The sequence below is a fragment of the Python bivittatus genome, unplaced genomic scaffold (genome assembly GCF_059951505.1).
Source record: "Python bivittatus isolate LINGU-HERP-01145 unplaced genomic scaffold, Pbiv_v1 ctg000430_np1212, whole genome shotgun sequence".
NCBI lineage: Eukaryota > Metazoa > Chordata > Lepidosauria > Squamata > Pythonidae > Python > Python bivittatus.
Window position 1 is genome coordinate 3,779,174 of NW_028277071.1, and position 63,678 is coordinate 3,842,851.

The following is a 63,678-nucleotide window of genomic DNA, read 5'->3' on the forward strand; positions in this document are numbered from 1 at the left end:
GGCAAAAATGAGTGGGGAGGAGGATGCAGCCGCGGCCGCAGCGTCGGCCACGCTATTTCCTTCCTGGAGGATACCAGGGAACGGTTGGTGGCTACGAATGTGTGCAACATGGAAAAAATGAGTCCTTTTAGAAATGAGGTGTTGTAAGGACAGAAACAAAGATAGAAGAGTTGGTTCGATAGAGGGGGATAAATAGGCTTGATAAATGGAGGAAATAATTTGGGAAACATAAAAACTGTCGAGAATAAGGTTAAAAGATTGATGAGGAAAGGCCTCAAAAGCAAGGATGGAAGCATAAAGCTCTGCCCGTTGGGCGGAGGATTGTGGAGGGGTGGTTTTTGTGTGCCATTGGCCGTCAATCTGCCAAGCGCAGGCGCCAGATTTTTGCTGCCGTCGGCGAAGACAGTGACTGCATCATGAATGGGGAAAGGAGACATAGGAGTTTGCCAAATAAAGGGAGTGGTTCTGAGAAGTTGTACCCGAGGGTCTGGTGGTGGATGGCAAGAGACAGTGCCAGGCCAGTCAGCGAGGGCAAACTGAAGGTGGTCGCTGACCGCTAGCAGTGACTCCCATGTGGAGAGAGAGCAAGGAACATAAATGACAGAGGGTTCAACACCAGCTAGGGCCTTAGACCGCAGCCGACCTTTGGTAATAAGGGAAGCAAATTGAGCGGGTTTAGTAGTAAGCGTTGCACGAGGCGTGTGAGACAGGTGGATCCATTCAAGGATTAGCAATGAAGGTGTCACCTGAACCACCGCACCTGTTGGCAGTGTCAGCGTGTTCAGTAGGAGCAAAGAGAAAGGCAAGTTGTCTTTCATGCGATCCACCCATTTGGTACGTAGGGCCTGATTAATTAATTTTACAGCGTCCAATTGTTCCTTTTGCAAAGGGATGACATCTGCAGGTTGCTTTCCTTTAGTTAGTGCCGTGAATAAGGGAGAAAGTTGAATGGTGGAAAGACCTATATAGGGGCGGATCCAGTTGATGGATCCCAAATATTGCTGTAATTGTAGCAAGGTAGGCGCAGGTGGCAATTGAATGTTCGGCAAACAGGGGTTAGCGTGTGATTCAAGCACCTTGTGTCCCAAATAATGAAAAGGTGATGAAAGTTGTACTTTGTCTGGTGCAATATGTAATCCTCCTTGTTGCAATATGTGTTGTAGGTGAGGCAATGTTTTTAAGACAGTACCTTTGGGTCCTGGTGCAGCAACCAGAATGTCATCCATGTAATGATAAACTAAAAATGACGAATATTTATCCCTATAGGGTTGTAAAACCTGCGATACAAAGTATTGACACATGGTGGGGCTGTTCAGCATTCCCTGTGGCAAAACTTTCCATTGATAGCGAGAAGTTGGTTGAGAATTATTGAGCGCAGGTACAGTAAAGGCAAAGATATGTTTATCTTTAGGATGCAAGGGTATAGAGAAAAAGCAATCTTTAAGATCAATGATCATCATATCGTAACTTTGAGGAATCAAATTTGGATTTGGGAGGCCACATTGCAGCGCCCCCATTGGTTTGATAATTGCATTCACCGCCCTAAGGTCATGAAGAAATCTCCATTTACCGGATTTCTTTTTAATTACAAAGACTGGAGTGTTATAAGGGCTTAAAGAGGGCTCAAGGTGCCCATTGTCCAATTGTTCATTGACCAATTGTTTTAATACAGTGAGTTTTTCCACTGTGAGCGGCCATTGATCTATCCAGACTGGAGTTTGAGATTGCAATTCCAGCCGCAAAACAGCTGAAACAGCCATTATTGCAAAATAAGCTTGGTTTGGAATTGGGACATCAAATCTCGTCCCCACAAGTTAGTATGTAAAGGTAAAACTACAGGCTTAATGAAAGCGGTAACAGGGCTTGTGGCTGACGTGACTGAGATCCAATTGCAGCTGATCTGAGCCGTCTGGATCCCTCCTACCCCTCTGACGGATGGGGCAGGGTCAGTAGGCCAATCGGCGGGCCATTCAGCTGAGCAGATGACCGAGACGTCGGCACCGGTATCTAGAAGACCGGAAACAGAACGTCCATTGAGTTTAAACTTGGCTACTGGCCTTTTGGAGTTGACGTTTTGCTCTATAGTCATACAGTCAGAAAAAGTCTCAAGGGGGATCATTGTCGCCACCACATCTCCCTGTTTGATGGTTACCGGAGAATTAACCATAATTGCCAAGGCAAAATCAGAAAAGGAGTCAGCACTGCGCAAAAAGGGGGCAGCTATGACTCCTTGAGCGGTAAGGTCCAAGTTAGGGAAAACAAGCACCGGCATTTCGGGGGGCAATGTCAAAGGCAAGCGAGGCGATATAAAAAGATGATAAACATGAGCGGGTAAAGAATAGGTCACGGTCTCGTCCGCAGTCATCTCTACAGAGTGAGGGGACGGGTCCTCATTGGGTAATTCAGCCTTGGGGGTGGGGCTGGCTGCATGCCCCACAATCAGTTTCCCGAATTCTGCTGACTTTGATTAAAGGACCTGCATTGGTTGGCCCAATGAAATCCTTTTTTGCATTTTGGACAAACGGTCTTAGGCTTGACTGCCTGTTGGGAGAAACTGCGATGTGCGCCCCCTCCTGGTGCCCTGCACTGAGATTTGAAATGACCAGGTTTCCCGCAATTGAAGCAATTTCCGGCAGGGCGTGACACAGGAAGTGCGTCTTGTGGCGCGAGGGAGGAAGAAGAAGGCGGAAGCAAGGTTGTGGTAATGGCGGAGGCCAGCGCAGCCATTTTGTGGCTGGTGGTTCCGACAATACGACATGCTTGGAGAAAATCAGCCAGGGTGATGCCAGGTTTGTTAGCTATGGGCTGGAGCACCTTTTGACAGTCCGAATTAGCATTTTCATAAGCCAATTTCATACACAGTTCACCTCTAGCATCTACGTTGTCAATTTGGCGTTCTAATGCAACTTGAAGGCGACTAATAAAGGAAGAATAGTCTTCTGTAGGCGATTGAATTATTTTAGAAAAGGTTTGCAAAGGTTTGCCCTGATTGTCATCAACCTTTCGTAAGGCTGCTAAGGCACAATTTTTAATAATAGGAAAAGCAGCTCTATCGGAGTTTTGCTGTTGTGCAATAGTGCTGATGGTGCCAGTCCCCAGGACATCGTCAGCAGTAACATTTTGAGGGAGTCCAGCATTTATGGCAACGGCAGCCTGTTTGCCGTACTCCGAATTCCAAATTACATATTGAGCAGGGGTTAAAATCATGCCAAAAAGCGACTGCCAATCTGCAAGCAGCATTTCCACAGCAGCAGTAGAAAGCGAAGTAAGCAAGCCCATAACATAACGCGACTGCAGGCCATAATCTCTAACAGCACTTTTAATCTCTTTGATTTGTTTGTAATCTATGTGCGTATGCACCGGCTGGCCGGGAGCGCCCGCAGCAGCTCCGGCGGGCACCACCCAGGTCACCGGAAACATTGCACACGCTTCAAGATCCTCAGCAGAGAGTTGACCTGACTGCTGAGCAGTCTGCATAGCTCTGATTATGTGACCCCCCCTTTGAGGTTTTATAGTCAGGGGGGAGCTTGGAGCCATGGGAGCCGTGGGACCATTGGCTGGATCAAGGCACCCAGAACCTGCTGACATGGGAAGTAAAGTGGCCGGAGAATTTTTAACAGAATCATACGGGGGTGGTATGGGTTCTGCCGGCATTTGGTTTTCGAATTTATGGTGAATCATTAAGCATTCCATGACCACACGCCATGAGGTCAGAATTTGGACCGGGGCCCTAGGGGCCGCGTGGAAGTATTCCCCCAATTTTGTCCATGTGGATATTTTCAGTGACCCTTTTTCAGGGTATGATGGACATTGTTGCCAAATGTAAGACAAAAGGCCAATTAATTCTTTGTTTTTCAAACGGGGGAGGGTTTTGCCTCCGTTTGAAGAAATTTTAGAGGAAGATTCGGTTAATTCCCTCAATTCCTTCAGATGCGCTGTCTGTTGTTGAGAGAATTTTCCGCCCATACTTACGAATATCCAGCCGTGTTTCAGACGGGACGAGTGCACAGCTCCCCTCGAGCGAATAAGTAAGGACGGTCCGAGACGCACCTCGTGAAGTCACGCGATCACGTCGGGGTCACCACAATGCGGCTTTGCAGTCCGCATCAGGGTGGGCCACTCATGGGGTCTCGACAGGCGAGAGTGAAGACAAACACGCAGGTTTTCCTCGAGGTGAGTGAGCCCAGAGCGTGTTCTGAACTACTCTTTTATTGGGTATTACAAGTCAGGAAGCAGGTTGTGGGGGCAGGTTGTGGGGGCATATAGCCTTTTATAGTCATGCAACAGCTTTAAGCAACACTATTGGTTTATTCTATGTTTCCTGTATAGCCTGTCATGGTTATACGTTTCCCTACTTGCTTACGTGGCATCAGGTATTTCTCAAGCAGTGATCGCCTTATCGTGCTTTTAGGTGCTTTTATTATCTGGTGCCTTCCCTCATCCTAGGTTTCTGGTTCGTGTGTCGGCCACTGGCCTGGCCACACTGCAGAAGCCTGAATCAAGTTTCTGATAAGCAAGCATTTTATTCCAACAGGCAAGGATCCCCCCACACTATCCTCAGGCTCTGCTTACTTTCCTCAATGTTCTTTCATACAGGGATTCTGGGCTGCCTGATTTATTATAATAAACCTCTTTATTATGGGGTGGGAGGTGTTCAGCAGTGGAATGGTGAAGTGATGATGGTTTAAAAAAATGAATCAGCAGAGCAATGGCAAAATGCTGGATAGAGAGATAAGTACCGTGGATGGATGGATGGATGGATGGATGCATGGATGCATGGACAGATGGATTGAGATAATGCCAAGTTCCTCTTTATGCCCAAAATGACAGGAAGAAAAATAAAACTGGTACTCCTAGTATGGCTGTTTTTCCACTAGTCCTTCCCAAAGGAAAGCAATTGGTGCTTACTTTCCTGGCATGGGTGGGAAGGAAAAAAGAAATGGGGGAATCCTGTGTCAGGGACCATGCCAACCGTGGTCCAGACAGAAGACCTACCTGTTGCTGTGGCCAAACTAGAGAAAGGAATTGAAATTCAGGGGGGAAAAAAATAATTCATCCAGTTAATTCATGCACAGGAAAAAGTTCTTTTGGATCTTTACTTTCACCTAGCCAAAATGATGCTATTTTCATGCCTCCAATCCTTAGTGTTCCTACCTTCAGTTTTGATTCCAGCTCTCATTTCCTGCAATCCTTCCATTCATTTAATATAATTGCTGTAAAATGTAAGGAGATTTCAGGATAGCTACATCCTACATTGATTATTTAAAAGTAAAACCCACACTGAAATAGAATTTTCTGAAATAAAACTTATGAATTTTAATAAATCCTGGTTTCACTTCTTGAAAGGTTCTACCTCTTTCTGTATGCAGTGACAATTGCTATTCAGGCTACAGTAAGAAGAAAATAGACAGGAGGCCATTTTGCTGTTATGATTGCCTTCCGTGTGCAAAAGGGAAAATTTCAAACCAGATGGGTAAGAGTTGTCTTGTGCAACTCTATTCAGACTTCTTAACTGTGGTTTAAAATACTAATACTTCAACCTCCTACAACTGACTTGGACTTAATGTAGTGACCGAAGCAATAATATTGCTGTATAAATACCAAAAATGAAAGGATATTTCTGAACATCCAAAAATAAATGTCTAATCTGCCTTGTTCTAGATTGTTCCAGATTATGGCTTCCGATTAATGCAGAACTCAATAAAGAAAAGATCAGCCTTTCTTTTGTAAGATGAACGATCTTCCATGGATGGATGGATGGATGGATGGATGGATGGATGGATGAACAACATTCTTGTGTTACAGTGAGCCACTGGGAATCACCTTGGCCACTGTTAGTCTTGACTTTTCTTTCATCACAACGTTGGTGCTGGGAATCTTCATTAAACAGCAGGACACCCCCATAGTCAAAGCCAACAACAGGAACTTCACCTTCATTCTTCTCATTGCTCTCCTGCTCTCCTTCCTTTGCACTTTGCTCTTCATTGGACAACCTGACCAAGTGAAATCTCTCTTGCGACAAACTGCTTTTGGTATCATCTTCTCTGTAGCCCTTTCTTGCATATTGGGGAAAACAACCATTGTGGTTCTTGCTTTCATGGCCACCAAGCCAGGCTCCCAAATGAGGAAATGGGTGGGGAAAAGGCTGGCCAACACCATTGCCCTATCTTGCTCCTTAGCACAATTCACCATTTGTGTAGTGTGGTTGGCAATGTTTCCCCCATTCCCAGATTCTGACATGCACTCCATGGCTGAAGAAATTGTCCTGCAATGTAATGAAGGTTCAACCACTATCTTTTATACTGTTCCTAGTTTTCTGGGGTTCTTGATTTCTTTCAGCTTCACAGTAGCCTTCCTAGCTAGGAAGTTACCTGACAGCTTTAATGAAGCCAAATTTATCACCTTCAGCATGTTGGTCTTTTGTAGTGTCTGGATATCTTTTGTTCCCACCTATCTGAGCACCAAAGGGAAGTACATGGTGGCTGTGGAGTTCTTTTCCATTTTGGCTTCAACAGCTGGATTACTGGGCTGCATCTTTTCCCCGAAATGGTATATCATTATTCTGAGACCTGATTTGAATAGGAAAGAGCAATTAATAAAGAAATGAAACTGAGTTTTATACCAGACCCTCTGAATAAAGCCCAGTTGGTTACTCTTACCAATTTGGTTTCTTGCAGTTTTGGGGTTCTGCATTCTTTCCTCATATCAGCACATCAAGGTGACATAGAAGGTAGTAGCTGTGATAATCTCTTCCAAGTTCACTTCAGAACCTTTTTCTTTGAAATGTTAGATAATTACTCAGAGCCCTAATCAGAGTGAAAGGGAATAGGAAATCAAGAAGGCAATGCTGTGTGAATATTGGTTTTTAATGTTATAATGTGCACTAATCTCAAAATGAAAGGCTGCGTGTCCTGCAACTGATGAACTGATGAGCTTCATAACCCCCTGCCAAAGAAGAAAAACCCTCCAATATTCTCCACACTTTTTTTTTTTTAATGTAGAGGAAAATCCCTTCTAAGAACCCCTGCCCAAAATCTGAAAATTTGTGAGGCACTTTGGTATAGTGATTAGGGTGCTGGGCTAGAAGGTTTGAAACCAATTCGTTCTAGTCCTCACTCAGACATAAGAGCCTAGGTGATACATTGTGGGAACTGGGGAGAGAATTTGGTTGAACATTGTGTTGGAGAATTGCTTCTCAGCTTCTCTGATGTAGTTCACCTTATTCATGATGACAAATGCCCTACCTTTGTCAGGTTGTTTAATTGTGGTCTTGCTGTTGTTCTTTTGCATTGAATGATATCTCATTCTGCACTGCTGATATTGTTTCATAAAGTGTGGGTTCTCTTATTTTTGGTTTTTAATTGATTATTGTGGCTTTAGCTTGATGGTGAAAACAATCATTGTAGTAATCCAACTCATTGTTGCATTCATCTGGGAGTATGCATGTATTTTTGTGTTGGTGTGTGTGTGAGATCTGTAGTTATATATTAGCCTGGAAGATATTGGGTTGACACTAGCTATACGTCTGTGTTTGAGTCTTGTCTTGAATGTATTTTTAAGCATCAAGAGGCCAAAAACAAGATGAAAGAAGGAAGGAAGGAAGGAAGGAAGGAAGGAAGGAAGGAAGGAAGGAAGGAAGGAAGGAAGGAAGGGAGGGAGGGAGGGAGGGAGGGAGGGAGGGAGGGAGGGAGGGAGGGAATTTTTCAAGAGACTTGTATTTTGTATGGATTTAGTAAGGCCATAAAAATATGTTCCTCCTACCCTGCCCCCCCAAAAATCAATAGAATTAATATTAAAATAAATGGGACATTTGAAAAGATAACAGAAGTAACAGTAACAGAAGTAAATCAGAGATACAATCCCTGGAGTACCATTTTGTAACCCAGAAGTCCCATAGGCAAAGGCCTGTCCACCATAATAGTAGCAGAATGCCTGGAAATGGGGCCTTTCCTGCCCATTTAAATAACTGGGCATATGCATAGTCAAAGAGACAGTCCTGCTAATACTCCAAGCTCCCCCAGATTTTACTGCAGAAGGTGGGAGTGAAATGAACCACAGCAAACACATCCCTGAACATGCTGTTTCGACTAAGAGCATAAATTCTCTAGGCATTTCATAATGGCTAATCTATTGGCACAATTATAGCAATTCCATATGTAAAAGAATTACCAGAGAAATACCACTAAAGATGTATACATACAAAGGAATGTTTAGCAGACCCCAGGAACACAGAGGAGCAAGCGAGACTGTCCAAAGATACCTAGTCCTAAGCCATGGACAGTTTTAATGGTGACATCCAGCAACTTGAATTGCAACCAGTGTAATCAGTGGTAATCAATGTAGCCTTTGAAGTAGTGGCATTATATCAATTAAAGACATAAAATTAATGAATCCCTATTTCTGTTTGCATCCCTACCTCTAATCTGGTTCTGACGTGACAAATGGCTGAATTCGAAAGGCAGACTGGGGTTAGGAAATATATTTATATAAGGGCTCTAACACAGTAATTAGGTATGCAAGTTATATGGGCAACAAGTACCATATTTTTCCATCAATAAGATGCTCCCACATACAAGAGGACCCCCACTTTTCCAACCCAAAATTAAGAAATCAATATTTTAAAGATAGTCCAGAACACATTTTTATTTAGTATTTAGGTAACATTTACCTGATACACTCATTGGGAGGAGGTTCAAACCGTCTTTCTGCAGCTCTATTTCCACGCTCTTTTGCATAACTGATTACACTGAATCACGAGTGAAACTGCCGATAGCTTGTCTCTGCAAACAGACTTCCTCCAATTGGTTTGTTCAGCATTTGCTGACGTCAGTTACATAAGGCTTGTGATTGGAGGAAGTCTGTTTGCAGAGACAGTATGGGCAGTTTCACTCGTGATTGGAGGCTCGTGATTGGAGGAAGCCTGTTTGCAGAGTCAAGCTATTTCACTCGTGATTGGAGGCTAGCAATAGGAGGAAGCCTGCTTTCAGAGACAAAGTATGGGCAGTTTTGCAACCACGCAGTTCTCTCCTTGGCTTACTTCCTTGCATAAGACACCCTTCAATTTTTAGTGTAAGGATTTTAGAAAAAAGTACTGTCTTATAGTTGGAAAAATACAGTATGTTTCTGCAGAAGTCAGATTATTCAGAACTAAGGTTTAAGCCACCGGTTTGATGCTGCATTTAAAAAGATATAACTGCCGTAGAAATAATTCAGCTCACATATCTGAAAACTATTTTCCATATTCCCTTTTCCATTGCAAATACACGCCCATGGAGGGGAAATGTAATAACATCCTTTATCAGGAACAATTATATGCATCTTACAATACACTGTAAATGCACTGTATTTATGGTATGTATTTAAATATTAACTTCTATAGGTACCTGAGATTTCAACACTATATCAAAAGAGAAAATGTAAAATGCCACAATCAAATCAGTACAATAAAAGTGAAAAATAAAATCAGTGACAAAAGTATAAGAAAAGAGATGCATTTTGCTAAATACTGGGAGAGTAGGATCCAAATGCATAGGAGAAAGTTATTTTCAACGTACAAGGTACCAGTGCTTCTGGCAGTGGGGTCATCTCCAAAAAGGCCTTTCTAAAATATGTTCTCCTAGCATCTATTTCCCTTAGTATTCTTCCTTTTCCATTAATTGTCTCTTTAGATTCTTCGATGTCTGACCAGGTGATCACAATATTAATTCTCCCCAATTCTTGACCAGTTCCAACCCTTTTGAACTGGTAACTGACTTTCTCCATACTAAATTCTGGACAGTCTTGAGAGATTTGGTGAAGGATGATTTTGTGTCTAGCCAAACATGGAAGCTTCTGTTTCCCTCACTGCCCTTTTTGTTGGACAATCCCGAATGATACTTCTAACCTTTGAGGTAGAAAACTCACCAAAGAAACACCAACAACAGAAGAATATTCAAAGATTGCTTTATTTTTTTCAAAGGTAGCAGGTTATAGTGAGTCACTAATCTCTAGCACCCAGAAGAGTCAAGAGCTGCAAAGTTATATTCCAGAAAACATGGGTAGTCAATGACTTACATTGTGAGGCTATAGATGTCAGGTTCAGCTGGCACTGCATGCCTAGGAACTTGCCCAGCCGTGCTTTAGTCAATTTCACCGCTCGAGCGCCAGCGCAGAAAGAGGAAATGCGAAACCGCAAGCTAATGAATGGGCCACCTGGCGCCACTTCACTAATCTGGAGCGGATGCATTGTGTTAACGCCAGAGGGCCGCAGGCGCTATAGACAAAGGAGAGAGCCGCGGAATTGAGGAGGAGATCAGCGCGCGAGGGGGACCTCCCGGCTGTGCGCGCGACAGAAGCCCCAACGAAGGCAAGGACCACGCCATAGGCAACAACAATCAAAGAAACAAGAGAACTGAGCTGAACCTGCCATTCCAGTAGAAGGGGGGGATTACAGGGGGCAATCTGTAATATGTAACCTAGCAATGGGGCCTGCGGGGGATTGAGACAACTATAAAGGAGCAATGTAAATGTGCCAAGCCAGTCCTGGCTTTGCTTGTGACTGCTATGTTACACATGAGTAAACCTCTTTTGTGAACCACAAGTGACACGGGAGTTTCTCTGTCGAACGGGGCAAACCTTACAATAGATCCTTCTAATATTTGGAAGTATTCATAATGGGACAAGAGAACTATTGAGGAGAATTAAGTATCCAGATTACTCTAATAGACTAGTTAAAATTGGCCAAAGTATAAGGCAGAAATTTCATCACTCTGGAGGTCCTTCATCACAATTTGGACTGGTTGGTCCATATCTTGCTTTCCCTTTTTAAGCTTTATTGATAGCCGGTAAGATGCCACCTGACTGGGATCTAGCCCTGGTGATTCCTAGATTCAAAAAAGGGAGTACAGATTTACCTGCTAACTACTATCCCATCCACCCCCTTAGTTGGATCAGCAGACTTTATGCCAGACATCTATATAATAAACTACTGGATTAGATTACAACTGAGAATATCTTGGCTGAAGAACTGGTGGGCTTTCAAGCAGGCCATTCCTGTTTGGACCATGCTTTAACTCCATAATTTTTAGTGGAAAAATACACCTTTAGAACATGTTCAGTGCTTTATGCTCCCTTTATTGATCTCAGATATGTCTGTGACCTAGTATCCAGACCTAAATTATGGGAGAAACTGAAGAATTCTTTTATAGACAGGTCACTACTTTTACTAATCTACAAACTCCATGAAAATTCCTATCTGAAGGTGTTTCTCCTCTGTGTTGATGATGTAGTACTTCTCTTACACACACAGACTGACTTGAAACAGTACTCTATGTGCTTATTTACTGTTGCAAAGAAACACTCAAAAACAATTACTCTGAAGCTAGGGTCATGGGGCCTGCCAAGCATCCCAAGATCTATGGGTGCTAATCAAGTAGAAAAGATATGATCCTTCAAGTATTTAGGTATCTACAGGGCACCAGCAAGTACAAAGTACATGCTAGTAGTAATAGTGTATACTACATTTGACGAGAGCTTATCTGTTCATTTAATCAGCGATGTCATCCATGACATCATCAGGTCATGACCCTAACCGGATATGATGTACATAAGCCTCCCCACATGATGCATATGTCACAAGGTCATGACCCTTTATTTATTGTCTTTATTTTGAATATAACTCTCCTGTAAACAAATTATATCTTGTTTTAATTTCTTTTTAATAGTGATTTTTCCCCCTTTTTTGGAGAGATGTTGCCCCATTTATATTCCACATTAGGCACTTATAATCCATGATTAAGCCAGTAATTTAGACAAGTCTATGCTAGTAGCACCTCATTCTGAACCATCGTTTTCAATATCATGTTTCCGCTGTGATTTTAGGTCATTTTTTTCTGTAATCTCCATATGAGCCTCTTGCAAGTCTCCTTTATATTTTTCCAAAAAATCTCTGTCCCTTTGAACTGCATTCAATTGAAATCTTTTCTGCTGAAAAGTATAGAGTAGGATATTTCTACCTTACAATGAAACACAATTAATAGAAAAAAATCAGGATACTTATTGTTCATGGCTTCGTATTTAGAATTCAGTTTTCTGTGGCCTCCTTGGGGACATGTGAAACATCCAACAGAAAAGTATTTCTCTCTCTCTCTCTCTAACTTATAATGCCAGTGGAGCAGTTTCTAAAATCAACACCATTCTTGGTATTATTGGGAGGGGAGGGGGGGAGGAGGGAGGGGAAAATTTGGCATGTTGCATTCAAAAGAGAAGTTTAAATGCATAGGCCTACAGTGAAGAGGAACCTGTAGCTTTATTATACAGTTATCCTGATTTCTGTGCCTTTGAGGCCACTGGCTTTGAGAGTGGTGTCTCAAGCTTACGATGGCTGACAAACAAAAATTTCAAAAATAGATGTCTATGGACAAAAGAACTCACATATATAGGTGTTTTATAGAAAAGCTATGAACTCATTAAAAAATAATTCCCACAACTGTTATGTACGAAATCTGAGTTCTTTTTATGCTGAAATGAAAGTTCAAATTATCATGCCTGTTTTCTTCCCACCTCGTGAGCCAAAAGGCTAGACACCTTTCTCTTTTAAGTGGGATGTTCAGATCTGGAATCAGGCTGTTTACTTTTCACCTTGTGAGAACCAGCTGTCCCAAACACAGAGTAAAGTATGAACTGCTTAGCTTAAATGTTCCCACTCTTGGTGATTTACGTTAAGTAGCTGTTACCCAAGTCATGCAAAGCACTCTTGCAATATGCAGTGGCCCATAGGAGTACGGTGCCCATAACTGGGAAAATATCTAGGAAAGGAAGCTCATAAGAATGCCCCTTCTCTGCTTATTTGGTCAATGAAGTCTAATGATGTCATTTCCCACAGAAATACACACTCAATCCATACTTGGATATTAGAACCTATAGAACATCCTTCTTTAGTTACTCAGGTTATTTATTTGAGCTTTAATTAAGATTAGATTAAACATATATGTTTGCACAAACAGTATATCTAAAATGTCTAATGCATATACCTAAAAGCTACGCATTTGCCATTAAATCCATGTGGATATTATGGCATTAGAGACAGATGTCATAGAGAAAATCTACTTACATCATTGTTTGGAGTCAAAAACAGCTTGATGGCATATAATCAATAAATCAATTACTGGTTCTAACTGATTATGTTAAGAGAGATTTTTCCAAAGATGGTATCTTCCAGATTTGGGCTTCAATCATGGGCCCAAGTAGGAGAGAGGGAAATACCCCAATGTTATTCTACATCTATTAGTGATTTCACAGAAAGGGGAAACATGTAGTTGAAGAATTATGAATGCAATAGATATGTTCTCTAAAATGCTAATATTACAACAATAACAACAGCAACAACAATATGCCCCAAATAACACATTGGTGACCAATATGCATATCAACCAAAATGCAAACTCTAGCACTACTTTGATTATTTTATTTTAGAGTAGCTGAAGAGAAAGACACTCCTTAAGAGTAAGATCCAAATTTAACTTAATACAATTTAATTTAATTTAATTTAATTTAATTTAATTTAATTTAATTTAATTTAATTTGGTTTAATTTGATTTTTTGTTTAATTCATGATGACTGAAATTTCCATTTGGATTCAGCTGTTTTCTCACTTGGAAAACCAACTACTGATATTGGAGAAGGAAACTTTTTACTTTTCTAATTTAGTTCTCCCCCCCCCCCCACTATTATTTTGTCCTTAATTCCAGGTTACAATTCCTTGTGTATCACAAATTGGGATATGCACCTGAGCATGTATAGATATGTACAATCATTATTAATTATCCATTCTTAATTTCAATCTCTAAGGAGTTACAGAAAATATTACAAAGCAATGAATTTCAACAGCAACAAAAATATAATATTCTCTTTTTCCAGGGGTACAGCTGGAGGGCAAAGACTTTTCATTCTGATTTTTAGGACAGTACATTTTTTACTTAAAAACAGCCTCCTGAAATAATGTATATCAGGTTGTCCTGTTTCAAATGCTTAATTTTAATAGAGTAAACAGATGTCTGGCAGATAAATTGGGCTGCAAGATGGTATTATTCTTTGCATCTGTAACAACGCTGTTCTTTTATGTAGAATGTCATACGCCTCTTGGTAAATGTTCTGTAGGAAACCAGCCTCTTATTAAGCACAAGCAGTATCGTTCAGAAGATTTGGTCATTGCTGGCATTTCTTCTCAAATTTACATGATGTCTGAAAAAGTAACATTCAGAAGAAATCCATCAGATGAACTGGTTGATGATTTCATGTATGCAATTATTAGTTTTAAGCAATGCAAATACAGAAATAATTAAAGTCTGTGGCATGATTGAATCAGGGTGGGAGGATGAATGCTAGATTGCCTATACTGTACTATTAATTCTCTCCCTTCTGAATATTACTATTATTACTTCAATGATCATCTGATGTCTCTTATACAAGGTATTTTTCTTTCGATACCTTCCAACACCCTCGTTGATCCATTTTTAGTATAACACTTTAATTTTAGTACATTTCTTTTTCATGCGGCTATAACAAGGTGAAGTTCAAAAGAAATAAATGTATGCAATGGCAACTCGTTGCTTCATAATAGTGATCATCTGTAGAAGGTGTGCATGACTGCAGTTAGTCCTCCAGGCAGATATTGCACCAAATGTTTCTCAGAAATTCCCATATAGTGACAACTGAATTTCCTTTTTCTTATAATAATATTTTATAGAAATTTTAAAATTACAAAGATAAAAGTTAGTAATGAAAAAGAAAATGAAAAATACAAATTATAAGAAAAAGAAAAAGAAAACATGAGATAAAGTAAAGGAAAAGAAGAAAGGCATGAAAAATAGATAGCTTCCAATCTATCTCTGATCTTGAGAATAATAAGAGTGTCATAGGTGCTAGTTTTTAATGTATTAAATAGGAATAATTCTTTGTCAAAACATATCCCATTACATTTATAATCTAATCTTCAAATCCCCATGTAAGCTTCGCCCTGCCTGCATTTTGCAAATAGTCCATCAATGGTTTCCATTCCTTAAGGTGATAATTATTTGATTTTTCTTTTAATAAACAAGTCAAGTTTATCATTTTCTGCCATTTCCATCTGACTTTCCTTTTTCAATACCCTGAGAAATGGAATTAAGGGGAAGAAGAACAAGGAAAAGGAGGAGGAAATGGAGATGGAAATGGTGGAGTAGAACATTACGGTAGGAGTTAAAATTAAATCAGGACCCTTAAATTAAGGAAAACTTCTGTAATTATTGATGTTTATTTCATTTTGCAATTCATCCCTCACCATCACCAATATTGAGGGCCATTTCCAATGGTAAAAGGAAGTGGAGTGTTACAGCCCAGTATTCCACGGAAAGCTTTTTTAAAAAAATTGTTGTATAACTTTCCCCTCAGTCGTGAGACTAGTTGGTGAGGAAGTCAGAATATAAACAGAGAGCAAACCCCATCCCATTCTAGCACTGAAGATGCTACCTAGCCGGGTAATGAAACATTTGCAAGAAAAGAATCAAGCTCAGAGAACCCCAAGGACTCCGAAGTCAGAATAGTCAGAGGCGTGCTCAGTTGGGCAGAAGTATTAAGTTGGTACTGGACTTCACTTCCAGCACTGGGAGGTATGTCAGAGTTGCTGTTTTGATGTCTACTAGTTTTTTCCTCAGATTAACGAGTTTTGTTATTAGATTTAGCTTCCTCCCTTGAAGTGTCCTTAGGCTCTTCTCTCTTAGCATGGCTTGCAGATTTGCCACACTTGGAGCATATGTTTTTATGGCTCTTATCTGCAAGGTCATGACCATATCACTTTCCCAGTGATGAGGTCACAGACTAACATGTCCTTAAAGACTTTTGATGTAATGAGTGTGCCATAGGAATTTGCTGATTTGTGTGAGTCTGGTAGGGAGAGATGGCTGGTTGAAACTGAGGAGTATGTGTTTAATATTTCTTGGACTGGGTAAATAGTGAAAATTATTTCAATTTCATATCAATTATTCTATTTTGGCAGTTTAGGAGCTGAGACTGGGAGGTCACAATAGTCTTCTGGCTGTCCCATCTGTGGGCATTCTGATGGATTTCTAGAAGTTGCTTTTTCTGTAACAGAAAGCGGCTGTAGCAACTGCTTCTGTGTGCCCTTTTGATGTCATAGGACAGGCTGCTGGAATGCCAACATGGTCAACTTCTGCTGGCATTTTAACCCCCTGATTGCCATGGAGGTTTTGCAGAACAAGGACTTCCTGGAAGGTGTCCACCTTGACTGCAATGTCATTTAGCTGTTGCAGTATAAAGATCAGAGTTTCTGCAGATAAAAGGCAGATCTCATGAAAAGGTTGAGTTATGTAGTTGTGGGGTATGCAGGGGATTTCCAGGAGGTTATTTCCAGTACCTCCCTGCTCTGGGGGGTGACTTCTGCTGAAGCTTTGGAGGGTTGGGGAGGAGGCCTGTCTTGTTACTGGCTTCTGTGTTGTAGCGTTCTTGGGTGGTAAAGCGGATCCTAAAGCTGAAGGTCTGGTACTCGTGTTTTTATGTCTGTGTAGCGAGGAGGTAGGAGTCAATCCTCATCTGTTTCTCTGCTTTATTGAATTTGTGGTCTCCAGTATCATTACTGGGGCTGGTCTGGCTTCTTTACTTGCCTCTGGCATTTTTGGGCTATAGGATTAAACCACAAGGGGTAGGCCAGTCCCAAACCAGGAGCTTATTTCAGGAGCTGCTAGCTTGTCACCATCTTCGTTCCTTGCCTTGAGACTAGTTGTCTTAGACAGATATTCAAAGAAATCCTTCCTTGAATCCTAATGTACCCACCTGTTTCGGTGCTCATGGGCTGTATCATCTAATCTTGTGTGATACAATTAGAAAACATAAATTAGGATGCAGCCAATTCCAAATTTGGAAACAAATGTTCTAACACTCATTTCAGGTTTTATATGCAAAACTACCAGCACATCTTGGCTTTGGAATTTGCAATCAAAGAAATCAATGAAAATCCCTGGGTCTTGCCTAATATCACCCTCGGTATCCATATCTCCAATAGCTATTTCCTGGCAAGATGGATCTATTTTGCTTCCATGGAGCTTCTCTCTACAAAGGGAGGCTTCCTCCCAAACTACAAGTGTGATCTCAAGGACAATGTAATATCTGTGATTGCAGGACATAATGCTTTCATTGGTCAGTTCATGTCAAATATTCTGAGCATTTACAAGATCCCACAGGTAAGATGATTTCTAAAAAGGTTGGTACACTAAAGAAGATTTGTTATCTGGACATAGAAAATGGTAAATAAAAAAATAAAGAAATAGACAACAGTGTAAGATGCCTTGAGCAATTACATGATCTCACAGGTAAAACCTATCCCTGAAAGAAAGGAGTCAAGTCCAATAACCCATTCACACATTTAGATGATCACTGTGGTTTGTGCATACTGATAAATGAAACAGAAATCAAGACTACCCAATAAACTTGCTCACTCTAAGTATAATTAAATGTAGATCTAGCCCAAATACAATGTATGGATGTTCCTTTCTTAACGTGAGTACACATGGATATAAAATGGAACATATCAGTACATTTTCTCATTCTACTTCAACTTAATTCAATGAAGGAACAGATTTATATATTCACCAAAATATCAAGCAGGTTAAAATATCAAGTTGTGAGAATACAGTTTTACCCCCTAGTTAGTATTTTCAAATAATGTAATTAAGTAAAATATGAGAGTATTATTCACCTATTGGATAACAACAGAAGAATTGTAATCAAAATATATGGATCCCTTTTTTATTAAATTAAATTAAAAATATTTCTGGTCACATGCTTGATTTAGTTTAATTTATATTCCAAAGTTTTATCTAGATCCTGAATATGGTTTGTGTCAGAAACCAAAATAAAGCGATAACCAACTTTACTTGATATTGTTGATATTAGAATCACACTAAATATCAAAATATTCTAATTATATTTTACCCAGGGAGGAACAGACAGGAATTATTCAAAATGCTAAAAAGCTGTATATTCCAAATCCTATGGAAAATTATTTCACTGACTCATGTGTTTAAATACAACATAATCTAGCAGTTCACATGCATCCTTGCAGTTCCTATATTTCTGAAGCTTTAGAAAGGCACTATGTTAAAAGAAAATTAAACGATTTCCATAGAAATTAAATTTGGAATATCCAAATAGAAATCAACTCTGCTCTTGTTTGGAGAAAATTAATAATTTAATCATTACACATCCTTAAAAATAGACACAAGTATTTTGATTTGGAAATACATGCTCCAATTTTTTCACTTTTCTTAGCTCATATATGGTTCAGCTGCAGAGATGGATGACAACACACAAGCTCCTTTCTTCCATCAGTTATTTCCAAATGAAGATCTTCAAATTATGGGGATCGTCCAATTGTTGCTTCACTTCCAGTGGAAATGGATTGGGCTCATTGTCCAAAATCCTGAAAGAGGAAAGAGGTTTATAAGGAATAGGCTTGATATATTTTCTAAGAAAGGGATCTGTTTTGACTTCATGGAAGAATTGCCAAAGGAATCCGTTGCCAATGACATTGACGTTCAACTTAATGGCTATTTAACAATGTACAAGGATATTATGAGAAGTACTGCTCATGTTGTGATCGTATATTGTGAAAATGAGGACATGACCTATTTTAGAATGTTGCCATATATTTCAGAATATGAGGACATGCCAATGAAGAGAAAAGATAAAGTTTGGATAATGCCAGCACAGATGGAATTCACATCACTCCCCTTTCAAAGAAATAATGGTCTGGACTTCATCCATGGTGCACTATCATTGGCAGTTTCCTCAAAGGAGATATTAGGGTTTAAGAAATTTATTCAGGTGAGAAAGCCTACTTCTGAAGAAGAAGACAGTTTGACAAGACAGTTTTGGGAACATGCATTTGAATGTTCTTTCCAAAATGCTATGTTAGATGAGGACAGTGGCAACCAATGCACTGGTGAGGAGGCACTGGAAACCCTTCCTGAATCTGTGTTTGAAACAAGTATAACTGGGAAAAGCTATTGTGTCTACCATGCCGTCTATGCAGTGGCCCATGCTCTGCAAGCCATGCTTTCATCCAAACCCAAACACAGAAAAAGAGGAAATGCTTGGGAACTCAGGACTTTAAATCAACAGTCATGGCAGGTAAAAATGGAATGAATGTAAATATCCCTTTATCCAAAAGCCAGTCATATAAGTGTTCAGCTGGTGTTTTGGGATGTATAGCAAATAAGATCAAAGTGATATGTCAGACCTTCAAAGAGGGATGGATTTTGCCTTAATAGTTCAGGGTCATATACTATGCAATGATGATGACAAGGAGGCAGTATCAAATGTTAATTGAAGACGAAAATGAGTTTTCGGAAGAAGACGAGGGTGGTGGCAGGAGGCAGTGGGGAGGAGACTATGAGATGGGGGGAAAAAAGAGGATGGCATTGAGCAGTGATCAACAGGCAGATCACAGCAAGGATGAAGAGTATTGTTTCTTTGTTCTTGATCCGCAAGACACAAATGACATTTGAAGTACACCACAGTTCCAGAGCAATAGATAGTAACCAGGATTTCGTGAAGGGTTGGGTGAACACTGTGGTGTCAGATGACATAGATGATAATGCATGCATGGGAATGCTGAAGGAATTCTAAAAATAATGTAATTAAAAATAATATAGAGGAGTGCCTTTGACAAAGGATTGAAAAGTCATAGAAGGACTGTTAAGGGAAAGGAAATGACAGCTTAGTCCTGGGAAAGGAGGGAGTGTGAGAAGGAGACTCCAAATAATCCTGCCTTAGAGGGAAACTCTAGCAGGCTTTTACGTTTCTGTTATCATGGCCTACAGCAGTAAAAGAAGAGTCTTTGCACTTTGTTTGCTGACTGGTCTGCCGCAAAAGGCTAACACATAGCTTATGAAAGATGTTTTATTCATACTTAATACATAATACTCATTATTTCCAATCTTTCAAAATTCCTTTCAATTATTTCCATTTAGTTTCACTGGTATCTGAGAACTGTTTCATTTAACAACAGTGCTGGAGAAATGGTTTCCTTTAATGAAAGAGGAGAACTAGCAACTGGATTTGATATTATCAACTGGGTCACGTTCCCCAACCAATCGTTTCATCGAATCAGAGTAGGGAGCATAGCTCCAAAGGCTCCCCCAGAAGAACTTCTTACTATTTCTGCAGAGGAAATAATCTGGCCCACCATGTTTAACCAGGTATTTTTGGCACCAGTATCAAACCATGAGGAATAATTTCTTTTCTTTCTTTTCTTTTCATTTATCTGTTCAATGTTCAGTTTCTTCAGGAGTTACAGGCACAAACTGACTCTTTTATCAAAGTCACTCATAACATGATCACCATAAAGTTAAAAATCACCTTTAAAAAATTGACCTGAATTGAATTTCTTAGGGTGAATAAGACAATTTTCATTCCATGGCAACAGAATGCAGCCTTGGAATATGTCTTTTTGGCCGCAATTCTTCCTTGAAGACCACTTCTGGCCAGATTCTACACCAGTAGATGGGTGTACCTGGGTCCCACTGGTTTCTGCCAGTTCTGTGCTGATGGCACTGCTGGACATCTTCCAATGTTGAAGGGAAGTAAGCATGATATGTCTTTCCTCTGCTGCATTAAGTTTCCTTGGCTGACCACTGTGTCTACGGTCCTCAACATTGCCCGTTTCTTTGTGCTTCTTCAAAAGAGCTTGAACAGCACATCTTTAAACCCCAGTCTGCTTTGACATTTTTGCCTGAGAGAGACCTTGCTGATGCAGTAGAACTACCTTGTGCCTTGTTGCTGTGCTCAGTCTTTCCATGTTGTATGACCTGTGACATGAAACTGTCTTCCACAACCTCACCTTAGTAGCAGAGTTTGGCTGTTCTTCACCCAGTTTTAAGCCTCCTACACAGCTGTTTCTGTTTCAGTTCATGACTATGTTTCAACCTACATATGAAATTGATGATCATTAGCACCTGCTTGGTATAATTGGTTAATAATACACCTGACTCTTAGCCTACAAGATCCCTGGCTTTGTGCAAGCGTACAAAGTGTGCAAGTGTAAGAATTGATCCTGTTTTGAAAGCAAAGGGTGGTCACACCAAATATTGATTTGATTTAGATTTTTCTTCTGTTCGCTCACTTTGTATTTTGTAAATTGATAAACATAAACAATTTCAATATATATTTTTTGAAAGCATTCTTACTTTACAGCATTTTTTCACACCTGCCTAAAACTTTTGCACAGTACAGTATATGGAGAGCTACGTTATTTAACTGCAAGGAGCAAGTAAGCTTTGATGAGGTAACAAGTTTTATGATATGCAAGTTCCTGAATGACAATGATTTTTGAATGTTAAAGAATAATTTTAGCTTTCAATTTTTTAATTTCCAATAGACTTTGCCCCTTTCTGTTTGCAATGACAATTGCTCTCCAGGTTATAGCAAGATAAAAGTAGAAGGGACGCCATTCTGCTGCTATGATTGCCTTCGTTGTCCTAAAGGAAAGATTGCAAACCAAACAGGTAACAGATATGTATATATATTCTGATACTTTTTTTTCTATAATCCAAAGAATTTATATTTGAGCCACATTGACCCACCATTTAAAAAGTTTATTATAATTCAGGGAAAGTGTTGTGAGAATTATACAAGGGAGAATTATACACAGAAGGATTTCTTGACATTTCTAAACAGGGATCTTTGATCTTGAGGGCTTCCTGAAAATACCAAAATGAATACCCAAAAGCTTTATAGCACAGCTTTTTTTTTGGGGGGGGGGGGGTTCAGCAACTTCCCAATTTAAGAATTGTCACCTTGGAGAGAACTTAAGAGGAGAAAATCACATTCTGAATGTTTAGTCTCAGAAGTCAAATACGGAAGGCAAATAGATCTTTGGCCAAAGGGAGGATCTTTGAACCTGGTGGGCAGTTGATTGTTTGAAAAGAACAGAGTCTGTTAGCTCAACAGTACAGAACCAAAGATTTTGAATGAAAAAGCACCATACAGTAGAAATGTCAACATACAAGGTACCTTAGAAAATATTTCCTACTTACAAGAACTTCCAGTATTAGAAGATGAAGTTAGATCAGCAGTCTGGTCATTACCCACTGAAATATGGCAAGCATCAGGAGAAGAATCAGTCAAGTTTCTAACCAAGCTATGCCAGCAAATCTGGAGAATGACACAGTGGCCCACAGATTGGAAGAGGTCAGTCTACATTCCAATACCCCCAAAAAAGGATAATTAACAGAGGGTACAACTATTGTATAATATCCTTAATTTCACATGCTAGCAAAATAATGCTTTGGATCATCCAATGCAGATTAGAACCCTATATAGAAAAAGAGATGCCAGATGTTCAAGGCCAAGGAACATGAGACATTATTGCTGATGCACACTGGATAATTGAGAAAGACAAAGAATACCAAAAAGAAGCCATTATGTGCTTTGTAGGTTATAGAAAGGCCTTTGATTGTGTTGATCATGTCAAACTGTGCAATGTGCTCAGAAAAATGGGAATCCCACATCATCTCATTGTTCTCATGAGAAACATATATACAGGTCATAAAGCCACAGTATGAACATGATGAAAAAGATTGGGTTCAGGTTGGCAAAGGAGTGAGACAAGGCTGTATACTCTCCTCTCATTTATTCAACCTATATGCAGAGTATATATTAAAGGAAGATGGGTTGGAAGAAGATGAGCATGGTTTTAAATTTGGAAGCAGAAACATCAATAGCCTACACTGAGAATACCATGGGCAGCCAAGAATATGTGTGCTATTTCTGAAGGAGTAGATAGAGAAAATTTCATCTCCTATATTCACTGTTTTCTTCTTCTGAATTTGTGAACAATGAGGAGTGGAGTTCTCTCTCTCTCTCTCTCTCTCTTATCCTTTTTACTCCTGTAGCAGCAGCATCCCAATCGACCAAATTGTTTATTTCAGGTTACATTATAGAGGAGGAATCTCCTGGTGTCCTTTTGCCATCTCTATTCTGCTGTTGTTATGTACATAAAAGGGTTAAGGCTGAATCAACCAAAGGCCACTCCCTTTGGGATCTGTCCAGGATATTTACCCACAGCTGTTTTAGATGTTTTGGGGGGTTAATGTTGTGTGTGTGTGTGTGTGTGTCTGTACATAAATTCACAGTACATAAATGAAAATCCATTTAAATTACCATTTGAATTACCCTACATTTTTCACAGCATAACTTCATTTGGAATTAATAAAACATTCCTTAACTCACAATTCATCTAACTCAATGTTTCTTAAGCATTTTTCTCTCCAAACCTCTTCCCACTTTTAAAAATTATGGAAGACACCAAAAGAGCTTTTAATTTTATGGGCTATATTTATTAATATCTACAATATGAAATATTAAAATTGATGATTTTGTAAAATGCTTATTTATTGAATCATGTAAGAATAACTAAAAAAGAATAACACTATTAATTCCATTACATATTAGCCTAAATAAAATATTTTTCATGAAAAACCTTATATATTTTTAACAAATAAAAAAAAAAAAGCTAATGAGAAGAGTGATGTCTTAAATTTTTAATTTTTTGAAAATATCCTTCATATGTGGCAAATAATTTTGAATTGATGTACCATGAGAAGGTCTTGGGGGAACCCCAGGAGTCCTTGGACCACATTTTAAGGAACATTGATCTAATCATAGAATTTTAATAGACAGACAACAGTGTTTTATTTTTCAGATGCAGATGACTGTCTTCACTGTGCAGAAGATCAATATCCAAACAAAGCTCAAACGGTTTGCATTCTGAAGAGTGTAAATGTTTTGTCCTATGAAGAACCATTAGGAATCACCTTGGTCACTCTAAGTCTCTTCTTTTCTTTCATCACAGTTTTGGTGCTCGGGATCTTTATTAAACAGCGGGACACCCCCATAGTCAAAGCCAACAACAGGAACCTCACCTACATTCTTCTCATTGTACTCCTGTTCTCTTTCCTTTGCAGCTTACTCTTCATTGGTCAACCTAACCAGGTGAAATGTCTCTTGCAACAAACTGCTTTCGGTATCATCTTCTCTGTAGCCGTTTCTTGCATATTGGGGAAAACAACCATTGTGGTTCTTGCTTTCATGGCCACCAAGCCAGGCTCCAAAATGAGAAAATGGGTGGGGAAAAGGCTGGCCAACACAATTGTCCTATCTTGCTCCCTGGTGCAAGTCATAATTTGTGCCATGTGGTGGGCAATTTCTCCCCCATTTCCAGATTCAGATATTTACTCCATGGCTGAAGAAATTTTCCTGCAATGTAACGAAGGTTCAACCACTATGTTTTATACTGTCCTTGGCTTTATGGGGTTCTTGACTGCGGTCAGCTTTACCGTGGCCTTCCTAGCTAGGAATTTACCTGACAGCTTCAACGAAGCTAAATTTATCACTTTCAGCATGTTGGTCTTTTGCAGTGTCTGGATATCCTTTGTTCCTGCCTATCTAAGCACCAAGGGCAAATACATGGTGGCTGTGGAGATCTTCTCCATTTTGGCTTCAGCAGCTGGATTACTGGGCTGTATCTTTTCTCCTAAATGCTATGTTATTGTGCTGAGGCCAGACTTGAACAAAAAGGAACAACTAATAAAGAGAGAGAAATGAAGTATGGCTCTAAATTATAAATGCTTGTACTGTTAGCTTTAGTCTGCTGGAGAAATAGCTGCTCTCAGGTTTTCCTGAAGAAATGAATGAGAAACACCAAGTAAATAATGTGTCTAAATAATAATGATAATTTATGGATAAGTAGCTGGGCAACTAACTTCCTAGAAAATCAAATTTCTTATTAAAGGAAAGAAGGAAAAGGTGATTTTAATATGAAGAAATATTTATTTTTATTTATTTGATTTTTTATTGATTTCCATATTTCTCAGTAAGTGACTCTGGGCACTCAGAGATATGAGGCTTTGTGGAAAAAATATAATTTTCAAGGCTGTGAATGAAGATATCATCATCATCACCATTGTCATTTTGCTCTTATAAACACAATAAAATAGTAAAAATAATACCCAGCTTAATTTAAAAAAAGGAAAATGAAAGAAAACTATATGAAATAAAAATTCAAGCCATATATTCATAAATACATGGGGGTATATTTCTGCATAAATATTGCAATAATGGTAACCATATTTCATTATAATCATACATAACTAATCGATATCAATATGTTTATCCTTCTAGTATAAAAGAAAGCCTCTTGTCCAGATGTCTAATTCAGTGAAATGGAGATATTGTTCAAAAGCAATATGAACATCTGAGAATACTAAATCTTGTCTCACAGTTGAGTTAACACATGTAAGGAACCATTATAGGACACTGTACAAACACATGTTCAAATGAAACATTAGTCACATTGTTGATCTTAAAAGGGATACCTTTGAAAAAATTTGGAGGTCCTTTCCATTATAATCTTTTTAGTAAGCATGCATTCCAGGTTCATGAAATTTGGGAAATTTCCTACATTGGGTGAGTTAGAGAACGTAGGATCAGATTTGGCCAAAATTGAACAGTCTGACATCCATACAACCTACTTTAGTAGTTGACTAAAAGAGGAGGAGGAGGAGGAGGAGGAGGAGGAGGAGGAGGAGGAGGAGGAGGAGGAGGAGGAGGAGGAGGAGGAGAAAGTGAGAAAGAAGAAGCTGTCTTCTTAGGAGATTACCTTCTATTATTCTTGATTAAGATGTTTCTACATCACCCACCTAAGGAATGGTACAGGGCATGCAATGCACATGCAATTTCCTAGATAGCATTGTGGACACTGTAACCATGAGCCATCATGTGCATTTCAAAACCAGTCATGGGGAAGATCTCTGGTTTCTCCACTGAAGTGCAGATATTCTCTTCCACTCTGTTTATGGTAGAGATAGGCAGCAAACAATTAAATATCTGCCATATTTCTCTCAAGAAGGTATCTCCTTTATTTCAGATAGGTTTCCTCATCCTCATGGAAGCCTGGAATCCTAGTAGAATGAATTCTCAAAGATATACTATCATGGAGGAAATGCCTGGCCCAGTTTCTTAGAAAGAAAAGTGATGTAAAGATTGTCAGGTTCGGTCAGCACGGGGCTTCAGGGAAGCTCGCAGCCAGACCACGCGGAATCCACCGGCGGTAGCTAGCGAGGAAAAGAGGAACTGAAAGCGCCGCTAATTAACGGGCCACCTGCGCCCAGCCAAACAGGAAAACCTATAAACTGATAACGGCGCGAGCCAACAATGAACGGGGCCGCAGGCACCGAAACAAGATCGCAACGCAGCACAGAACCCTCGGGCTTGCACGTAACGGGGAGGAACCAACCCAGCCGGAGGGGGACTGGCAATCAAGGACAATGGACCCTGACCGAACCTGCCATCATGGACAATCAAGGGGGATTATTGGGGGGCCGATAATCCGCAGCGGCAACGCGATCGCGGGGCGGGAAAAGCGCAGGAAGGGGGGAATGTAACAAGTGATGCAATTGTACCAAGCCAGTCCTGGCTTTGTTTGTGACTGCTACGTTACGCATGAGTAAACCTTCTTTGTGAACCACACGTGTCACGAGAGTTTCTCTGTCGAACGGGGCAAACCTTACATAAAGCCAGGACACACCATTAGCGCTACCCGGTACCACCGAGGAGCGTTTCCCTTTCTAATACAGGCATGACCACCGACGAGGAATCCGTGGGTCAGCTGGAGCACGAGGAACCCAGGCTTGAGGAGGGACGGTCAGAGCCACCCGGGAGCGACGGGACAGCGACCAGGACCGGGCGCCCTCCAGCCGAGCGGTGGTCGATGTGCGTGAACCAAGGGCCAGACGGTTCAGGCGTCACGATGACCCGAGGTTCAGGGTCCCGGAACCGCGAGTGGGACGAGAAGTTCACCCGACTAGAGGAGAGGGTCGAGCGGCGCCTAGACGCCATGGAGGCGATGCTCCAGACCCTGCTACAGAGAGTGGGACCATCGGCGGTGAGCGATGGCGCGAGCAACAGGGGTGGCAGTCTGGCACCCCAGCCGGCACCGCCCACGATGCCCCGGTCGATGGACCGACGGGTGGCAGACGCCCTGAGACTTCCAGGCATCACTGGGAAGTTCTCAGGGGACCCTGAACAGCTGCCACATTTTTTGACGCACATTAGGGGTTTCATGCAGAGGGGTGGTCACCTATTCGCTAGGGACGAGGATAGAATATCCTACGTGGCCGAGCTGCTAGATGGCCAAGCAGCTAGCTGGGTGATCGGACTATATGACGCCAACGCGGCGGAACTACGGAGTTTCTCGGACTTCATGCAGGCGCTCCGGGACAGATTCGAGGACACATTGAGCGCCAAGCGGGCGGAGGACGACATCCTGCAGTTCAGACAGCGGGGCAAGTCGATATCGGAGTACGCCCTGGAGCTCCGGAGGTTGGTAGAGAAACTCACGGACTCGCCGGAGTCCCTGAGGGTGAAGTATTTTAAGAGGGGGCTCAATCCAGAGATCCTGGAGCGGGCAGTGAGACGGGACGACCCGTCCACAGTGAAAGATTGGATCTGGCTGGCCGGAACGGCGGAATCGGCATGGCGGTAGATTCAACAAAGCGCGAGGCGACGGGACCAGACGAGGGACCAGCCGAGGGAGAGAACCCCCGAGGAAAGGCGGAGCAGTCAGCGGCAGTCCACCGGGGGGCGAGAGGTGACCAGAGCCCCGAACCTGTGCTTCCGGTGCGGAGGCAGAGGCCCCCGAGCAGCGCAGTGCCCGACGGAGCGGGAAGGAGCCTCACCACGGCCCGAAGTCAAGCCCCCGCGTTCGACCGGGAAAAGGGCCGGCGACCGACCGCGGAAGGGGGCAGTGGCGGCGGTGACCGAAAAAGGACGGGGGGGGTGGTCGACCCCGGAGACGGCGTCCTCCGGAGAGGAATCAGGGCCGGCAAGAAACGAGGCGCGCTCGCACTGAATGGCGTCCCAGTGCGAGCAGGGGAACCGAGGCACGCGGACCCAATCGGAGATGAGGACTGCCCTCCATTCCGGGTGAGGATACACATCCGGGGGGTGAGATCTGGGGGGGAGGCACAGCTGCGGGCGCTGCTGGATTCAGGCTGCACCCACTGCTTGATGCACCCAGCTGTGGTCTCGGGACTCGGACTACAGCTGAGGCGCCTCCGGGAGCCCATTGCATTCAGCCAGCTAGACGGCACGCTGGCGGGGGGGGGGAGCTCAGTATTACACCGAGCCGGTCCAGATGACGATCGGGAGTCACTGGGAAGAACTAAGATTTGTGGTGGTCCCGGTGGCCGACTACGCGGTGGTGCTCGGCTTGGCGTGGCTGCGGCGACGGAACCCACGGGTCGACTGGACGGTGGAGGCAGTGCAGTTCGGGGTCGACAGACCGGCGAAGTGCGAGAACAGAGGGGACCGAGCCGTGGCAACGGGTGCGGCCGCAACCACAGACGGGCAAGTGGAGGATCCGAGACACAGGGAGACGGGGCGAGAGCAAACGGAGCCTGAGACCCGGGCGGCAACAGCAGCAGCAGCAGCGCAGGGACCCCGGAGACTCGCAACGATCCCGAGGCGTGGGGAGGCAGCGGCGACTGGCGAGACAACTGCAAAGCGAGAGGCAGAGTCCGGGGAACCCACGACGGGCGGCAGAATCCCGAGGCAATATCGAGACCTGGCGGCAGCGTTCGGGGAGAAGGAATCCCTGAACGCCTGAACGGGGGGCTCGAACAGTACCTGCGCTGCTACGTGGGGCACCAACAGGACGATTGGGCGGAGCTACTTCCATTCGTGGAAGTGGCATACAACAACGCCGTCCACAAGAGTACCGGGTTCTCTCCATTCAAAGTAGCCACCAGGAGAGACTTCGTCCCCATGCCGGAGTTGCCTCAGCCGGAATCCCAGATCAACTCCCTGGATGCCTGGTTCGCCCAAAGCGACGCGACCCGGCGAGCGGCGCACGCAGCATTGCAAAGAGCCAAAGCAGATTACAAGAAACACGCGGACCGCAAGAGACTCCCCGAGGGGCAGTGGAAAGTGGGGGACCAGGTGTATCTGTCAACCAAAAACCTAAAGACGCACCAGGCATCGAAAAAACTCAGCCCGAGGTTTGTGGGGCCGTTCCCCATTGCAGAGGTCATCAATCCAGTAACCGTCAGGCTGACGCTCCCGAAAAGCCTCGGGAAGATCCACCCGGTGTTCCATTGCAGCCTGCTAAAGCTGCACCATCCGGGGAATGCCTGGCACAAGGCAGAGGGAGTGCCACCACCCATCATGGTCGGGGGGGAGCAGCATTTCGAGATCAACCAGATACTGGACACCAGGAGGCACAAGGGGCAGGTCCAGCTCCTAGTGCAATGGAAACATTTTCCCAAGTCCCACAGCGAATGGGTGAGTAAAATCCACATAAGGGCGCCGGACCTAGTGCGGGACTTTAACAATAAATACCCCGGGAAACCGAAATAGAGCCGGGGGGGAGTTGTCTTCAGGGGGGCGGTATGTCAGGTTCGGTCAGCACGGGGCTTCAGGGAAGCTCGCAGCCAGACCACGCGGAATCCACCGGCGGTAGCTAGCGAGGAAAAGAGGAACTGAAAGCGCCGCTAATTAACGGGCCACCTGCGCCCAGCCAAACAGGAAAACCGCAGCGGAAGCTTTTAACTATAAACTGATAACGGCGCGAGCCAACAATGAACGGGGCCGCAGGCACCGAAACAAGATCGCAATGCAGCATAGAACCCTCGGGCTTGCACGTAACGGGGAGGAACCAACCCAGCCGGAAGGGGACTGGCAATCAAGGACAATGGACCCTGACTGAACCTGCCATCATGGACAATCAAGGGGGATTATTGGGGGGCCGATAATCCGCAGCGGCAACGCGATCGCGGGGCGGGAAAAAGCGCGGGAAGGGGGGAATATAACAAGTGATGCAATTGTACCAAGCCAGTCCTGGCTTTGCTTGTGACTGCTACGTTACGCATGAGTAAACCTTCTTTGTGAACCACACGTGTCACGAGAGTTTCTCTGTCGAACGGGGCAAACCTTACAAAGTTTCCATCTACTTTCATGATCCAGACATGTCTTCTCTGCCATATTATGCAATTATGCAATTTTGAAATTTACAGCAAAATCCAGAGATTTATAATTCTCTGAAATATCCATGAAATGTTACTTATTACTTCGTTAAGTATACTGGCAAGGAGACAGACAGACAGGCAGACAGAGTTTGCCATTTTATCAATGTCACTAAAATATCTACTTACAAAGTCAAAACAAGTACCATACTTCTAAAACATGGCCATATTTTCTAGAGCAATGTTTCTGTTACCCTGCCAATATCAAAATTAAACATCCCCTATCCATATCTACCTGAAATACTACAAAAGTTGGCAAACCCCAAAATGGTGATCATGGGCAACTGGGAACATTCAGTAGGGGGAAAAAATCTGTTTGGGGATTCATCTCTGGAGCAGGATTTTATGAATACTAAAGAAAATAAAGCTCAATATTTAGTTCCATGGTAAATTACAAATACAGTTTGCATTTTCACCTGAGAAGGTAAAAGATCTTGAAATACATAGTTCATTAATTACTGAAGTTTGTGAAAGTAAACATTTAGAATATATTGAAAACCGCCAACAGATTCTTTTCATTTCACTGGAGAAAGAAGTAAGAAAGTAAGAAAGCAAGAAAGCTGGGAGGGAGGGAGGGAATAAATTTTAAAGTAAATAAACTCCCAAGAGTTATTTTGATATTTGAATGTTCTCACACACTCCCATTTATTTGCCCATGAGGTCAAAGGAGTACTAGTATAGGACAAAACAGAAATAAAGGATTTCAAATGACCATTATTGCCCACCCTAGCTTTATTAAATAGACCCTGATCACAGTTATTTTTGTGCATATGATAAAATGTCAAAGATTTGTAGCACCAATTAAATTCCACATTAAATAGGAAGGAGTAGTCTGAAGGATGGGTCCACTCTTTCCATTTCCCACATCACTGATTGAGAGGCCTTGTTGCAGGGCTATAAAATATCAATTGTGGATAAGTTGATCGGTTTGATAAGGTGGAGGCTCGTGTTAGTCACCAAGCTGGAAAGAAATTTATGGCCCACATCATGTGACTATGAGGATATTGATTGAAAATCATTTGAAATGAGTGAAAAGAACCAATCAGCTTTTTTACTTTGCAGTAAAAACATTGTTGAAAAATATGGCTCTCCCAGATTTTAGAAATTCCTGTTCTGAATTTTTTTCACTTTGTAAATGTAACCCAATTCAAAACTTGTCTCCAATGATATTTCTTTATTATTTACTTATTTACTAGACATTACAGTCTGCTCCCATTCCAAAGAACTCTGAACAGCTCACAGACCTGTTCCCATTTGGAAGATTAAAAGCAAATGTCATGGGATAATTAAGTGATAAATACATAACCCACATGTTTAAGGACCTGTCCAAACAATACATAAAGGGGGGTGGGAGCCTATAACATGATGGCTCCACTTCTGTTTTGCTCTTTGGCAAAGTAATGTTTTAATGTACTTCCTAGAATCCAGCCAGTGTAAGTTGGGTCGTTCTATTGTTCCAGAGAACTCTATCTTTACAGTTACAGAACTAGAAAAATGTTTCCTGTTTGGCATTTGTTCATTGGCATTTTTCTTTTCTTTTCTTTTTTTCTCTAGCTCCTATACTGTTTTCAGTAATGAGCCTTTTTCCACCAAGCCCATAAATATCATTCTATTTTCTACTCAAAGTCTCCAAGGAGTTTCACTGATCCACTGATTTCCCCTATAACTGTAAAGTAGCTTCTTCTAAAATCCTTGAGGAATTCCAAGGGACAATGCAAAAAAAAAAAAAAAAAAGCTAGAGATGTAACAATCTGCTCTTTGAGAAAGAATATATATGCAGACTATTCTAATTCGGATATATATATATATATGCTGCAGATGGAACTGGTTCATATGTGGTGACATGCAATTTCTCAAAGATGTTATTTTTCATGGCAGTAATGGCAGTGTTCCTTCCAGGAGTTACCTGCCTTATTCCTGCTACTACAGTATGTGCTGTGGGGAAACCTCACCTTATTAAGCACAAGTATTTTCTGTCAGGGGATTTCATAATGGCTGGTATACTATCTCAGTTCTACATGATATCTGACCCAGTGGGTTTCACAAGGCATCCATCTGAAGAACTGGTTGATGAGCTCATGTAAAGACTTTCTCTTCCTAACTGTAGCACATCTCAAACCAGGCATCTTTCTCTAACATGATGCCTGGACTGAGTTAATGACTATTATTACTTGCCATACAAATTATTTCTCCTGTTTCTTGCCAGTCAGTTCCTTCGTTCTTAAGCTAATATATATTGATCCCCACTGATATGCCTTATCTGGCAAATAACACACACACACACACACACACACACACACTTATGACAGATCTCACCCCAGTGTTTTTATTCAATTTCCACATTGGGCTTTTCTCATTTACTTACTGTGGAATGAATCATCAATGCTGTACTACTGAATTATTTTTTGTACTTAATTGAATATCCACATTTAATGGCTTAATTGTTTCTCTGAATATTAAGGAACAATGTGCTGTGTAGCACTTTGAATTTGTTTCCAGACAACTGCTTCAGCATGAATGGGGAACAAAAGTAGGGACTGTCTGCCCTAATGAAACAGCTACAACTTTTCCTAGGATAAGGTAACCCTCTGAAGGTCTATCGTGATCCCAGAAAAAATAGTGACATAGAACATTTGTCCTCAGGCCTGGTTCAAAACACATCCCCCCCTCCCCCCAAAAAAAAAGAAATCCAAGGGGAAGCTGGAAGAACCAAAGATACAAGAGTAGAAGTAGGTCTAAGAAGTACAGGTAGATCATAATATTATTATTCATATTCCTTCAAGCAATTCATCTGTTTTCTAACGAAAACTGTTTATAAGAAATGAAAGGAATCATAACAGTCAGTCTAGATCCACTGGAAAAAAAAATGTTTTGTTTTGTTTTCTCCAAGAACATTTTCCCTTTAATTAAAAATAATGTTTTAGGATACTGTGAAATATCTTGGCAGAATATTTCAATTACTATACAAGTATCTCATCAGATTTCATACTGTTCCATTAGTAAATTGTACATTTGCTGGTCATATAATTTACACATTGCTCATATGGTTCAGTGCATCTGTAGAAATGGAAAAAGTTTGTTAGTCCTAGTGCATTTACATGATTTCCTGCACGGTACTATACAATCTATTTTTTTAATATAGTGTTTAGCTGAATTAGAAACAAAGTTTATGTAATGTCACATTTCTTAAGAGAAGAAACATGACTTGGAATATATCGCTCATTGCAGATTTTTCCTACAGAACTACCAACATATCCTGGCCTTGGTTTTTGCTGTAAAGGAGATCAATGAAAACCATCACATCTTATCCAACATGACTCTGGGTCTTCACATCTCTAATAGTTATTTCATGGCGAAATGGACCTACTTAGCTTCAATGGAGCTTCTCTCAACACGGGACAGATTCATCCCCAATTATAAATGTGATACCAAGGACTGGGCAGTATCTGTTATTGCAGGACCTAACTCTCACATCTGTCCCTTCATGGGAAACATTTTGAATGTCTACAAGATGCCCCAGGTAAAATTTGCTCTTGAAATAAGTGTAATGGGCTGTGAGAATAACCTTGAGAGACAGGAGGAAGAGCCACAGCCTAGACAACTGCCTGTTAAATGAAATTTGAGCCCAAACCAGAAATGTAATTTGAGAAAGTGTCTCAGAATTTACCTTTTCTAGTACTCTGGATTGTAAAGGCAGGGGAGGGGGAAACACTTTCAGACTTACAAGATTGATGTCAACCTTCGAAGTAGTCGAGACCAGGAAACCAAAATCATGAATATTAATACTACTTTTATTGTACAGTTACAGTAACATAATCTTGCAAGTCTGAAAGCACTTACCCCCTCCCCTGTTACATTTACAAAGTTTTGTTTAAACAACAAGAAATAATCAACAAATAATTCTTCTTATGTATAACATTTTGTGATTAGGAAATAAAGTGGCAATCCAAACAGGGATGAACAAAGAATGTGGTGGCCAGATGACATGGGTATTTTTAGGTACTGTACTTGATTTATTCCTCAGTCTGAATCCAAACCAATTAAAATATTATGATTCCTTGGCTTATTTATAAATACACCGTATAAAAATGGCAATACATTTTCATCAATACATTTTCTCACCATGTTTTAATAATAATATTAAGGATTCATCGACCTGATTAAGCAATTCAATGTATTATTATTTGAAAAGAGTTATCTTGATTTTTATAAGGCAGAATGACCTTCCTTCCTTCCTTCCTTCCTTCCTTCCTTCCTTCCTTCCTTCCTTCCTTCCTTCCTTCCTTCCTTCCTTCCTTCCTTCCTTCCTTCCTATGTTCCATAATAATTCCAATAATAAAAAAGTGATGTAGTACAAGTGGAAGAGAACAGCATAGAAAGTTAAATAAAATGTTTTGTGGATGAGCTACCATTAATTCCTTTATACCACACCCAAACACAGCTGTTTTACTGGACTGTGAAAAGTATGAGGGTAGCTAGGAAAAAGAGCAGAACTGAAAGATAAATAGCTGGCTGACTTAGTATATTGCTTAATACATATTTTTGCTAATATTTTCTAATATTTGGTAAACACAGAGTATTATGATATTTGAAGAATTTCTCCTTCTTCTTCTCCTTCTTTTTAAATCAGAAAAATTGATGGATTAATAAATCCTAAGTAGAAATGGGAATTCAGTCAGCTACAATATGGTACAGCATTTCCATGGCACGTTGAATATGGTAGCACTGTGGGCCATTTGATACCTGAAATTAGTCTCTTTAAAGCATAAGACAGTGTTTTAGCCTCTCCCAAATTCTGGAAACGGGAAAATAGAATAGAATAGAATAGAATAATAACTTTATTGTCATTCCATTATACACTATACACCAAGTAGATAATAAAATGAAATTCCGTTGCAGTTGGCTCAAAATTACAATCAGACACTAGAAGTACCATCAAGATACTATAATTACTGTAAAATATACATTCTATACACATTCATTCTAGAATCTGATAGCCTGGGGGACAAAGCTATTTCCCAATGTGGCTGCTCTACATTGGATACAAAAGTGATCCAAAGATTTAGCACCGGTTGCATTTCAGGTCACACAATGTTTGTTGCTGGGAAGCTGCATATTTTCTCCTTCTCTTTGAAAGTGGGGAGGGAAAGTTTTTGATTTGTAGTATACCTCCTCCTGAAATTCAGTTAAGATAGTATGGAAAGGAAGAGGCAGATACATCAACAAAATGTGAAATAATTTAAATGAAAAGGAGGAAGGTCATTCACTGTGCCCTTCCAGTAATTGTTCGATTGCAACTTATATCCATATTTGAATGATCAGTATGCATAAAGATTATGAGATGAGAAATAAGCAAAACTGGAGGAGGGGCAGGGTGGATATTGAACACCAAACAACGTTCCTGCATTGCTCATCCTATCCTATCTGTATCCCACCATGTCTTTGTTTCTTCCATTTCTCTGCCCTTTCCTATGAGGAGAAGAGTGGATAAGTGCTGGGGTGGGTCTGCTTCCTTAACCAAGACCAAGTAGCTTTAGCCCTTAAAATTTGGGGTCCATTTTCAGTATAACATTTCCTGAATTAATGCATTTCTGGGGCGCCCAGCTTTGTACTTATACTACTATTAAAGCTATTGAATGAAAATTCAGCACATCAGTTCTTTCTGAACATGATTAGATATCTGGTAATGTTTGCAATGAAGACCATAAATTAAGAACAGAATTTTAAAAAAATAATGAATATTTCATTTTGGAAAAACATGTTCCTTTTTTTTGTCTGTATTTAGCTCATATATGGATCTTCTCCAATGATAGATGATAAGATACAAGCTGTTTTCTTTCATCGTTTTTTCCCAAATGTGGACCAACAGATTATGGGTATTCTCCACTTGCTTTTGTATTTAAGGTGGACATGGATTGGGCTGATTTTCCAAAGTAATGAGAGTGGAGAGAGATTCATAAAAAATGCTGTTACTTTGTTTTCCGAGAAAGGTATCTGCTTTGACTTCATGGAAGAGATGGCGAAGGAAACGTTTTCTAATGATATTGCAGGTGCATTTAAAGATTTTAGTAAAATGTACATGATTATCATGAAGAGCACTGCCAATGTTATTATCCTGTATTGTGAAAACCAGGTCACTGTCATTTTTAGAATGTTGCCCTATTATACAGAATTTGAAGAGATGCCAATCGAGAGAAAAGATAAAGTTTGGATTATGCCAGCCCAGATGGAGTTTACATCACTACCCTTTCAAAGATTGCGGGGTATGGACTTTTTCCATGGTGTTGTAACTTTTACAGTTTCTTCCAAGGAGATCTCTGGATTCAATAAATTCCTTCGGATGAGAAACCCAACTTCAGAAGAGGAAGACCATTTAATGAGAGTGTTTTGGGAGCAGGTTTTTGAATGTTCTTTTCCTAAAGAGAAGTTAGATGAAGATACTGGAACGCTGTGCACTGGAGAAGAGAAGCTTGAGAATCTTCCTAAGTCTGTGTTTGACACCACCATGACTGGGCAGAGTTACAGCATCTATAATGCAGTCTATGCTGTGGCACATGCTTTACAAGTCATGCTTTCCCCAAAGTCCAAGCCCAGAGCAAGGACAGAAGTTATGAGACCAACATTTTTGAATCAAAAAGCGTGGCAGGTAATAATAGAATGAATGAACATTTCCCATTGCTCTTATCTCTCATGCAATGAGCTGTAGTACTGTGGGTATGACCAATGAGAACACTGGAGTGATGATTTTAAGTCTCTTGCCATTCCATTTTCCTCATAGTTTCAGGACTTAGAGAAACCTTTGTAATTGTGAATATATTGCTGCAACAATGCTACAACTATATGGAGGAAAGGATTAAGATGCAGCAGCAGCTGTGTGCTTGGCAGAGGTTCAAAACATCTGTGGCAGGGAAGAAACATAGATGAGGGGTGGAAGACCACTAATTCTATTAATGCACCCATTCATATTAATGGAAGACCCATAACTTAATACCATTGCAATTGATCCTTCCTTCCTTCCTTCCTTCCTTCCTTCCTTCCTTCCTTCCTTCCTTCCTTCCTTCCTTCCTTCCTTCCTTCCTTCCTTCCATCTTCTTTTGTTTCTGTTTAGCTCCATCACTATTTGAGAACCATCTCATTTAATAACTCTGCAGGAGAGAAAGTTTCCTTTAATGAAAATGGGGACTTAGAGACTGGATTTGATATTATCAACTGGGTCACTTTCCCAAACGAAACCTTTGTTAAAGTTAAAGTTGGAAAGATAGACCCAATGGCTTCTCCAGATAAGGTATTCACCATTTCTGCACAGGACATCATCTGGCCAACCATGTTTAACCAGGTATTTCTTGCTCAGATTTCAAACTCTGCACATTAATTCCCTTTTTTTCAGAATTATAGACTTGAGCAAATCCTGCCCTTCAGGTTGTCAGGTTTAAAGCTGCAAAGATGAAGAAATAGTGACCCAAGATTTTGGAATACAAAAACTTAAGCCTCTGTATAGTAAAGGTTAAAATAATTCAGTTATATCTCCTCATCAAATCTTTATGGTTTTTAGCAGAACTTAATCTAATACCTAGAGTCTATCGCTGCTGGCATTTCAAGGTGGCCTAGTTTTTAAAAAAATGAAAGTGCATTACAGTACTTACAGCTAGATATGATATAATTCACAAAGTTTTAATAGTGACAGTGCTGAGATTTTAATGCCTATTGTGTGTGCATGAAGATTTTGATAATAAGAGGAGGGGAGCGTACGTTTGGAAAATCCAAGATTTCTTTCCCAACAGGGAGAGTGATTTTATTCAAGCTGGATTGTATGCAATTTGAAGTAACCTTTTAATTTTAAAGGGAGAATACCTTTACAGAATGTTCATGTTGTTGAAACAAGTTGTGAAAAATGCAGTGTGAACCAAGCTGGCATCTCTTTTCTTGAGGACATATCCTAGTCGATGGTTATTAGGTGCCTCTGCGTTAGGTTCTCCTTCTAGTAACTATATGGATAAATGCTCACCATCTTGACATAATAGCTCATCAGTCTTTCACAGATATTGAAGCAATTGTTTTGATCCCATCTTTTCAGCTAATCCATTGTCTTCCTATTTTCCTTCAACCTTGTCAAACATTAATTTTTTTTCCCCCAGTCTGCCCTGTTCTTGAATTGCATGTCCAGATTTTGAGGTTTCCATTTGCTAATCATTGTATCTGGGGAGTAGTCAGCCTCTATTGGAAGCAGAAGTGATTGATCAGTTCTTCTTGCATTCGGTGGTGTTCTTGGTAATAATCTGGATACTTATAATTTGCAGCTATCTACCTTTTTTCTTTCTTGCTCATCCTCAATGTCCACATTTCCAAGCCATGCATTACAGCTGGCAAGACCATCACTTTAACTGACTGGCTGATCATAGCTGGCACTGAAATATCCACCTCATTCATCTTCTTTTTAAAGTTGTTACTGCTTTCTTTCCTAGGGTTAATGTCTTCTATATGTGTCTTGCATACTGTCCATCATGACCAGCTCTTGAGTTCTTGAAAACAACCTTTCCTTTCTTACGGTCTGCTGTATGTTCAAACAGGCATGCAAATGGCTATTTTTTTCTCTTATTTTTTAACCCACATTTTTCATTTCCTCTTTTACTTTCCAACTCAGGGCTGAGCCACCCTTCTTCCTTCCTCCAGCAGCAGGATGGGCCACCTACCATTTTGGGTGCATAGGAATTAGTAAGATTATCCTCAGCCTGTCTCTAGGGTGGTTGGAAGGCTGTTTCTAGTCATGTTTTCTTTCCCTACATCAAAAACACTGTTTCCCCCTATCTGTGGTATCTCATATAAATATTGGTTTACAAATATTGGCAAGGATCCCCCCACACTATCCTCAGGCTCTGCTTACTTTCTTCAATGTTCTTTCATACAGGGATACTGGGTTCCCTGATTGCTTCTTTATTATGGGGTGGGAGGTGTTCAGCAGTGGAATGGTGAAGTGATGATGGTTTAAAAAAATGAATCAGCAGAGCAATGGCAAAATGCTGGATAGAGAGATAAGTACCGTGGATGGATGGATGGATGGATGGATGGACGGACAGATGGACATAATGCCAAGTTCCTCTTTATGCCCAGGTGACGGGAAGAAAAATAAAACTGGTACTCCTAGTATGACTGTTTTTCCACCAGTCCTTCCCAAAGGAAAGCAATTGGTGCTTACTTTCCTGGCATGGGTGGGAAGGAAAAAAGAAATGGGGGAATCCTGTGTCAGGGACCATGCCAACCTTGGTCCAGACAGAAGACCTGCCCGTTGCTGTGGCCAAACTAGAGAAAGGAATTGAAACTCGGGGGGAAATAAATAATTTATCTCTATTTCCAGTTAATTCATGCACAGGAAAAAGTTCTTCTGGATCTTTACATTCACCTAGCCAAAATGATGCTATTTTCATGCCTCCAATCCTTAGTGTTCCTACCTTCAGTTTTGATTCTAGCTCTCATTTCCTGCAATCCTTCATTTAATATAATTGCTGTAAAACGTAAGGAGATTTCACGATAGCTACATCCTACATTATTTATTTAAAAGTAAAACCCACACTGAAATAGAATTTTCTGAAATAAAACTTATGAATTTTAATAAATCCTGGTTTCACTTCTTGAAAGGTTCTACCTCTTTCTGTATGCAGTGACAATTGCTATTCAGGCTACAGTAAGAAGAAAATAGACGGGAGGCCATTTTGCTGTTATGATTGCCTTCTGTGTGCACGAGGGAAAATTTCAAACCAGATGGGTAAGAGTTGTCTTGTGCAAAACTATTCAGACTTCTTAACTGTGATTTAAAATACTAATACTTCAACCTTCTACAACTGACTTGGACTTAATGTGGTGACCGAACCAATAATATTGCTGTATAAATACCAAAAATGAAAGGATATTTCTGAACATCCAAAAATAAATGTCTAATCTGCCTTGTTCTAGATTGTTCCAGATTATGGCTTCCGATTAATGCAGAACTCAATAAAGAAAAGATCAGCCTTTCTTTTGTAAGATGAAGGATCTTCCATAGATGGATGGATGGATGGATGGATGGATGGATGGATGGATGGATGGATGGATATACAGACAGACAGACAGATGATAGACAGACAGACAGACAGAAGTGTAAAAGAGGAACAGGATAGATTTGGGATCTAGTTACTGAATTTAAGAGATTGATTCCATTAATTAATAGTACACCATGTAATATACATTTTCCTCCCCCACCTGAACCTAAACCATTTTTTGCTTTTCATTTTTTTCAGGAAAGTTCTGAATGATAAAAGATTATTTCAGAAATCATTATTAGATTTTGTAATAAGGGGAGTCCTTACCATAAAGCAATATATAAGTCTCAGAAGATTTGGCACACTTACAGCATGGCACTAAATATAAACAGGCATTACTTAATTAGGAATACATTAATCCCATTAATTAACTCTCACTCCCATTAACATAGCGTTTCTAGAAATTGACCATGATGTTTTCTTTTCCCAGATGCAGTGGATTGTTTCCAATGTTCAGAAGATCAATATCCAAACAAGGCTCAAAATCTTTGCATTCTAAAACAAACAACATTCTTGTGTTACAGTGAGCCACTGGGAATCACCTTGGCCACTGTTAGTCTTGTCTTTTCTTTCATCACAACTTTGGTGCTGGGAATCTTCATTAAACAGCAGGACACCCCCATAGTCAAAGCCAACAACAGGAACTTCACCTTCATTCTTCTCATTGCTCTCCTGCTCTCCTTCCTTTGCACTTTGCTCTTCATTGGACAACCTGACCAAGTGAAATGTCTCTTGCGACAAACTGCTTTTGGCATCATCTTCTCTGTAGCCATTTCTTGTATATTGGGGAAAACGACCATTGTGGTTCTTGCTTTCATGGCCACCAAGCCAGGCTCCCAAATGAGGAAATGGGTGGGGAAAAGGCTGGCCAACACCATTGTCCTATCTTGCTCCTTAGCACAATTCACCATTTGTGTAGTGTGGTTGGCAATGTTTCCCCCATTCCCAGATTCTGACATGCACTCCATGGCTGAAGAAATTGTCCTGCAATGTAATGAAGGTTCAACCACTATGTTTTATACTGTTCTTAGTTTTCTGGGGTTCTTGACTTCTATCAGCTTCACAGTAGCTTTCCTAGCTAGGAAGCTACCTGACAGCTTTAATGAAGCCAAATTTATCACCTTCAGCATGTTAGTCTTTTGTAGTGTCTGGGTATCATTTGTTCCAACCTATCTGAGTGCAAAGGGCAAATACATGGTGGCGGTGGAGATCTTCTCTATTTTGGCTTCTGCAGCTGGATTACTGGGCTGCATCTTTTTCCCCAAATGCTATATTATTATCTTGAGACCTGATTTGAATACAAAGGAACAGTTAATAAAGAAATAATCCTGAATATGGAATTTAATTTGCTCATTGATTCAGTGCATTATACTTTCCCCCCTATTCCAACACCAATTGCAGGGCTCATTACATGCTGGAGTTTGTTGATCCTGGAATCAGTACCATAAATCTGAACATATCATCATCATCATCATCATCATCATCATCTCAACACAAACTTCTATCAAATATCTCTGACACATGCTCAAGAGGAAAATTCATATGCACAGGTCTATAACCAGGAAAGACCTAGAACATTCTATCAAGTGACACTAATTCTGGTTCCTCTGAGGACAATTGCTACTAAGAGGAACAGATAGTGAAGTACAAGTATCTTAGGTTTTGAAAATATGAGAAGTTTCAGGAAAGATATAGAAATTAGAGGGCAAGGCTTTGTAAATAAGATTTGAGGATCTTTTCCTTCTTTCACTACTGGGTGAGATGGAGAGAAGTTCCATCACTGATGAGGAGTATTTCAGGGTTGGCCTAAACCGGGCAGTTTCACATCCACCAAGGCATTGAAGTTGTGAATAATTTGTTACTTTTTTTTAAGGTGAAGCAATAAGAGAAACAAATGAGCCTGGTGATAGTTTAAAGAGTACCCGAGTAAAAATAGAAGGAGAACTAATCATTATTGTTGTTTACCATCATCAGCCCAGTGATGAAAAAGATGTGGATGATGATTTCAGCTTCATCTACAGTGTGTGTGTTTCAAAGTAGCCAAGATGGCAGATGGAGTTTGGTGATGCAAACTGTGTCCCTTGTGAATATGCATGCAATGTTGATGCACATAGAAAAGGGTTGGGGTTTGCTTTGCAACACTCTGTTGGTCATCTTCCTAATTTTGACAACATGCTCCCGCTCCCATGGACACTACTGGATGCATTTCAAAAAGTAGCAGTGCCTCTTTGAAAGCAACATGAAGTGACAGTAATGGGGACCTTCATTTTCTCCCACCTGAATTCTCTATCCCCGCATCTGGTCTTTAAGACACTAGCTAGAAGTTGAAGCATTTTCATGACTGTCCATTCTCTCATGGCAGCCTTTTTCTACCAAGCCATGCCTTCTCAAAGTACCTGTAGCACAGCAGGATTCAATTTCCTTTGGAATTCAGAATATACTTTCTCCTGCACACCCCACTGTTACACTTGTTTCCTTTTCCCAGCCATGTACATTTCTTACAAATCCAAGTAACCCATTCCAATTCCCAAAGACATCAGTAGTTTAAAGAGATTGGCTAAATTAAGCTTTGCTTCACCACAAGAGTATTTCCTAGGCTGCTTAAAGGAGAACGGTAATTATTCTTGGAAAAATATCTAGGAAACCAAGGACACAAGAAAAAGTCATGACATTGCAGTCAGGCACCATAAATGTTCTTAAATAAATCAATAATTATAGACCCCTAAAGATTAAGAACATTAATATAATGCTGAATCACAGCTTTGACAGGAGCTTATAACATGAATGGTCTTCTTCTGATAGCCATTCCACCCCAAAATTTCCCTGGAGAAGTCATGTTTTAATGGCCTTCCTAAAAACCAGCAAGTTTGCGGACAGTTTAGTTTTGGTAGCTACTATTTGTCAGGGAAAAATCACGTTAAACACGGGAGAGAGACACACCAGAACATAAGTCACTTCAAAGTTCTAAAAACTTTATTAAATGTTAGTTCAACAAGAAAGTAAAATTCAATCATAAGCATACAAGGTACTTACTTAGATTCACATTGCAATGCGGACCAACGTGATCGATACGTCAGGTAAGACGGCTTGACCAAGTGGTACCGACCCTTTAGTTGCAATCCCTTTTATCCTCAAAAACCACAAACCACAGACATGACTCCCAGGATTTGCAACTGAATCATAACTTCCTTGGTGCTAATTTTACCAGACTTTACCAGACTTTACCATACTTCCCTTGTCACGTCTTTTCCCGTCAACAAGTTTGCTTAATCTTGCAAGTTTACTTATTTCCTGTTATTGCCCTAAAGGTCATCTCCAAGCTAGCTTGACTTTTATTAAATGTAATCAAAATTAATATTAAAACATGTTAATGGATACTAATAATTTTCCTCTCACAATCCCCACTTCTTGTCCTATGGACAACACAATACTGAATCAATCTATGCAAAGCCATGTAGCAACACTCCAGTTTAAGACCGGGAGAGGATTCCACATATTTAGAATCTAATACCTGTGATATAAGATCAAAAGGGGAAAAAACTACTTAAGTAGTTGTAGCATGTGCTACAATTGTTAATATGGCATTGGGCACTGTCAGACAGCAATTAATTAGGGAAAAGATAAAGCAGGTCATCTTCAGGAGGGTCCTCAGTGCGTACTACAATAGCAGGCAATCTCTTCATAGAAGCATAGATAGCATCAACCTCATCTGGCTGAGAATGTCAGGAAAAGGTTGTCCAGAAGGGCACATAAGATAACTTAGAGACCACATCAGGTAGAGGAGCATAAAAAATCAGGAGGTATAAAAGGAAGTCCAGAATGAACCGGCCAAATCCAAAGAATTGGAAACTGTCAATGAGGGAGATCAGAACACTGGGGATAGATACTCTATGGGACCATAAACTGCTGGCTATTTGCATCATTATGGGAACGTTTGTTGCCACCTTGACTGGTAGTAAACATTTACAAATCATTAAAAAGACAAGTTACAACAGAAGGATAATACAAAATATCATGAAATGGAAAGGTTTCAGCCTTTCCTGGTGGCAAAACAGCAAGATGTAAAACATGATACAAATTAAGACAAGTGTCAGTAAACAATAATACAACTATTATCCATTCTGCAGGCATCAAACATTTCCTGATGTAACAAGTTTCCTTTATACGTTTTTAGGCCTCCATTATAACAGTCAATTAAAATACTGAAAGGCAATCAGCAAAAATGGGCTGTCCTTGCAGGGTCGTTGTAACAGAAGCTGCAAGACAATGGCATGCTGTAGATCAAAAGTTATAAGTGGGCGGATACTGGCTGCAGTCAAGGGGAGCAGAGGTTACTAGCACTTACTTCCCCATCAGATAAGGCTTCTGCAACTGTTTCCTCAACAAATGTGGAAAGAGACTTTTATCCTTCTTTGCTTTGCCAACTTCCTTTGTGGGCTTTTCAGTTTCCTCGTCTGGGATCGTACTTTCTTACAGTGCGAGGCATACCCAGGCATCTAGACCTCGACAGTTCACAGCAACATTTGTAGTCAGCAAGATCTGGAACGGTCCCTTCCAACGAGAAGCTAAGCAATGTTTTTTTTCCTTTGAAACACTTTGATCAAAATCCAATTGCCCACGTCCAAGGAATGACACGGATGCAAAGATTCTTTAGGCAAGGCAGCTGTAACCTGTGAATGGCAGTTTCTGAGGATAAGAATAAGATCTTGACAGAATCCAACATATGAATGTTTTATAAATGAAGAGAAGAAGTGGGGGGGGGGATTTCATATGGCGACAGTCCAGTTAGTTAAAACGTTCCACTTTTTCTAACGCTTCCAGGTGGTAAGCAATCGAATGTTGGAAAGTTCCTCAGATACAGGCAGCTGGGGGTGCCAAGCAGCCTTTTCCTTCAAACAGTCCAAACCCCTTTTGGGACAAATTGCACACATAAATTGGTTAAGGTCAGCCCAATTAGTATTCTAAGCCTCAGTGATAGAGTCCCCCTTAAATTTTGCTGGTTCACTTCAGATGTTAGGAAACAAGATGGTTATGTTGCGAATTTCAGTCTGAGACCACAGAACATGATCATAAATCACTTTAGGAACTAGCTGGCCATTAACATTCTCTGAGGTCCAGGCATAGTCCTAAGGGAAACTGCCCTATAGATTGTTCAGAGAAGTCAAGGGTCTGTTTTGGACAGGGAGGAAAAACCAAATCTGCCCCCTTGGGGGTAGAAGAAAAGGGAGCAGCACTACAAGTACAGAGAGCTACTTGATCCCGAGTTTGTAAATCAGAAAGAATAGATACCACGTTAGGAGAAAGTTGCTGGGTAGAATCAGGTGATGAAAGCAAACCCATTTCAAGGGCCAGAGTCTGACTAACTTTGTCTACTTCAGCTTAAAAAATAACTGAGGGCTTATGAGCAAGCTATCTGCGGCTTGCAGGTTCTTTTGTACCTCCTGAATGCAAAGGTCAGTAGAGGGGGGAAAGGCACGGGCACAAGGAAAGGCAAAGACTCCTTGTCTGGAGTGTCCTCTAACTTAGACTTTGTATTCCCCATGACCCACAAGCGTAATCACAAGGTGCCAAAATAAAAATCAGCCTAACGTAAAAGGTCAGTGAAGCCAAGCATAATTGCCATAGCACAGAAAGACAGGCTACAAAATTTCATAGCCAGGCACAGATGCTTGTGTTCCCAGGCAGAGAAATACCTGGACTGTTTCGCCCTCGGGCACAGCAATTCCATAGCAGGACTACCTCTTATATACTAAAGTACATAGCAGAAATTCCAGAAAAACCAAAAATCCCCAATGGGACTTCCCAGAAAGAGAGTACCTTCTTACCTTAGAACTCTGAAGCAACGGTGTGGGTAATGGAAGGAGCAGCTGAGAGCAAATGTTCAGCTCGTCCCTTCCTGGCCAATGCACCAAAACTGTAAGGGAAAAACCTCATTAAACATGGGAGACAGACACACCAGAACATAAGTCACTTCAAAGTTCTAAAAACTTTATTAAATGTTAGTTCAACAAGAAAGTAAAATTCAATCATAAGCATACAAGGTACTTACTTAGATTCACATTGCAATGCGGACCAACTTGACTGAGCTGTCAGGTAAGACGGCTTGACCAAGTGGTACCGACCCCTTAGTTCTTGTTGTTGTTGTTTAGTCGTTAAGTCGTGTCTGACTCTTCGTGACCCCATGAACCATATTGCGCCAGGCCTTCCTGTCCTTCACTGCCTCCCTGAGTTTGTTCAGTTTCATGCTCATTGCTTCAGTGATGCTATCTAACCATCTCATCCTCTGCCGTCCTCTTCTCCTTTTGCCTTCAATCTTTCCCAGCATCAGGGTCTTCTCCAAAGAGATCTCTCTTCGCATTAGGTGACCAAAGTATCTGAGCTTGAGCTTCATTATCGATCCTTCCAATGAGCAATCAGGGTTGATTTCCTTTAAGATTGACTGGTTTGACCTCCTAGCAGTCCAGGGGACTCTCAAGAGTCTTCTCCAGCACCACAGTTCAAAGGCATCAATTCTTCGGCGCTCCGCCTTCTTTATGGTCCAGCTCTCACAGCCATACATTACTACTGGAAAAACCATAGCTTTGACTATGCGGATCTTTGTCGGCAAGGTGACGTCTCTGCTTTTTAACATGCTATCTAGGCTTGCCATAGCTTTCCTCCCAAGGAGCAAGCGTCTTTTAATTTCATGGCTGCAGTCTCCATCTGCGGTGATCTTGGAGCCCAAATAAATGAAGTCTGTTACTGCTTCCATTTCTACCCCTTCTATTTGCCAGGAATTGATGGGTCCAGATGCCATGATCTTAGTTTTTTTAATGTTGAGTTTCAAGCCAGCTTTTGCACTCTCCTCTTTCACCCTCATCAAGAGGCTCTTTAGTTCTTCTTCACTTTCTGCCATTAGGCTGGTATCGTCCGCATATCTGAGGTTGTTGATGATTCTCCCTGCAATCTTGATTCCGGCTTGTGATTCTTCCAGCCTGGCATTTCCAATGATGTACTCTGCATATAGGTTAAATAACCAGGGTGACAGTATATAGCCTTGTCGTACACCTTTCCCTATTTTGAACCAATCGGTTGTTCCATGACCGGTTCTAACTGTTGCTTCTTGGCCCGCATACAAATTTCTCAGGAGACAGGTAAGGTGGTCTGGTATTCCCATCTCTTTAAGAATTTGCCACAGTTTGTTGTGATCCACACAATCAAAGGCTTTTGCATAGTCAATGAAGCAGAAGTAGATGTTTTTCTGGAACTCTCATGCTTTTTCCATGATCCAGCGAATGTTGGCGATTTGATCTCTAGTTCCTCTGCCTCTTCGAAACCCAGCTTGTACATCCGGTAGTTCTCGGTTCATGTATTGCTGAAGCCTAGCTTGTAGGATTTTGAGCATAACCTTGCTAGCATGTGAAATGAGTGCAATTGTGCGATAGTTTGAACATTCTTTGGCGTCGCCCTTCTTTGGAATTGGAACATAAACTGACCTTTTCCAATCCCGTGGCCACTGTTGCGTTTTCCAAACTTGCTGGCATATTGAGTGCAGCACTTTAACACCATCATCTTTTAGAATTTTAAATAACTCAGCTGGAATACTGTCATGTCCACTAGCTTTGTTGTTAGCAATTCTTCCTAAGGCCCACTTGACTTCACTCTCTAGGATGTCTGGCTCAAGGTCAGTGATCACACCAGCGTGGACATCAGGGACATTAAGATCTTTCTTGTATAGTTCTTCTGTGTATTCTTGCCACCACTTCTTAATCTCTTCTGCTTCTGTTAGGTCCCTGCCTTTTTTGTCCTTTATCATGCCCATCTTTGCACTAAACGTTCCTTTCATATCTCCAATTTTCTTGAAGAGATCTCTAGTCTTCCCCATTCTATTGTTTTCCTCAATTTCTTTGCATTGTTCATTTAAGAAGGCCTTCTTATCTCTCCTTGCTATTCTCTGGAAATCTTCATTCAGTTGCTTATATCTTACCCTTTCACCCTTGCTTTTCGCATTCCTTCTTTCCACAGCTATTTGTAAAGCCTCATCAGACAGCCATTTTGCTTTCTTGCATTTCTTTTTCTTTGGGATGGTTTTACTTGCTGCCTCCTGTACAATGTTACGGACCTCCGTCCATAGTTCTTCAGGCACTCTGTCTACCAAATCTAATCCTCTAAATCTATTCATCACCTTCACTGTGTACTCACAAGGAATATGATCTAAGTCATACCTGAGCGGTCTAGTGGTTTTCCCTACATTCTTCAATTTAAGCCTAAATTTTGCAGTAAGAAGCTCATGATCTGAGCCACAGTCAACTCCTGGTCTTGTTTTTGCTGTCTGTATAGAGCTTCTCCATCTTTGGCTGCAAAGTATATAATCAATCTGGTTTCGGTATTGACCATCTGGTGATGTCCATGTGTAGAGTCGTCTCTTGTGTTGTTGGAAAAGAGTGTTTGCTATGACTAGTTTGTTCTCTTGACAGAACTCTATTAGCCTTTGTCCTGCTTCATTTTGTACTCTAAGGCCAAACTTGCCTGTTATTCCGATTACTCCTTGACTTCCTACTTTAGCATTCCAATCCCCTATGATGAAAAGGACATCTTTTTTTGGTGCTAGTTCTAGAAGGTGTTGTAGGTCTTCATAGAACCGGTCAACTTCAGTTTCTTCAGCATCAGTGGTTGGGGCATAGACTTAGATTACTCTGATGTTGAATGGTTTGCCTTGGATACACACTGAGATCATTCTGTCGTTTTTGAGGTTGTACCCCATTACTGCCTTTCCCACTCTCTTATTGACTATGAGTGCAACTCCATTTCTTCTAAGGGTTTCTTGGCCACAGTAGTAGATATAATGGTCACCTGAATTAAATTCACCCATTCCCGTCCATTTCAGTTCGCTGATTCCCAAGATGTCAATGTTCAATCTTGTCATCTCATGTTTGACCACATCCAGCTTGCCTTGATTCATAGATCTTACATTCCAGGTACCTATACAATATTGTTCTTTACAGCATCAGACCTTCTTTTCGCTTCCAGATACATCCAGAGCTGAATGTCCTTTTGGCTTTGGCCCAGCCGCTTCACTTTTTCTGGAGCTACTTGGAATTGCCCTCCGCTCTTCCCCAGTAGCATATTGGACACCTTCCGACCTGAGGGGCTCATCTTCCGGCGTCATATCTTTTAGTCTTTTAACATTGTCCATGGGGTTTTCTTGGCAAGGATACTGGAGTGGGTTGCCATTTCCTTCTCCAGTGGACCACATTTTGTCAGAACTCTCTGTCATGACCTGTCCATCTTGGGTGGCCATGCACGGTATAGCTCATGGCTTCACTGAGTTAGGCAAGCCCCTTCGCCATGACAAAGCAGTGATCCATGAAGGGGAACATATAATACAGCTCGGTATTTGAGTAAAACAATAAGGTTGAAATCTGCATATGTGGGGTTGATTGGAGTAAATTGTAGGGGTGACACGGAAATATGATTTGTACTGTCGCTTATTTGTATAACCATAAAGTACATCACCGTACTTTATTTCCATTTTACTTAATTTGTTTTTATATAGGGTTTTATCAATATTTTGTGTTTGAAATAATGTATTTTGATATGGCCTAAGGGCTAATCAATAAACTTTGATTTGATTATAAACAATTAATTGGTTATTGATATTATAGGATATTAAAATATCAAGATATAAATGGATATAATTGCAGATCAGTGCTCTCACCAGACCTGCTAAGTTCTGGCACATATCTCTTGATTATGAAAAAATAATTATATGCAGTAAATGAATGAAGAGAAACAAGCCATCCTTTTTATTCTGCATTGTAAAAAGTGTTGAAAAAGTGGGCCTTTCTGATTACAATTCTCTCTTCTGAAATTTCCTCACTTTCTAAACTGGGATCAGTTGGGGGTTAATCTTCAACAGCAATGACAAGCTTTTCTGGGGAAATTAATTACAGACATAAGGTTCTCTTGGTATTTCGGGGGGGGGGGAAGGTTTTGCTATACAGTCTCTCTGGAAGGTGTCATGGCTATCTCTCCTATAATTGCCAAAAGACACCTTATTAATTAAATTCCTTCTGAAATCTCTAAAGGGCTTCAGGGAACATAATGTCACAATTAAATACGATTGAAGGGAGCAAATAATATGCCTTGTTCCATTCATGAGTGGCATGAAAAAGAGAAGAGCAGTGACAAACTGCACATGCTAAGTTCCAATCAAGCAAGTGAAAGAACATATATGGAGGCTACTACACTTCAATGAGGCTTTTATTTTCCAGAAGGAAATTAATATTTCTTGTAAAATATGTTATTGTTCATGTCACTGATATTGTTACTGCCAGATGTGGTATGCCTTATTCCTGCTACTGCTACCTGTGTGGTGGGCAAGCTTGATCTTTTTAAATATAATTATTATCATAGAGGAGATCTCATCATTGCTGGCATTATTTCTCAGTTCTACCTGATTTCTGATCCAGTAGATTTTACAAGGCATCCATCGGAAGAACTGGTTGATGAGCTCATGTATAGACTTACTGCTATTAACTATAATGTACAATAAAATAGATAATCTTTCTTTACCATGATAACTTGAGTGTTTAACTTTATTTAAATAGGGAGTATTCAAACTGCAATATTATCATCATATCATCATGATCATGACCATCATCAACCATACCAATAATTCTCAGTATTCCTTGTTGATTGATCCACGTTTCTTGTATGCATTTAGGGGCCCACAAATACTTCCCATCTCAAAGGAAAAATAAAACAAAACCTATACTTTCCAGTGACTAAGTAAAACGTGCAGCAATTACTTTTAGTTCAAGAAACAATGAATGTCCATAGTTCTCTTTTTAATTTACTGCAGGATAAATAATCACTAATGTATTCCTGATCACTATTTGCAATTAACAAATCAACAATACATAGGATTTGAATTCTTATCATGGATATTAGGAAAAAAAGGGTCTGAGTGCATTTTGGATTCAATTCTTGAAAGGTCCTTTAGATTGTGTGGAGGAAAAAGTATTTCTCAGACATACTTAAAGTAGCCACATTTTCTCCTAGGATTGGGGGAAAAAAGAAAGCAAAAAAAAAAAATTCCAGATGTTGCAAAAAGATCACATTTGTTTTCGTGCTAGAATTTTATCCATCTTTTTGAAATAGTTTACAACCATAATTCTCATTGCAGGTTTTTTCTGCAGAACTACCAACATATCCTGACCTTGATTTTTGCTGCAAAGGAGATTAATGAAAACCCTCAGATGTTATCCAACATGACTCTGGGCATTCACATTTCTAATGGCAATTTCCTGGCAAAATGGACTTATTTTGCTTCACTGGAGCTACTGTCCACACAGGCCAGATTCATCCCTAATTATAAGTGTGATATCCAAGAGAAGACGGTATCTGTTATTGCAGGACCTAATGCAAATGTCTGTCCATTTATGCCAAATATTCTGAATATATACAAGATGCCACAAGTAAGAACTACTTGTAAATAATGAGCCTTTGTTTTTCCCAATGTGTAAAATCTATGCTTGGTTAGATTTCTATTAAGTTGCAGAGATCTGTCTTAAATTAAGTTCTGTGATTTGCATAAGTGGCCATCTGAACATGAATAAAAAGGCAAAACTGCCTAAACAGTAGGGATTTGTTGCATGATACGTGCCTAAATTGTAGTATTGATCAATATTACTGTATATATTGCCACTGCTTGACTTCCTTGGTCCTGAGAAAATCTGATCTGTGGTACAACAATGCACACTCTATCTGTACTGATACTCAGTTTAGCCTAAACAAGATCTGCTTGGTAGACTATACATTTAGCAAACTTCTCTTTCCATTCCATAGAAGAGATTTTCTCCTTGCCATTTAAAGTCACCTAGGTGTAATGGTGTATGGGGTATAGCTAGCTAGGAGCTTGGTTGATTTGATTATTATTGCAGAGTCATATCAAGGTGTAGGGAGAGTAAAAGAAGGAAGACAGAAAGATAGAAAGTTTGTTCTATTGTAGTGTTTTGTGAAGAAGAGACCATCTAGAGAATAATGGGATAGGAGGTATTGATGAAAAGAAAGAGATAAAAGACACAAATTGCAAACTTTATGAACTTTTCTGGTTTGGGTGCCAGCTGGGAAGATACAAGCAAAGTGAAGAAAGTGACATCTTGCAGTCACCTTGGGATTCATCTGAGGATGTGGAACCTGAGGATGTGGATAGGGTTTTCAGGAGTATAAGCTTCACCAGCTGTGGGCAAGATGAATGACCCTGCTGGTTCCATAACATGGCCCAACAGAAATTGTGTGATTGGAAAATGTGTAGCATTTTCATTTGGGCCTACAAGCACACTGTCAATCAGTGCACTGATCACACTGCACAAGTTATACTACACTGACAGGTATACTTGATTAGTAACCTAGCAGCCACATTCATAACACCTATAGTATACAAGCAGTCTTCCAAGGCAGCCCTACACAGAACACATTGCAGTAGTCTACTTACATGCATGAGTCAATGTCACCAGATTATCATAAGGAGCTTCATATTTCTCACTCCAGTACTAAAGGGTGGGGCAAGGAGACTCTACTTCCTAGAAAAATCTGCTATTGTATCTCATAAGGAAGTTAAAATATCATATCACATGCAAGGTAAGAAGAAAGTATGGTAGCAACATGTGAAATAAAATAAATTTAAGTTCAGGGAATACTGAATCAATACATTGTCATAATATTATTTGACTTTCAAATATTGTTACATTTATACTTATAAAAGGAAAATCCTGAAAATCAGTTCTTTCTAGACTGGACTATATTTCTCTTCAGGTTTGCGACCAATATAGCTATTATAGTAAAAAAATAGAATCTATAATCCAATTCTTTTATTCATTTTTTTCTTAGCTTATATATGGCTCTGCCCCAATGATAGACAACAGTGAACACACAGTTTTCTTCCATCGTTTTTTCCCAAATGAGGAGCTTCAGACTAAGGGGATTCTCCAGCTGCTGTTGCATTTCAGGTGGACATGGATAGGGCTGATTTCCCAACGTGATGAGAGTGGAGAGAGGTTTGTACGGAATGCCCTTACATTGTTTTACCAGAAAGGTATCTGCTTTGCCTTCATGCAAGAGATTCCCAAAGAAACTTTCTCTAATGACTTTGTAGGTGTATTTAAACATTTTATTGATATGTACAAGGTTGTCATGGAAAGCACTGTCAATGTTGTGATCCTCTATTGTGAAAACCAGATCATTGCCATTTTCAGAATATTTCCCTACCTTTCAGAATATGAGGATATACCAGTAAGCAGAAAAGATAAAGTTTGGATCATGCCAGCACAAATGGAGTTCACATCAGTCCCCTTTCAAAAAATACGGCCTTTGGACTTTATTCATGGTGCGATATCTTTTGCAGTTTCTTCCAAGGAGGTGACTGGGTTCAAAAGATTCTTACAGATGAGAAACCCTAATTCAGTAGAGGAAGACCATTTAATAAGATTGTTCTGGGAACAGGCATTTGGATGTTCTTTCTTTAAAGATAAGTTAAATGAGGACACTGGAGTGCTGTGCACTGGAGAAGAGAAGTTGGAGACTCTTCCTAATGCTGTGTTTGATACCACCATGACTGGGCAGAGTTACAGCATTTATAATGCAGTCTATGCTGTGGTACATGCTTTGAAAGCCATGTTTTCATCCAAATCCAAACACAGAGCAAGGGCAGACAGTGGGAGACCGATGATTCTCAATCAAGAAACATGGCAGGTAATAATAGAAGAAATAACAATGGCACATTGAGCAAGCCTCTCTGATGCAGTCAGCTGTTTTTCTGCATACAGAGCCATTACATTTCAGGTTCAGTATCCCCTTAGCTTAGAAATTACATGAATCTTTGCACTGGTTCATGTTTCTTTAAAACAATGAGGAGGAACTGCGTAAGTAAGATGTGATTTCAAAAAATACATTTGACTGAAACCACAGATTCATTATTAATTTAAGGTTTTGTCAAGCCAGTTCAGTTTGATGAAAGTGTGTTTATTAATATTTTGATTCACCAGCATAGTAGTACCCACAATTTCTAAAAGCTACTAGTGTACCTTTAGTGTAGGAATATTTATTTGTCCAGATCAACTGCATTTATTTATTTGTTCGTCGAATATAGCCACCCATCTCTTGCATGTGACTCTGGGTGGTGTATATAATTAAAACAGAAAGCTAAAGAATCAACATACTTCAAACGCAAACATTCGGATTTGATTTGCTTCCATTTAGCTCCATCATTATCTGAGAAGAGTCTTATTTAACAACAGTATTGGGGAAAAATTTTTCTTTAATGAAAATGGGGAATTAGGAACTGGATTTGATATAATCAACTGGATCACATTCCCAAACCAGACTTTCCTTAAAGTCAAAGTTGGAAAGATAGATCCCTTGACTCCTCCAGAAGAGCGTTTCACAATTTCTGAAGAAAACATCATCTGGCCACCCATGTTCAACCAGGTATTTCCTACTGACATTTCAGGTTATCAAGAATTATACTCCCTGCCTTTTTCAGAAATCACTGCTGTCATTTGAGTGACTCATTATTATTACAATTGGGGCAATAAAACTATGACGAAAAATGAAGGAAGCTGAGATTAGAATATATAGGGCTTCTACTATAACACTTGTAATGCCTTACCATAAATTTATGGGCATTCCTGAACATAAACAATTACCAGCTGTCACATTCAGGTTGCCTTATATAGGAAGTCATCTTTGAATAATGAAAGCTGGAAATTATTTAATAATAAATAATCTATATCTTGAGATACTGTACTAGTTGAAATATCTTATTTCTTCCCATTGTTCCAAGGTTTTTTTTCCTTCGTAATTAAAGCTGCTGAATCTCTACCTTATAATTTTATTATATTCTGACTGCATATTGTCCAAGATATACCTTACAATCCCATCTATTCTCTTTGGTTTTCTAAGTTTAACCTGTAACTTTGTCACCATTAATACATTCCATTCCATAATTTCTACAAGGCTGTCTGGAATGCATTTCTCTATTATGTATTTCATGTTATGTAATTTGATTCTAGTTAGTAAAGAAGAGCCAGTTGGTTTAGTGGTTAAGGCACTGGGCTAGAAACCAGGAGACCACAAGGTATACTACTATGGGCACAAAGCCAGCTGGGTGACCTTGGGCCAGTCACTCTCTCTCTTAGCTCTAGGAAGGAGGCAATGACAAATCACATTTGAAATCTTGCTAAGAAAACTGCAGGGACTTGTCCAGGCAGTCACCAGCAATCAGGACTGACAAGTAGGAGCAAAAAAAAAATTAAAAAAAAATGCTGCCCATTCACTGTTGGCCAGTTCTATACTCTTTCTTTAAGTTGTGTAAAGTGCAGCATTCTCTTCACAGAATTCAGTTAGTCTTTCCCCACAACCATTGCTGTTTATTGGATTTCAAATCTTCCTGTAATTCCAGGTTCAACTGATCCAGCTTTTCTTTTCCTATTACCCAAGAATACAAGCATTTCATTCTTTATGTTGCATCTGGCACCTCTTCCAGCTCATAATTTTCCTCTATGTCTTCCTGCATTGCATCATATTGGTTTTATAGTTCATTTCTACTAATACAAATAGCATTGTATTGTGATTGATTGCCACTGCTGCTGAATTGCAGCATATTGATTCATGTCTCAAAGGTATTATGAAATCATCAGAGTTAATATACAGTAGCTGATTTCAATCTACCAGTTGAATTGTTTCTCACATGCCCAATTTTTCTAATTTCTAATTCTGCTCAGAATGTTCCAAGCTTTGGTGATTCATAATTCTTTTATTCCATATTCCAGTTTGATAGGTCTATGTAAAATGAGGTATTCCTCTTCCAATACTGCCACCACCAATGACCAGACTACCCATATCAAGTGGTCTACTTAGCAGACAGATTAGGTATGGTGAACTCATGGCCTTCTGCTGTACTTGTGAAAATGCTATGACCTTCTCTAGTATGAAGCTGAGTTGCTTGCTCTAATGGGCATCTCATCATCTTGCACAAACACTCATGTAAACATTATGGCCATGCCCATACTGTTTTCTTTCAAGAATACCAAAATGGTTTGTTGTTGCTTTCTGGGTTTGATTTTGCCGTTCCTTCTCCAATTTGTGTTAAATTTATCTATGTATTCATTGCTTCATTTCATTCAATTTAGGCATGACCCAACTCCAAGACGATTCTCGTGGCTCACAATATAATCCAATATAAAAGAAGCAAAAATAATCTGTTTTTACCAAATATTACAATCCTTAAAATGTCAGGCTTAATGTTCAGAGATATCTCTCAGCCCAGATGAAGTCCACCATTTGTTCTGCATGAACATTTTTCAGGCCATATACCCAGCAGTGCCATCACCAATAGTGTCAGCCCCCCTAGGGAGAGCAGACCAAGAAATGAACTCCACAGAAAGGCTCAAACTACTTTTACTGAGATTGGCTATAACAGAATCTTGCAAGTTTGATTGCATTGTACCTCCTCCTCCTTCTTATACTTCAGTGAATTAGGGACATATCTGTCTAAGCAGCTTCTGACCGTTATCTGGATTAACAAATGTTTTACTCCTTACTGCCTTGGCAATGGAACTTTTGCATCTCCATCCACTGAGTGCCACTGCTACTCCATCAAAGTCAGCTTCCTTACTTTTACAAATGGAAAGCATATGACCAGTTTCTTTTAGCTCATTCCCTTACATCTTCTCAGTTCCATCTGCCATCATTCCTAAGTGAAATATTTTTAATTCCTTCCTTCATCTTTTGATTCTACCAGGAATGCACGCTCCAGCAACATGACTCGCAAGTGTCATTGGAACAACTAAGTCCTTCCATATCAAGATGGTAATCCACCAAGAAGGCCCAGATGGGAAAATAGGTGGTTAAACCCATTCTAGGCAAGATCTCCTCATTTCAACAAGTCTTGCGAAGCTATAGTATTGGTCCTTCCAATTTAATGAATTACCTCTCAAGATTAATAACTTCCTTCTGTTGTTAATATTCCCAGCTGAAAGCACATGCATCTTTTCTACATTAGCATCATCTGTTTCCATAGAATTCAAATATGAAAAGAGAAGGGAAACTGGATTTTCTATATCTGATAGTAACATATAGTCTAAACCCTTGCCCGAATTCCTCCAAGTAATTTTCTATAGATGCTAAACTGAATTAGATGCAATTGGAACTTTGAATCCCATGAAGTACAGCATAAATTTTCTGCAGTACTACATTTCAGGACCTATCTGATAGAAAGGGCTAGAGTCAATGGAAATGCAGTTAATTCCAAAATTTAATCTCCCCTATAAAGATGGGATAAGTTACCTAACAGGTTGACCAAGAGGGATTTGAGGGGAGTCCAGCTTGAATCATTAGGCTTTCAGAAAACATAAAGTTTTGTGCATATACTTTAGGAAATAGTAACATACATGATTCCAGGAGGACATATAGAGAATGTCACTTTGCTTTGGGGGCAATTATTAGTTGGGCATATCTAATTTAATGTTGAGGGTGAATCCAATGCACTGCATTTCTCAAAAAGTCATGAAGATTTATCACAATACCATATACACAGTGAAACACTAGTTTATAAAATACAATATTTTTTTTAATTGCTCCATCGTGGTTTCATTTCTCAACAGGCTCTACCACTTTCTGTATGCAATGACAATTGTTATTCAGGCCACAGCAAGATGAAAATAGAAGGGAAGCCATTTTGCTGTTATGATTGTCTTCCATGTGCAAAAGGGAAAATTTCAAACAAACTAGGTAAGATGTGTCTTCTATATATTTGATAAGACCTATTAACTTATTGTTTTCCTATCTGTATTTAAACTAAACTGTTCTGTTCCTAAAAGTAATCAGTTATTTAGAATTGAGAGTATTGGGCTCTTTGAACCAATTCTGCCTCTCCCTAGGTCCTAGAGTTTTTCCAGGGTTTTTCATAACATTCAAACCTGAGCTTCTGCTCCCTGTTGTCCCTGAATCATGCCTGATTTTGACTTCCCATAAATGCAGAACCAGATACAGAAAAATTCCATCCCACGGAAAAAGTTCTTCCTAAGTGAGAGAAGAATCTTCTTAAGATTGAGGGAATTCTTTTTGGAGGGCAAGGGGAAAGGAATGGAACCCTTGTGCTTTATTATCAATCATATATGAAGGAAGTGGATTGAATGCTGATGCTGTGTTAGGTAGAAAGGAGCAAGAAGATGAGTTTGCCACTGTTGGACAGCAGGAGGAATATACAAAATGAACTAAGAGGTTTAATGGAACTAACAATTGAGGGTGTTTGGTATATTCCCAGACAGACGCCTTGAAAACAGCATGGCATTTGATTGAAAACTGGGTGAAGTGAAGCTTAACAGGGAATGTTTTAGTATTCTAGGTCAAATAAAGGTCTAGGAATTTTTTGCAGATTTCAGAGGCCATAGGACTGAACTTCTAATACTTTTAAAGGTTTATTTTTTAAAAAAAATTCTATGGTAAATTTAGTTCCTTACACCAACAAAAGGCTTCTCCTATGAACAAAACAAGTACATTTCAAAAGACTGAAAATAAAGAAATATGGACCATAAATATTGATCCTTCTGATGCTCTGACAGCAATTTACAATCTTCAAGGATCTGTAACCTTTGGAAATATCTGGAATTCTTGTAACAATGTTGTCACTTGAAAATCTAAAATGAGAAAAGCTTATGGTTAATGGAAATATCCTCAAGGTATTAGTTTGTCTCTTCCTGAATGTACAGAAATCACATGTTGGGAATTCAGAATGTAAGTGGTAGATTTGGACTCATTTTCCACAAAACAACTCAGTCATTGAGCAAGACATCCAACTACAAGAGCTCACAAAGCAGTTTCACACCATTTCTCTGGAAAAGGGGCCAGGAAACTCTGAATTGGAAAGCTTAACACAATTAAGCTTTTCTCTTCCACAATCCTTCTATCCTCCAACATGAGACTGAGATTGGCACAAACAACAGAGGCCTGTTTGTGAAAAAGCAATATACAATAGATATTTCTGCAGATGGATAGTCTCATTCTTAATTTATAATATTTTAATACAAATGAAATGTGCATAACTTAATTAGAAATAAATGAAGTTGCAAGCATACTTCAGTCCATCTAATTCATAACTTATATGGCCCATGTTTTTTTTTTTTTTTTGCTGATGCAGATTACTGTTTCCAATGTTCAGAAGATCAGTACCCAAATGAAGCTCAAAATCTTTGCATTGAAAAGCGTGTAACTTTCTTGTCTTATGAAGAACCGTTGGGAATCACTTTGGCCACTGTAGCTCTCTTCTTTTTCATAATCTCAGCTTTGGTGCTGGGGATCTTCATTAAACAGTGGGATACCCCCATTGTCAAAGCCAACAACAGGAACCTCACTTATACTCTTCTCATTGCTCTCCAGCTATCTTTCCTCTGCACTTTGCTCTTCATTGGGCAACCTGACCAAGTGAAATGTCTCATGCGACAAACTGCTTTTGGCATCATCTTCTCAATAGCCATTTCTTGTATTTTGGGTAAAACAACCATTGTTGTTCTTGCTTTCATGGTCACCAAACCAGGATCCCAAATAAAGAAATGGGTGGGGAAAAGACTGGCCAACTCCATTGTCTTTTCTTGCTCCCTGGTGCAAGTCATCATTTGTGTTGTGTGGCTGGCAATTTCTCCCCCATTTCCAGATTCTGACATTCGCTCAATGGCTGAAGAAATTGTCCTAGAATGTAATGAAGGTTCAGTCATTATGTTTTATGCTGTCCTTGGTTTTATGGGGTTCTTGACTGCTATCAGCTTCACCGTGGCCTTCCTAGCTAGGAAGTTACCTGACAGCTTCAATGAAGCCAAATTTATCACCTTCAGCATGGTGGTCTTTTGTAGTGTCTGGATATCTTTTGTTCCCACCTATCTGAGCACCAAGGGGAAGTACATGGTGGCAGTGGAGATCTTCTCCATTTTGGCTTCAGCAGTGGGATTACTGGGCTGCATCTTTTTCCCCAAATGCTACATTATTATTCTGAGACCTGATTTGAACAGAAAGGAGCAGCTAATAAAGAAATAAAACAAATTTCTTGCTCCACTATGGTATAAATCCTCTAAGCTGTGACCTGAGAGTTATTCCTCCGGTTAAGAGGCTGTAGTGAGTTTTTATTTTTCCTTATCCTTTTAACCATAAATAAAGACGTGAAATGTGCTCAGTATTTTGGAATGCAGTTCTCATAATGAAGTGCAATGAAAGACAGGAAGATGCTGCCCAGGGAACAGTCAGATAAGAGAGGGCATACCCCACAGCTGCATAATGAGAAGAGAAAGAAGCTCAGAAGGGATGCTCTCTAGTTTCCCAGACTATAAAGGAAAGAGCGGGAGATTTATACTTTCAGACTTACAAGATTATTTTATTGCAGCTTTATAATAAAATAGAATTAGCTCATCTCGTTATGTTTCCTGACTGCTGTATCTGGGAATGCTGACATGAAATTACTTTATATGTAAGACATTTTTGTGAGAAACAAAAAGGTGGAATGCAGCTGCCATAAAAGCTATTTAAGGCTGCCCCAGAAAAAAAAGTTACTATAAGAAGATGAGGAGTGACAGGTTAGTGAGAAGAAGAGGAGGAGGAAGAGGAAGAGGAGAGATGAAGCTTATTATATAAGATTAGAAGCTTCTTTTTCTCATGTTTCACTAAAATCTATGGCTTATTTGCTTTAAATTCATAGACCAAAAAGGGAAGAAAAAAAATAGAAAAATATATCTTATAAAAACTGTTGACAATAATTTAAAAGTCTAAAAGAGAATTCTGAAGTGAGAGAAGAGGATATATGTGTTAATGTATGTGATGGGAGCAATAATCAGGGTGGACTAAGTAGATGTCCTTTCTACTTTCATGTCAAAGCCATTGTTTTCTAACTGAGATTAGTACACAAGTTTATGAATTTTTCTTCAAAGTGAACATTGTTAAATCTCCCTTCCAATAACTTTGAAAATAGTATGTCAAACCTTCCCAAGGTGAATAGCTTTATATATGGGGGAGGGAAGCTTTGTGTTCTCTCTGTATTTAGATCTTTTAGCAATTTTCAAATTTACTTCTTGTTTGTAAAGAGAACTTTCATAAGTTGCAGTGTGTAGTTATTGTTATTGTTGTTGTTGTTGTTATTTACATTGAATCATACTCCCACAGTATCAATTGCCAGATTTCAAAGAAAGGTATTCTTAGAAGTTTCCAATATAGAGCATTTATTTAGTCCCTGGCTTTGACAGTATATATCATGAGAATTCATTAAATTATATTGATATAAAATATTTTGTGATATTTAACAAGAAAATATTGGGATGGCAAATAATATGAAACACTAAAACGTACTGCATCTTTACATATGTCACACTCCAATACTGTTTTTATATATAATTTTTATTAATGAAATTTTTCAAATACACATTTTGAATTAAAAAAGAATGGAGAAAAGTGAAAAAGAAATAAAGAAGAGAAGAGAAGAGAAGAGAAGAGAAGAGAAGAGAAGAGAAGAGAAGAGAAGAGAAGAGAAGAGAAGAGAAGAGAAGGAGGGAGGGAGGGAGGGAGGGAGGGAGGGAGGGAGGGAGGAAGGAAGGAAGGAAGGAAGGAAGGAAGGAAGGAAGGAAGGAAGGAAGGAAGGAAGGAAGGAAGGAAGGAAGGAAGGAAGGAAGGAAGGGCGAGTGGGCTTCTGGTCTTCATAACAGCAGTTACAAGTTGCTTTATATTTTATCCTCTCTCTCAAAGGTTACATCAAAATGTCCTTCTTTCCATAATCTACCCTTTCTAGTCCTCTAGTCCTTCCTTCATCAAACCCATAAATCACTAGTTTTTTCCCCCATTTTTCAGCAAAAACTTCTGTAATCAAACAAGTTACTTTTGCCATCTCTGATCGTTCTGTCATCTTCACCAACCATTTCTCTGTCATAGGTATTTTCAAATCTTTCCATCTTTGTGAATACAATCATCTCACTGCAATTATCATATAAAAAAATTCCTCTCTCATTCCTATGGGTGGCACGTGTCTTCCTGAATCTCAGATCCTCTACCAGAGGCCTGGGAGTTTGAGGGTTCTGCGCAGTATCTTAGCTGTTCCTAGCACTGCACTCTTCTGGACAGAGAGCTCTGAGGTTCTTCCTGGGATCAGTTGGAGCCACTCTCCCAGCATAGGAGTCACAGCTCCAAATGCTCCTACCACCACTGGGACTTTAGCCTTTACTTTCCACATCCTCTCTAGTTCTTCCTTCAGGCCCTGGTACTTCTCCAATTTCTCATACTCCTTCCTGATGTTGCTGTCCCTTGGCACTGCTACATTTATCACCACCACTGTCTTCTGGTCCTTGTCTACTACCACAATGTCTGGTTGATTGGCTAGTACCTGCCTGTCCATCTGGATCTGGAAGTCCCACAGGATCTTAGCCCTGTTATTCTCCACAACCTTCTGTGGAATTTCCCATCTGGACTTGGGAGGGTCTAGCCCATAAACTATGCAGATGTTTCTGTACACAATGCCAGCTACTTGGTTGTGCCATTCAGTGTATGCTGTTCCTGCCATTAGATAGCTAGCTAGATGTATGTATATATGTATGTATGTACTGTATGTATGTATAATGTTCCATGAATTTTTTCGTAACTGCTTATCCATCAGTCCCAAAAGGAAAAATTCTGGTTTCAGTTGAATGTTAACCTTTAAAATCCTCTGAGTCACTATGTATTTGAACCCAAAATTTTCTAGCTTTTTTGCAAGTCCACCAAGCATGATAAAATGTGTTATTCACATTTCCAACATAAATTTGAGGTACCTGTATACATTGTGGATAATTTTTTTGGTGTCATATATCAACGGTACTTCATTTTATTTATATATATATATATATATACACATACATACATACACACATCATTATATATATATATATAATCATTATAACATTGTGTAACTTTGTGTTTATAACATAGTGTAAATTTCAGTCCTTTCAACCACATATTTTCCCATTGTTCCATGTGTATATTATAACCAAAATTCTTAGCTCACTCTACCATACATTCCTTAACTTATTCTTCTTCTGTTTAAAATTTCAATAAAAGTTTATACATTTCAGCAATCACATGTTCATCATTTGTACACAAATCTGTTTCAAAATCAGTGTTACAATGTCCAACACCATAAATTATTTTATCTACTTTAAATCTTTCTGAGAAATGTCAATAAGAAAACCACTGACAACTGTGTCCCTCTGCCATCAATTGTTCTATTAATTTTATTTTACAATTCCCTAGACAAAATTCTAGTATCTCACCATATGTTAACCATTTGTATTTGTCTATTATTTCTTGTCAATAGAATGATTCTTGTGCTGAGACCCACAAAGGTGTTTTTGGGCACAGCCTGGATTTGTATCCATTCCATATTCTTAATATTATACTTGTAACATAATGATTTTTTAAACCTACATTAACCTTGACTTTACCATACCACA

At 40.0% G+C, this 63,678-nt stretch overlaps 3 protein-coding genes and 1 pseudogene across 3 annotated transcripts; all 4 read left to right on the top strand.

Annotated features, from left to right (window-relative positions):
• Nucleotides 1-6,607, top strand: part of LOC148215282 (vomeronasal type-2 receptor 26-like) — a 16,916-nt pseudogene extending 10,309 nt beyond the window's left edge.
• Nucleotides 6,608-13,213: 6,606 nt separating this feature from the next.
• LOC112542958 (vomeronasal type-2 receptor 26-like) lies at nucleotides 13,214-24,636 on the top strand. The gene is made up of 7 exons (XM_088144019.1): nucleotides 13,214-13,223; nucleotides 14,104-14,275; nucleotides 17,036-17,213; nucleotides 18,301-19,161; nucleotides 20,004-20,231; nucleotides 21,410-21,536; nucleotides 23,735-24,636. Exons 1-7 carry the CDS (start codon nucleotides 13,214-13,216, stop codon nucleotides 24,634-24,636), a joined length of 2,478 nt encoding a protein of 825 aa, XP_088000145.1.
• Nucleotides 24,637-31,990: 7,354 nt separating this feature from the next.
• Nucleotides 31,991-41,509, top strand: LOC112543173 (vomeronasal type-2 receptor 26-like). Its single transcript, XM_088144020.1, has 6 exons — nucleotides 31,991-32,190; nucleotides 33,453-33,630; nucleotides 35,896-36,756; nucleotides 37,219-37,446; nucleotides 39,744-39,870; nucleotides 40,614-41,509. The coding sequence occupies exons 1-6, from the start codon at nucleotides 31,991-31,993 to the stop codon at nucleotides 41,507-41,509; spliced, it is 2,490 nt and encodes an 829-aa protein (XP_088000146.1).
• Nucleotides 41,510-50,462: 8,953 nt separating this feature from the next.
• On the top strand, nucleotides 50,463-60,253 carry LOC103057854 (vomeronasal type-2 receptor 26-like). The gene is made up of 6 exons (XM_007440387.2): nucleotides 50,463-50,682; nucleotides 51,467-51,642; nucleotides 53,057-53,917; nucleotides 54,425-54,652; nucleotides 57,829-57,955; nucleotides 59,364-60,253. Exons 1-6 carry the CDS (start codon nucleotides 50,463-50,465, stop codon nucleotides 60,251-60,253), a joined length of 2,502 nt encoding a protein of 833 aa, XP_007440449.2.
• Nucleotides 60,254-63,678: the final 3,425 nt, after the last annotated feature.

Coding starts and splice junctions, on each gene's coding strand:
- LOC103057854 (XM_007440387.2), top strand. CDS start 50,463: ATGTTATTGTTCATGTCACTGATATTGTTACTGCCAGATGTGGTATGC. Junction 50,683..51,466: donor ACTGGTTGATGAGCTCATGT/ATAGACTTACTG, acceptor TTTCTAATGGCA/ATTTCCTGGCAAAATGGACT. Junction 57,956..59,363: donor GAAAATTTCAAACAAACTAG/GTAAGATGTGTC, acceptor TTGCTGATGCAG/ATTACTGTTTCCAATGTTCA.
- LOC112542958 (XM_088144019.1), top strand. Junction 20,232..21,409: donor GGCCCACCATGTTTAACCAG/GTATTTTTGGCA, acceptor AATTTCCAATAG/ACTTTGCCCCTTTCTGTTTG. Junction 21,537..23,734: donor AAAGATTGCAAACCAAACAG/GTAACAGATATG, acceptor TTTATTTTTCAG/ATGCAGATGACTGTCTTCAC.
- LOC112543173 (XM_088144020.1), top strand. CDS start 31,991: ATGGCAGTGTTCCTTCCAGGAGTTACCTGCCTTATTCCTGCTACTACA. Junction 36,757..37,218: donor TGAATCAAAAAGCGTGGCAG/GTAATAATAGAA, acceptor GTTTCTGTTTAG/CTCCATCACTATTTGAGAAC. Junction 37,447..39,743: donor GGCCAACCATGTTTAACCAG/GTATTTCTTGCT, acceptor ACTTCTTGAAAG/GTTCTACCTCTTTCTGTATG.